This window comes from Cibotium barometz, chromosome 50 (assembly GCF_041138505.1).
Source record: "Cibotium barometz isolate CiBa-2024 chromosome 50, ASM4113850v1, whole genome shotgun sequence".
Taxonomy (NCBI): Eukaryota; Viridiplantae; Streptophyta; class Polypodiopsida; order Cyatheales; family Cibotiaceae; genus Cibotium; species Cibotium barometz.
Window position 1 is genome coordinate 8645000 of NC_141095.1, and position 72089 is coordinate 8717088.

The window sequence follows — 72089 nt, forward strand, 5'->3', positions numbered from 1 at the left end:
CTGCCTCATCAACTCTCTGCCCCTCATCCCGCTGAGTCTCCTCTCCTGAACCTCTAGAGGCAGCTGCTGAAAACATATCCAGTCGTCTAAGGACTGGGCTGGGGCCGGAGCTCAACGGGCCCCACGACACATGAGATCGCGATGATCCAACCATATGACCACTGGGAAGTCAGATCAAGGGGTTCCAGATCAATGGCTGCCTCATGCGCTCCTCATCTGTGCCCGGGGGAGTCTAGAAGAGTGACGGCCTCAGATGCTCCCAGGCCCTCAGAAGGCTAGCTGCAAAACACTCCTCGAAACCAAGGCCCACTCCTCTGGATCGCTGCTCTGTAAAGATCCACCTGATGCTGGGGGTCCAAGGGGCCGGGGCCGCTAAGAGAAGGAGTGCGGCTGAGAACCCTGGAAACAAGAAACTCCTTCCACGGCTCAGCGTGCCTGGTAGGAGGCCACGAACCACCAACTTGCCAAGCAAAGCTCGGCTCTGACAAATAGGATCAACTATGCCCAGGCCGCCTCTCTCCCTCGGCTGAGTGATCACAGCCCATGCCACCTTGGCCCTGGCGGGCCGCCCGTCGCCACCGGACCAAAGAAAGTTCCTGATGAGCCTCTGCACCTGGCCAATGCACGCCCGAGAGAAGGCCCAACAAGAAGTGATGTACAACATGGTAGCAAGCAAAACCTGGTTGGCCACAACCACTCGACCAGCCAGAGATAAACGAGCGGTACTCCAATACAAAAGCTTCTTCCGAATGCTCAGAAGAAGGGGGGCTATCTGCTGCTCCGGAGATATGTCAATGCCCACATAGCATCCCAAATAGCGCACTGTAGTGCCGGGGGCCCCACTGAAACCCATCAACTGGCCTCCAAGTCGGGGGGCATAGAACTGACCCCACAACCCACACGACTTGTGCCAGTTGATCAAAGCGCCCGAAGCTCTGCAAAACCTGTCCATGGCTGAGGCGAAGCGACAGAGGTTCTCCTCCCCTCCCTGAAGATAGACAGCAATGTCATCTGCAAACTCCGAGTCTAGGAGCTCCTCCGAGGTGCGGATGGGGAGCTGGAGGCCCCGCAAACCTGTATCCTGTGCCGTCAAGAAAGTGCTCATGGCCTCCGCCACAAAAAGAAAAAGAAAGGGCGCCAGGGGGCACCCCTGCCGCACCGAGCGCGAGAGCTGGAACCTCTCTCCGCGCACGCCCTGTATCAGCACCTGGCTATGAGCCAATGTGTAGAGTGCAGAGACCCCACGGATCCACTGAGGGGGGAAGCCCATCCTCTCCATAGTGCCTTCCAAGAAGGCCTAGTCCACCCGATCATATGCCTTCTCGAAGTCGAGAAGGAGCACTGCCAAATCCTCCTGCCGAAATCTAGCCAAAGCCATAGCCTCCCAGAAAGAGAAGATGTTATCCAGGATGCTCCTATCTTGGATGAAGCCTGTCTGCGTGGAGTGGATGATGTTCGGAAGGTGAGGCTGAAGCCGCCTGTGCTGATCGCCTTAGCTAGGACCTTGTAGGCCGTGCCTAGCAAGGTGATCGGTCTCCACTGTCTAATCTCCAGTCTGTCTCCTCCCTCTTTGGGGATCAAGTGAATCAACCCCTCTGCCATGCTGTCCGGCATGTCTCCCGACTCCATGATCTCCTGGAATGCCAATCTGAAACCCCTATGCAAGAGACCCCAGTACCTCTGGAAGAAAGCCATTGCGAGACCGTCCTCTCCTGCGCATTTGCCCCAAGGAAGTGCCTGAAGAGCCGCCTCCAGTTCCCCACCTCTATCGCAAGCCCACTCATCAATGTAAAACCTGTCGATGCGGGAAAGGTTAACTCCTGTGGCCCGTCTATCCGAGCGCGAGAAAGATAAACTCCCTTGCATCCTGCCAAACTCCGAGAGAGTCCAGGGATCCTGGCCTCTCACCTGCAGCACTAGCTCCTCCCAGGCAGCGAGCTCCGGCCCATGAATGGTCTCCTGGCTGCCCCCCACCATCCTGTCCTCTGCATCCTCCAGCATGTTGCAATCCCCCCTAGGCACCAATGGTTTGCCATGGGGAGGGACTGCCTAATGGTGCTCCAGAACTCAGCTCTCCCGGTCGCCCCATTAGGGGCGTAGAAGTTGAGGAAGCGAATGCGGTCTTCCCCAACCCGAAGGATGATCCACTGCGCTCGACCCTGAACCAGAGTGCCAGAATCCACAACCTCGGATAGAAGCTGCTCGCTGACTGAGATGCATACTCCACCCTGGTTCCTCTGGGAGCCATATGCCGGTGACCAAAAAGTGTGACTCCTGCCTGGCAAGATCTTCCTGCAGGTGCGGGTGCGCCCGGCAGAAAGGTGGTGCTCCTGGATGAAAAGGATATCTATGGGCCCTCCAATGAGAGCCTTCTGGATCTCCTGGCAAAGTCTGCCCCGACCAATGTAGCAGCGAGGTCCACCAAGACCCTGGATGTTCCATGAGAGGATCCTCATGGATGAGCTATGGCAAGTGAAGCAGCCGCCCCACTGGCTCACCCCTCTCAGCCGGCCCGGATGAGCTACCCTCCACTCTGTGAGTCTTGGGCGCCGGCTTGGAGGGAGAATAGTCACTGTCTGTCCGAGTGCGGAGTCTCTCCAAAAAGAGGGTGACCTGTCTCTCTGTCCAGCCCCACTCCACCTTCGCCCTGTCCAGGGCATAGGCGTGAGACCAATCCTCTGCATATATGTATCTACTAAAGGTAGGCTGCATCCTCGGGGCGGCGTGGAGGAGAATCAGCAGCACCGCCTCAACTGAGGTGTGGACCGGATCCGCCGCCAATCTCCTATACCAAACAAGCTCATGTGGGCTGAGTGTAATCGGGTCTGCAATAGGTCCATGAGCCCCAAGTCACTGAAGTGGTGAGAAAACTCCAGTATCTGATCACGCAAAACTGGGTCTCCACATGGGGGCTCCACCGGCGGCCTCAACAACGGGCACTGGGACTGAATCCTCGTCCATCGGGGTGGGACTTGCTGGCCGCCTATCCCTGACTGGAGCATAAGTGCGGGTAGGTGCCTGGACGCTAGCCGAAGTCACCTGTCCGCCAGCCTGTGCTGCTGGTGTCTGTGCGACGGTCCCTGCGGGCCGGGCGTTTCCGCCGGCGAACCTCCTGCCATCCGCCAGCCTCCTGGGTCTGCGCGGCATCCCCCGCCAGGGCCTGCTGGTCAGATGATGGCACCTGCTGAGACAAGCCAGGGATGTTCGGTCTCTTGGGTAGATGGCCACCCCTCGGGCCTCCTGAAGGGGGTCCAAAGGCGGCAGAGCGTGAAGGATGAACCCCCTTGCGGGGACAGGCGCGTGCGAGGTGGCCCATCTCCCGACAGATGTAGCACTGGCCGGGGAGGCCCGAATACTCCACGCATTGTATCAGATGTCCTCCAGAAAGACAAGGGAGGAGGATCGTCTTCGGGAGGGACTCCGGTGATGGAACCACAACACGAATGGCCGGGAGTCCTGCTGCCCGAGCTATCACTAAAGCTGCTGTCTGAGGCATCTCCACCACCTGCCCGAACGCCTTGCCAATGGATGAGAAGAGGGGCAAGTACTCCTTGCGGAGTCCAGGAAAGGAGATAGTGATGGGGAAACCTGTCGCGCCTGCTAGCGAGTCAGAAGCGGGGTCAAAACCGTGAGTCCATCGCGCCAGGAACACCCAGGATGAGCGGAGGGCAATGGGGCTCCGAGCAGGGGCTCCGAGCCAGCACCGTCTGAGCTGCCTGGGGGACTTGAAATCCACCTGGTAGTAACCACGTCCCAAAAAATCGACGCTGACGATCTTGGCAGGCACGCAACGAGGCTGCCTTGCAGAAGGTCGCGAAGCTCTCTCTGCATCGGACGGCTACCCACTATCTTGCAGACCATGGAGGAGGCCTCAAGAGCGGATACTGTGGAAACAACAACTGGATGATCTGCATCTGTGAACTCCAGAGACGGAGACTTGGAATTGGCAGGGGTAGTCGGAGCAGCTTCCATGGAGTCCTCCAGAGGGAAAAGGCCAGAGACTGGGGTCACCAACGGGAGGGACACAGCCCAGCCCTACGAGGAAACGGCGAGGCGGAAGGAGAGAGGATAGCGGGGGAGCTGAGGCGGGGGAGGAGAAGGACTTGCACACCAGTTCGCTTATGCATAACGTGCAATTGGCTTATGGTTGGTCATTAACGAATTGCCGCAATGTGGCTTTGAACTTGTGTATGTTTAAGAGTCCATGTTAGTAAAGCACATCCACAAAGAATGAAACTTGTTTTTTTTTAATTTTGCTTTAGAAATAGATGTTAAGTTTCTTCTCATAAAAAGCTCTATGTAATTCTCGTTTTGTTATTTATGTAATATAATTTCATTCTTTTCAAAAAATAAATAAAAAAGAACCTATTTTTATTTTTTGTTATGTGAAACTTCTGGTTGGTTATCAAGAAATTACTTCAGTTGGCTTTGAATAGCCCTTGGTTTTGAAGGGTTACCATTACTTTTTTATTGAAAGGTAAAATAAGCATTGCCACTTACCTTTCTTTAGATATTTACTTCATTTTATAGCTCTTCTAGTTTTCCTTGCTAGATCCTCTTATATTCAAAAAGAATAACAAGTATAATGTTTAAAACATTACTTTACCTTAATATTATTCACAAAACATGAAAGAAAATTAAATTTAAAAAGATAAAATTCTTACAAAAGTTATGCGTCCTCGTAATAACGACCATATTATTTAAAACTTGAGAAACATTGTTTGCCAAAAAATATGAGAGTGCACCGGACAAAGATAACATATAGTACACGAATAATTTTTATCTAACTAGCATTGGGAACATTTATCTTCACTCTAGTCATTGCCACATTGAGTCCTTGTATCAGAGAGACATTTGGTTGGATAAGCTTCTAATAAGGTTGCGACAAAGCTAGCAAATTCTATCTCACGTTCATCCTTATCTACAAGTAAGATAGCTCGTTGCACAAAACATAGCCAATCTAAAATTGTCTAGAAAATTTTCCTTCCCCTACTTTTCACCTGGGTAGGTGACAAGAGCTTTCCTACATTGAACAAATGGAAATCAACAAACCTTTCCGCGAATCTCGGTAGTGCCTCTCGACTAAAATCTTCTACTAAAGTAATACATCCTCTAATATCCCCTACTCATGTACTATTAGGAAGACTTTCAAACTCTAAAAATGCTCAAACATTTCACCATATTTATTCTCACACTTAAAAACACCTCTTTGATCTTTTTTAACAATTCTTTAAGGTGTGAAATGGCTGGCACAAATTTCTTTTCTAAAGACGTTCCAATAAATAAGATGTTTACCTCATGGATTTTTTCTAACTATTGAGTTAGTGTAAAATGAGTATCTACTAGATAATGGCTTATGTGATGTACGCAAATAAACATGTGAAAGTGACACAATTACTTAAATGAATCTAAAGACATATCTCATTTCACCACAAACCACAAAATTTGTATCACTCCGGTATATTCTTTGCATCTATCATTAGATCTACACGTTTTTTCATAATCTTAGACGTGGGCTTTTTTTGCCAATTATATCTTTCTTCCACCTTTTTGTGTGCTTCACAATTCGATGTATGCCCAAAGCTTGTCTTTGTATAGTTTTGCTACCCTTGTCCCCCAATTGGAGTACTTTTAATTATGAAGATGCCTTGCATTTTATACATTCATTACCTCATCATCAATGAGAGGATAGCCCCAAGGAAATGCAATCTCGGGGGGGTCACTATATGTAAAATATCCCTATCGCGTGCGTTCAAGGCCTATATTTTAAATCCCTTATTTGTGAATTTTTTAATCTATATAATATCCCCTTTTCTTTATGAATCTGTAAATTTTTTTGAAAAAATTTTAAATCATACCCTTATGTAAATATATTTCTATAAGTTTCATAAATTAAAATTATGCTTCTGTTGAACACACGTGATATTCACATTTTTTTGCGAGTGACCCCCCCCCCCCCCCCCCCCCCCCCCCGAGAATGCAATTCTCCAAGTAGGAAGAAAGTTTACGAGGGAGTGAGATGGAGGGCGAAGAGAGAGAGAGAGAGAGAGAGAGAGAGAGAAGGGTGGGGGGAGGAAGCACAATGGAGAGAGATTGCACAACACAATGATGAATGAATTATGATAATACTTCCACCATTTACATTTCTTTTATAGGCATCAAGACTCACCTTTTGACCTAGACCTTAATAAGGGCTGTTCACACCCTAAGGGAGTGTTCACATCAATGGACACACTACTGGACTTTGAAAAACCCAACAAAGCTCCCTTTGGAGTGATGGAGGTGATGCCTGACAAACATTCAATAGTCTGTTAAGAGACTCATGAACATGGGATCGGTGGGCTAATAGGGTAAAAGGCTCAGGTAGAATGGCTCTATGCCAAAGACTAAACTTGGGAGACAAAAGATAGCCTACATCAGTCTATCAAGACCTCCCCCTGGTTCTAAGTAAGGTAAAGAGGGAATGATGGAGCATAGACCCAAAATATTAAAATTTTAGGGGACATCATGGGCAAAGAACCCATGACTATAAAATATTCAAATTTCAAGGAACATCCTAGGCTAAGAATCCTTGACTCAAATAAAAAAGGACTAGTAGTTAAGGAAGAAGAGTCTCCCCTCTCGATGCTATGAAGACTCTTTTGTGTCTTCGTTTCCAAGCCAATGTGACTTGGAGCTCATCCATTTTTTTCAATGAAGATACTATCAATGAAGCCCATGATCCTAAAGAAGATCCCAATTCAAGTTACTACAATGGATACTATAGTGCCCTGGATCACATACGTGGTGTCAAAGGTCCCACAAGTCATGGATGTAAAGGTGTTCGTTGAAGATCATATGAATTTCTTCATGAAAGAAAGACCATATGAATTGCTTCATGAAAGAAGCATAAGATGTAGCCCATGTAGTAAAGAAGAACGTAGCCAAAACACCAACTCGGGTATGAAAAAATGAGTGTGGACATAAAAAGGCAACGCTGATACTGCTGGAAGCACAATGGGTAGCTAACAAGGGACAAAAAAAGCATAGAATTAGTGTGAACAGAGAAACGCGGGCCTAATCATGTTGGTGATCGGAAATAGCATTAAAACATAAAAACCCTAAAAATATATATATAAATTTTAAAAAATATAATAACCTTGAAAACATAAAAACCATAAAAATATAAAAATCCTAAAAAATGCATAAACCCTAAAAAGCATAAAAAAGTAGAGGAGTATGATGGCATGGAGAAAAAGGTTAGCCAAGCATGAGCATGGTAGGATAGAAAACACAAGTGATAGGTGGATAGGGTAGCTGTGATACCATGTTGAGAATCCATGGTGCTTGAGAGAGAGAGAGAGAGAGAGAGAGAGAGAGAGAGAGAGAGAGAGAGAGAGAGAGAGAGAGAGAGAGAGAGGCGGGGGGGAGGGAGGGAGCACAATGGAGAGAGATTGCACAACACAATAATGAATGGAGAGAGAGAGAGAGAGGGAGAGAGAGAGAGAGAGAGAGAGAGAGAGAGAGAGAGCTTGAATGGAGAGAGATTACAAAACACAATAATGAATGAATTACAATAATACTTCCACCATGTACATTGCTTTTATAGGTATCAAGCCTCATTTTTTAACTTAGACCTTAATATGGCCACCAAATTTTGTTTTCCATTCATTAATTATTGGAGACAATGGAGGACCGTTATGGAGCCTTCAAGTTCTAGACTTTTCAAGCCTTTGAGCGGAGGGTTAAAAGGGTTGTGCCTTGCATTTTGAGGCTGGGGAAGAGCCCCCCAATGCAGATAGCATGACGATGTGACAATGGGGCAGACAAAGAGGGACACAATGAGAGAGAGTCCATGATCTTTTTTTAAAGAGTGATGGCATGCAATTATTTATAGAGAAAGAGCGATTGTCTGTAATATGCATGCATCGAGCTTATATGTTTTTTAGAAAATAGAATATACATATTTTAATTGCGATGGCGTGCAACTGCTAACAATGGAGAGGATACGCTTTTGTAAAAAAAAAGAAGAAAAAGCCATGGTAGCTTGCAGTATGTCTACGATTGAGTACTAGATGTTTTGTTAACACCTAAACCTTCATACATTAATTAATTAATGTAGAGTGAATATGTATCTAATAGTGGTTGTTTATACCCTAACTGGGTGTTCACATCAACGGACACACTAGTACTAGACTCCAAAATAATACCCAAAAATATCCCGTTGGTTTTTAGGATTTTCATTTTCAATTGAAATTTCATCCCAAGAAATAGAGTTAAGGTCAATGGAGCCTTCCCTTGCATTTCTTATTATTGGTGGAGAAAGAGAGTTGTCTTTTGTCTTTTTTTTGGCCTTCCAATTTTTCTACAAAAATGAATATCCTTTAGACTTCAGAGTTTACACCATATCATGATTAAGATTTGGAAAGATGAAATACATTTTAAAAAGCATACCTAGAAGCATATGTGAATTCTTTAGCACTTATCTCTCATCACGGATGTTTGTTTGCCTATCAAACTTCTTTGCTCCAAAAAAATTTGCCTCAAAGGACTAAAGAGACGACATCCTACTTGAGTTCATCAATAATGTAAGATTCCTCCCCAGCCTCTCAAGATGTCCAGCATCTTTCCGTGTAATCAAATCCCTCTTCAGAAATATAAAAGATCTTATTTCTAAGTGTTTTAGCCTAGAGAGAGAAAATTATTCTAGAGAGAGAATATTCAGATTATGAATATTTTTGGATAGAAAAATAACTCATCCTATTAAAATAAGTTTCCCTGAAACAGAAATTCAAAAAAGAATTTTCCAATGTACAATTGGAATTAATTGGAAATAGGTATAAAGGACCTTAGTCTAAGGGTCTAGATTTTCAAAAATTTTTGGATTATGGTCCAATTAAGGTTCCTATGGACCAATAGCATCAATCCATGTGTAGGGAGGAGATAAATCCAATTTGTAAAAGAAGATACCCAAAAAATGAGTAAATGCTCACATAAGATGAAGAGTTGAAAATGTACAAGGTTTATTAGTAAAAAATTATGAGCAATATTAAAAGTATGACATATGTAAGGAAGGGGAGTTCTTTAAAGGAGGTGCATATTTCACATGAGATGAAGAGTTGAAAATGTACAAGGTTTATTAGTAAAAAACTATGAGCAATATTAAAAATATGACATATGTAAGGAAGGGGAGTTCTTTAAAGGAGGTGCATATTTCACATAAGATGAAGAGTTGAAAATGTACAAGGTTTATTAGTAAAAAACTATGAGCAATATTAAAAATATGAGATATTTTGGGTATAATGATTCCATTTTGACACATATGTAAGGAAGGGGAGTTCTTTAAAGGAGGTGCATATTTCACATGCTTGAATGAGTTTTAAACTCATAAAAATTGAGATATTTTATCTCTCCTCTCTCCTCATTTAAGTCTAGTTCCAAAAAGTTAGCTTAACTGACCTAAAAATGGTTAAATATTGACCAAACTGATTTAGAAAATTCTAGAATCAGTTTGTTTGGTTAGGAGCTCAATTTTTCCTATAAATAGAAGCCTCCCCCTTGTTGAAAAATATATAGTGTTTATGCATCGTTACTCTACTCCACCTAAGCCAAGAACTGTGAATTCATTTAATAATTCACTAGTTTTTGGAGCTTCCCTCTTTCTTCAATCCCCATTAGTGGCTCCATCAACATACTTAACCAATTGATTGGTTGGGGGCCTCTACCGTGAACAAAGAATCAAGCAAGTTGTAAGGTAATTAGTGAATATTGATCTTTCTATAATTTCTCAATGTTTCTCTCTTCTCAACCCCTCTCAAGCTTGAGAAGTTTAATTGGTATGGTTTTTTTTAAATGCTATTGAAGTTTGAATAGTAGTGAAGAGTTACATAATGCTATTGAAGTTAATTTTCATTTATGTTTAAATTCTAATGATTTTTATGTAAATTCTCTCTCTCACTCAAGAAATGGTCATACTCATGACCCATTCTCAATCCAAATCAAGCTTTTCATAAAGCTTTTCCTAAACCAAGATTAAGCTATACTTGAGGCCAATTTAATGGCTTTTTTCTATGCTTTTAGTTTATGTATATTAATGATTCAATCCATTATGGATTAATAATCCAATTAGAGATTATTTTAATTATTTCCTTAATGATAAGCATTATCCCTTAGAAAAATTGAGATTTATCAGTCATAGCAGCGGAGCTATGGCAAAATTTTTATAAAAATTATGCATAAAATAATCTCATTCAAAGCATAAAAAGAGGACTTCCTACCATATTCTAGGAATTATCATCCTAGATTAATTGAAAGAATTTCATTACAATCATGGAGAAATTGAATTTTAATATCATGCATAAAGGATAAGTTTTTATATCAAAAGTGTTATTTTTACCATTTTTATTTCATGCATAGAAGTATGCATAATGATTAAATTTTTATATCAAAAGTGTTACTTTTACCATTTTTATTTCATGCATAGAAGTATGCATAATGATTAAATTTTTATATCAAAAGTGTTATTTTTACCATTTTTATTTCATGCATAGAAGTATGCATAATGATTAAATTTTTATATCAAAAGTGTTACTTTTACCATTTTTATTTTCATGCATAAAAGTATGCATAATGGATAAATTTTTATATCAAAAGTGTTATTTTTACCATTTTTATTTCATGCATAGAAGTATGCATAATGATTAAATTTTTATATCAAAAGTGTTATTTTTACCATTTTTATTTCATGCATAGAAGTATGCATAATGATTAAATTTTTATATTAAAAGTGTTACTTTTACCATTTTTATTTTCATGCATAGAAATATGCATAAAGGATAAATTTTTATATCAAAAGTGTTATTTTTATCAATTTTTATTTTCATGCATAGAAATATGCATAAAGGATAAATTTTTATATCAAAAGTGTTATTTTTATCAATTTTTATTTTCATGCATAGAAGTATGCATAAAGGATAAATTTTTATATCAAAAGTGTTATTTTTATCGATTTTTATTTTCATGCATAGAAGTATACATAAAAGATAAATTTTTATATCAAAAGAGTTATTTTTACCATTTTTATTTCATGCATAGAAGTATGCATAATGGTTAAATTTTTATATCAAAAGTGTTACTTTTATCATTTTTATTTTCATACATAAGAGTATGTATAAAGATATATTTTATTATAAAAGTGTTACTTTTATAAAAATTGATTTTAATGTATAGAGGTATTTTTTAAAAAAAAGATAAATTTTAATCGGAGATCGACGTAAATGAATATTCCTCGAGAAATCCATGTTTTGAAATTGTAAACAAATATTCATCGTAGGAAATTTTAGAAAAAGAGAAACTAAGATAGTACCTTTCGAGAAGATAAATTTAGAGAGAACCTTTCAGACCTAAACTTGGACTCAGATTATTGATCAAGGCCTAATTCCTTCGTGAGTTTCAATCAATGACGATGTGCCCAGTTCGGGGAAAATGTATTCAATCATCCATCGAATCAAAAACTAAGTTAAGACTTGTGACTTGATCTAAGAATCAAGTTAACAGAATTTGAAGAATTCTGTTTGGAATTGAAAATTGAATCTAGGGATTTATGATATACTCATGGTAGTCAAACAAAAATCAAAACTATAAACTTGCATAGAAACCCTGCCTTCTTAAAAGACTGTCTTACGCCAGAATGCTGGAGGGAGCATTTGGCATATATGTTTATCTAAGGGAAGTCGGTTGCAACAGCTGGTGGGGAGTGTTCGAGGGACAGCTCACGCGGCAAGGCTTGCCGAGGTCTTGACCAGCCTCGGTATGGTTAAAATGGTGCGCTTCCGGTACGATGGACGAGGGCCGACGAAGCGGTCCCTGAGTGAAGTGCCAGGACACCTAAGGAGGATCCTGGAGGGTTCTGACCAGGCGATGCACGGGCTCGCGGTGCCGAGGACATCCATGCGTATGTCGAGGAAGATATTATATGATGGACCTATGTTTTTTTTTTTAATCTATCACTGGATCTCGTTGTTGACTTGCTGGTCTTAACGGAGAGTCCAGAGTGATACTGTTTTGTTGAGAAACAAGGACTCAATGAAAATTTTGAAGTATGACATGTATAAATCGTAAATTGTTTATCAAGGATTGTTTTTATTAAAGTTTTAATAAAGAGGAGTGCGTGCGTATCTGTTTTCTAAAGCTAAAGTTAAGAAAGGCAATTCAATTATGGGTGGGTGAGTACTTATTTGGTTCCACCGATTCCAGTGGTAGGGTGGTGGCTAACCCATGGGCCGGATGGGGTTAGGCTGGAATTAGTGGAGTTTTAATAATCAAATTGCAAAATCTTAGGATTACGCTAAGATTCGAGTAGTTAAATAATCTCCTGATAAATTTTTCCATAAGTAGATCAACGGCTGTGCCTGACCTGGATCAGGAAAAAAGCGTTGAATTTACTAAAATGATCAAATTATATCAGTGATAGTTTCCTTCTATCTGGTTTATCCAGTTAAAGGATAACTTAGAATTGATCACGTTAGAAAAATTCGTTTAAAAAAAAAATAAAAAAAATCATAATGGCGGAATCGCCCCCGCTTTCCGGGCATGGGAATTTTTCCCGGTTTTGGTTTTTGGAGTGACCACCAGCCTAGTTTCGTGCCCGGACATTCGAGAGCGAGACCCCGAGTGAGAAACCCGCCCCGCGCATGTGGGGGCTGCTTCCGCTGTTCGGCTACCGAGAGTCCGGCGCGCGGAGGGGGCGGAGGGATCTCACAGTTGGTATCAGAGCGAAATTGAAAGCTAATAAAGATAATTAAATTCTTATCTGAAATTGGTAAAAGAATTCAGAAACAGCATTTTCATAATGTATTTTCATTCCGTAAGTTTCTTTAATGAAGAAATTTTAATCAAAGAAATTGTTTTTATAGATGGAAGTTCCCCATTTATCTGGTATTTCCGACCTCACCCAGTCTCAAGATATGATTGCATTTGCCTTCGAACATCTCATCTCTTCCGCTTCAACTCGAATAAGCCGAACAAGACTCGCGCGCCATTTCGAGGATTTATATTTTCCTACCCCAGCGGAGAGAATTCAGCATAAGTGGTTTGCAGGGCAATATGTCCATGCCTCTTGCGACTGCCGTGCAATGCTGTGGGAGAACCTCTCATTGGCTATGATCTTGTTAAAGCTGAAAATCGTACGTGGTGTCATTTTATATCATTCAACGCCTCGGAATTTCAGGCTTGCATGCCATCGACACATACCCTAAGTTTCCCATTCTTTTTTGGCACTATTATGATTAGTGACAACCAATCTGTGTGTTCTATCTCATAGATGAAATCCGCAACAAATGAGTTTATCTATTTTCTCCTTTACAATTGCCGCATACTTAGGATTCATATGGTATGGTTTCTGCCTGGTTGGTCTTGATCCTTCCATTATTGGGATCATATGCTGCAGCACCTCAGGTGGTACACCCTTCATCTCCTTGTGATTCCATGTGAAACAATCCTTAAATTCCTTGACGAGGGTAATGAGCTCATCTTCTTCAGCTGAAGTCAAGTCCTTAGCAATATATACGGGTCTGGCTTCCTCCCCTTGTCTCGCAATATCAACTTCCTTGATTTGAGTCGGGCCATCATATAATGTGGACAGCCCATCTTCCTTACCCTTTTTGCCGTCAATCGGGCGGACCACTTTTTGTTCGTCTCAACAGTGTAGGTTTTGAAGTGGTCTGGTATTGAGAGCAAGTCTAGTTTATCCCCATTCTCTCTTTTTGTTTTAGCCATGACTTTTCTAGCCTCTCGCGTGGCTTCTACCAAAACTTTGTTCCATTTTTGACACCCAGCTTTCGTAAGCTTAGGTGTTTCTGGCTCTTGAAGGATGACTTTCTCCTTATGTTTTCCCTTTAGTGATATCTTACTCAATTCCTCACCCCAATCCTTAGAAAACTCATCATGTACCTTAGTGGCTTCAAAGTATCTCAACCCACTAGGCATCCGTGGGTTTTCTTCATAATAGGGCATTTCATCGGGCAATATATCCTTTCTCTTTTCACCATCTTCAGAGGCATTGAGCGACGTTGGTAGGCCTTGTGTTATAGTCCCTTCTATGCTAGAGGCCTTCTCTTCTGATTCTTCATCAATGGTTTGCCAATTAACCATATAGACATAGGGCGTAGAGGAACAGTTCTAGATTCCACATATTGGGTCCCCCTGGGTTGCTTCACATCTATGGTAGCTAGCACATGCATCCAGTTTTCACTGAAGTCCGGAGGAGGAAGTGATGCATACATTGTCATTTCCTCTCCGCTCCGTTGTGACCGAATCATTACCAAACAGTTACCCTTCCATGGGGTGTACTCTCCACGTTCTCAGATCTATCTTTCAAATTTACGAATCCCTACACACATACACGTGATCTAATGCCCAATTGTGCACCAATTCGGACTCCCTCATGAAGGGTCTCCCCAATATTATGTCATATGAGTCGGGTTGGCACAGGAAGTCCATTACCACAAATGTATGATGGTAGCAAAACGTAAAGAGTTTGAGTTTCACATTCTCCAAAAGTCCAATGGGTCTTGAAGACGTTCCGTCTACCATTTTAAAAATGGTTAGATCTGCTCTTTTTAGATCAGGTTTTCCCAGTTTTCCTAGCAATGTTTTGTGATGATGCTAACCCCTGCCCCACCATCCAAGATAGCCAGTGCCTGGTACCCGTATGATGAATCGGGATTGTAGCATTTGTGTCGTCACTTTCGTAATAACGTCCCAATTGATTAACTGGTATCTTGACGACTTGGGTTTCCCTTGTGTGTTTTAGTGTTCTTTCTGCCAGTGTTGGCTGGCCTTAGTCCGTCTTCTATCCATTCCTTTATGTCTATCCATAGGGTTGGTAAACTGCATAGCAATTTCCTCAATGGCATTTGCACAGACATGGACAGTACAACCGTGAGGCTTCCTATGTCTCTAGGTTGATTGGCAATTGAGGGTTCCCTCCATGTGTGTGTCTCGTATTCTAGGGAAGGAATGGATGGACTCACTCTATGCATTTTCCTCAAACATCCAGGACATTGTGTTTGCTTGAGATCCCTCTTCTGTTTCTTCTGGAAGTAGGTATGTCCAATTCTCTTTCCCTAGTTGGCTCGTTTCTTGGATACATTGTATCCCTAACCTCGTTGGCTTCATGAAGCCACTGAAATTCTTCTACTAAGGCCCTCGCATCTTTGAGCTTCCTTATCTCCTCTTCAGTATTTAGATACTCACCGACTCCTTTAGGGGTTGATGTCTCTCCCTTTGCTCCTCTAGGTCCGGCTCTTTGTGTGGTTGATCGCTTGATCCCCTTCTTCTCTTGATTGGGTGGATCCAGTGTCGATCATATCTTCTTCAGATCCATGTTGGATTGTGACCCTTGTGTCACCCTTACCCAGGTTTTTCACTCGTCTCTTGCGGGCCAGTTCTGGAAATAGTCGCATCTGCTTAGTTCTTCCCCTTGTCTCCCAATTGGGCTTGGGCTTGTGTTAGGACATTAAGTGGTGTGATATTTCCAGGCTGCACACAAATGGTTTAGATGGTGGCCTGATTAGAAGCGGAAGTCGAACCACTTGCGTGGTATGGACATCCTTGATCAAATGATCAATACCACATTTAGTACAAGTGAGTATTGGCATGTCATTGGGTGATGCAGTCAATTGTTGGGTTTGGTGAGTATGAACCACATTCTTGTTTCAGCACTTAGCGATTCAATGCAGCCCACCATAGCCAAAACATTGTAGTGGTCCTCTCCTCATGTTTGAGTTCATGTCCATACCCTTCCACTATATCGTAGTTTGAAACACAAGTACTGGCGTGTTATTCTGTAGTAGGACATAGAATTCAGGTGTGACCTCCGTAGCTTCCTCATAGTACTCTCCACTAAGTTCTACTTTATGTACCATATAAATATCATCTGATGGCTCTTCAATCAATACTTGGTTGATTTTAGCTTGTGGTAGTAGAATAGATGGTGGTAGGTGAAGTGTCTTGTACCTAAAACATCCCCTTAGGCAAATAGGAAGAGTTGGGTTGTCCTGCAGCCGTAGTGATTTATCCAGGTGGTGTTGGTAAGGCCAATGGAGGTCTAGGTACTGGTAGCTGTGCAACTATTTGGAACCTTAGATATCTGCACATTTAAGTGTCATGATTCCCTAACTTTACATAGTGTGCACAATAGATTAGTGGCCTTGCTCTTAACTATGGACATTGGGTAGTAGTGTGATTCAATATGCACATGGAGCACCACAGCAATTTCTTATTACGGGGGTAAAGATGGTTATGCCCATGCTGCCAGATGTTTCTCTCCCCCCTCCTTCACCTTCAATTTCTCTAGTAATGTGTTACTAAGCTCATCCACAGTCATGTTTCGAACTTGCTTGCTCCAAGTTTCAGTCTCTTGGTGGCTCGAAACACGCGAAGTCATTGTTGCCGAAGATATTCAGGCTAGTACCAAATAATCATGCATCTTGTGGTCTCTAACTCCTCTCCTGAAGCAAGGTAATAACTGATCGCCAGTTAACCTCTCCCGTAGTTTGCACCTTGAATTTAAGTGCTTTAATCGAGACACATAGTCTCTCATTGTAAGGTTCCTCCTTAGCCCTAAAAAGATGTATAAGCTCTCCTCTCAGTCCCCTATAATCATCCCCTATTCTAAAATGCAAGAAAATAGTATTTTCCTTTGTTTTGGTCTAGAGAGAGAAAATATTCTAGAGAGAGATAATATAGTTTTGAGATATTTTTGGATATAAAGTTCTCTCTTTTATTTTTATTTAAGATGAATTCCCCTGAAACAGAAGTTCAAAAATAATTTTCCAATGTGCATTAGAAATTAATTGAATATGTGTATAAGAGACCTTAGCCTAAAGGTCCACATTTTCAAAAAATTTTGATTAAGGTCCAAATAAGGTTCTAAAGGGCCAATAGGATTAATCCAAGTGTTTCAATAAGAAAAATACAAAGAATAAAAGAAAATCCCTCAAAAATGAGTAAATGCTCACATAAGAAGCCTCTAGATCCCAGTTGGATTTGATTAGTGGCCTCCCTCACCTTTAAATAGACCCTCATTCCTTTGTATTTACATGCTAATATAATCTTCAAATTAGTGTAATTTTATTATCCCTCTATTTTGCCTCTATTTTGAGAAGCTTTGCAGCTTCACAAATCTCCATCCTCCCTTGGAGATTACCCTCCCCATCTTGGTGGCCAAGCTTTCCTTGTGGGCTTCAATTCTTTTTTCAAGCCAAAAACCAAACAGGGTAAGCCTTAATCCATGGTTTTTTCAAGCCAAAAACCAAACAGGGTAAGCCTTAATCCATGGTGTTTTTTCTATCTTTCTCAATGGTTATCTTCTTTCAAACCTCTCTAATGCTTGGGAAGCTTTTTAATCAATGGTTTTTTTTGAAATCAAGCTTTTTAGTGATTCATAATGTTTAATTGGATTAATGCTAATCTTTTATGCAAAAATTTAATATTTTTTATTAGTAAATCTCTCTTTTTGAAAGATTAATCATCTTTTTGGATGGATCCTTGTTAGAAGGATGGATCTGAGTGCTAGTCTCATTATCTTAATCAAAACTCTAGCCTTGACAAGCTAGAGAAGAAGATTAAGTATTTTAATGATTTTAATCTAGATAAAAATGATGATTAATTCTTTTAAACTTATTTATGATTAAGAAAAATTATATTAATTCATTTTAAGATTGAAAAAGAGTTATGCTAACATTTTTGTAAGTATTTTCATATAGGAATGATAAATGGTTATTTTTAAGATTAATCAAGAGCTTTAATTATAATGATTCTTATAATTAAGTTTATAATTATACTATGTATGCATAATAATTTTTTTTAAAGTTTAAAAGAATAATTCCCACCACATTTCATAATTATGGGTATTTACCTAAAAGTACAATTTTGAGAATTCTCAAAAAATGTAGGGAAGCTATGGCAAAAAAATTTTTAATGAATTTAATTTTATGCAGAGGCTATCTCAACACCAAAAGCTATTAAGGTATAGAGTCAAACTACCTAAAGAAGATGAGGGTAAACAGTTATCCAAAGAGGAGGGCAAGCAATTATCTGAAGATGAGAATAAACAATTATCCAAAGATGAGGGAAAACAACTACTCAAAGAAAACCCCAAAAAGGAGGGGAGTCTCTTCAAGGAAGACAAACAGTTGAAGGGGAAAAGAAGACTTAAAAAAAAAAAAATCTTTTCCTACTTGTATTGAGAACAATTTTTGTTACAATTTGTGTTACCTTGACTTTTTCTCTTTCTCAATCACCATCTTGCATAAAGACATGCTTTATTTAGTGTATGATGAGTGTTTACAATATATTGATGAGAATAATAGTGACTATTTTTTATGTGGTATAAACTAACCTGTTTTTAAAGAATTTCTTTGTGGTATAAACTAACCTGTTTTTAAAGAATTTCTTTGTATCGTTTCATTTTCCTTCGATAGGATGTGTTGAAAAGATCTCGTAAGGGATTTGTTTTTGTTTTTCCTCCACCATGTTGAGTTCTATGAAAATAGTTGATACGTGTGGCATAGTGTGATTTTTCCATGCCCTGAGTACTCCATATGCAGCAAGAGGACCTTGGTTCCTCACAAAGTATGGGCCATGTGCAAACAAAATATGCTTCACATAATATAAAAAACATATTAATCATTGTTTTATATCATACTAATTAGTCAATGTACGAATTATATGAAGCAATGTATGATTAGTCAATGTACAAATTACATGAAGCAATGGATGATTAGTCAATGTACGAATTACATGAAGCAAAAACTCTTAGTAGGTAGAAGGTTATATCCTTATTCCCCTAGGAAACTACAATCGTTTCCATAAGTTTCTTGATTATTGTTTCAAATTGATTGTCTTAATTGCCTTCAGTCATTTTCTTATGGGAGACTTTTATAAAATTATCAAGCTCTATCCAGACTCTCATATGAAGATTTGTCATCCTTGGATCACTAGCTTGGTGAGTTGTGTGCTCGCATAGATATTTCCAACATTTCCATATTGTTGTAACTTATTTGTTCTCATAGTTTGACAAGAACCTCCTAGCTTTGGCTCCTCCCATTGACACATGTCCACCATGAAAGCCCATGTTATAGAGAGTAAAATTACTCTAAACATGCATCCGATAGTTCTGATGGCAAAATGGAATGATCATAGTCAAGATGAAGCTTTAATAGCTTACCCAGTATTCTAATTTTGCATGTAAAGTACAATTATTAAATCTCTTTAGCTTTATAGGAAGTATGGGATCCTCAAACACAATACATGGTTCACCCTTGAATTCGGCTATTTAAAAAAAAAACCTTTTCCCTTGCTCCTGGTGTTTGATTTCCCTTTAGCCTTGGTTTGTTCTTTAGCATTAGTTATTTTCTTTGTCTTGTCTCTCGATGGAGGCTTCATACAGTCCATTGTAGGGTTGTACCATTCCGGACTGTTCATGCCTGCCATGGAATAGAGAAATGGGTTTGCACATCAAGGACCACCACACACCTCGTACATGCACTTCAATGCTTTCAAGTTAGAACTCATGTGGCACTCAACAATAAAGTTTCCTACCCCATCCACCACAAGCATCTCACCTTTTTTCTAAGCATCAATGATGCTTGGAGTTTTTGTGTGCCAAAACAACCATTTGAGAGTATCGTGACTCTCATCTAGCACATAGTTGCCTCTATGTACTATAGTTCCATATCTAACTGTGTACTTTGTAATGGCTGGTCTTCCTTACATTGGGCATAATTTAAAGCTTTGTTCATCATCAATTGTTTCCATTTTTTGATGTTTGAGAATTTGTGCCTCATCAAGCTTGAAAACAAAAATAAGATTACCCTCACAGTCCTCTATTGTGCACTGATAGAACTTCACCGTGTGGCTGATTAGACCCTTCTAACATCTGTAAATATGTTATTATAGATATCGTACTTGAATATTGATTTCTTTTTTTTGGCTTCTCTACAATCATTAAATCGTCAATGTATTTGTATTCACATATGAGCCCTGGAATACCCAAATTTTGTTGGTGTTGTTCCATTGCTAAGGTATATGGTTGGGGTAACCCAAACACACGAAGATGATGAGGCTTCACACCTTGGATGAGTAGCTTTGATATGGCTATGTATCCCTTTTTTCTTATTGAAACCTTGTCACATGCCTCCACCACCTCATCAGGCTTGACCAAGTCATCAAAGTCATTGCAAACTTCCTTGACTACCTTCCTTCGAAGCCCTGCACACTGCGAGAGCTTGAGCATTTCAATCATGGCATTGTTTTTTATAGAATACTTGATCATAGAAATTCTATCTGGAGGATTATCTGAGCAGAAACCTCCCCCACTTTCATGTAGCTTCGAGCAAGACTCATCCATTTCTTCTTAGCACCCCCATGTGTGGCTAGGCATGTAACACTTTTAAATTGTCTAGATCTCACTCTTAACCCAAAAGGAGTGCTTTTTAGTTGGGTTTTTTGGAGTTCATGTTCCTCCAATTTTTGGTTTCTTTGTCTAAGATTTTTTGCCTCTTCTTAAGATGATTGAGTCAACGTGAAGCTACTAGGAAAGACCGTTATCCATTGCCCTATACATAACATGTTTTGGAGAGGGTGGCTTGTGAAGAATTCTTGGATGGATTTTCAAGCTACAATAAAGTATCTTTAGCACCAGAGGACTAACATAAGATAGCCTTCAATATACAATGTGGGGGACGTTTGCATACAAAGTCATGCCCTTCGGTCTCACCAATTCCCTAGCAACATTCCAACGACTAATGTGCACAGCCTTCAAAGATTACTTGCAGAAGTGGTTGGAGGTATTCATTGATAATCTCTGTGCACACTCTCGATGGGCAGACCATCTGGCTTTCTTAAGGAAGGTGTTTGAGCGATGTCGATTATATCGTATATCCCTAAACCCTTTAAAGTGCCAATTTTAGGTCAAACATGGTGTGATATTGGGACACATTATCTCAAAGAACGGTATATCCATAGATGACAACAAGGTCAAGTTGATCTTGGAGCTTCCACCGCCCACTAATTACAAAGGTGTGCAAAGATTTATTGGCCACATTGGGCATTACCGTCGCTTCATAATCTTCTATGCTGAAATCGCGAGGCCATTGTACTCATTATCTTTGAATGGACCGAGGAATGCCAGGAAGCATATGATCGATTGAAGCAAGCATTGGCTAGCGTGCTAGTTCTAAGACCCCCTAATTGGGACCTCATATTTCATGTGCATATTGATGCATCAAACTTTGTTATTGGATGCATACTAGCATAGTTCAGTGAGTTCAAATTGGACTACGCTACAAGAAGTATCGACATTACCTATTGGGCAACAAATTCATATTCTTCGTGGACCATCAAGCCTTATTATACTTGGTGAATAATCCTTGCACCACAGGAAGAATCACACGCTAATTGCTATTACTATTGGAATTCGACTTTACAGTAGTTACGGTAAGGAAAGGGACACAACATGTGTTAGCCAATCATATATCAAGAATTACAAATGGGGAACCAACAACTGGTGTTGATGATGATGACCTCCCTGATGCTTGTTTGTTTGTTTCAAACTAGACATGGTACCCGAATGAAGCGAGGAGATATCGGATTATCTAGCTTATGGTTTTACAAGGAACCACCCTTGAACAAAGATAAAATGGGATGGCTTATCAAGCTTGCTGCACCTTATCAATTAATTTTTGCGGGTGAACTATATAATTGTTCTTCTCTCCAACCAAGAGGAGCTTCGTTATCCACATGTTGCAAGTACTCAGATAGATAATACATGCACTCGTGAAGCAACCATCCCTCTGCCATGGATCCCTCGGGTCTTGCTTGCTGGCGCACAAATCCTTTCAATACCCCCATGTACCTTTCAACCCAAAACATCCATCGTGTACTCACGGTCCCAGCAATCTCTATCTCTTCAACGAGATGGATCATAACATGGACTTGAATGTCAAAAAAGGAGGTAGGTAACTCCTTCTCCATCAAACAAAGGAGCTCAATACACTCTAGCTTTCGTTGCGGGATATCACGTGAGTCGATCTCTTTGGATGTAATCCATCTATAAAGAGAAACAATGTGATTAGCATAAGATTTTTGTGACAAAGAAGTAAGAAAAATATGATGTTCCACTGTCAATACCTTGTCAATGATCCCAATCGATATATAACATCCCTAATACCCTCAGTCAAACAACCGTCGATAACAAGTGGCAAGACGTGCTGCACATAGATTAGCTCTAGTGTTAACAAATGATAATGTAATGGCACCTTCATTAGAAATTGACGATACATGTTAGAGAGGCACCATACCTTAATGAAGTTATGCCAGTCGTGTGTCTTTAGACCCGAAAGAGAGTTATCATCCATGGTAAACATGTTTTGCAATGAAGCACCATAGCCCGTAGGAGTACGTATGCATCGTATCCGCTCATTGATGATGCTTATCTCTTGCTTTGTGAGTACCCATGGTGCCTGTGAATAAGTAATATTTCCTGTCTCCTCATTGATTATAGGCCATAGTGATCGTTTGCAGTTGCAAATCTTTAGGTCTGCCCTTGCAGCCTCTGTATCCTTGAAGCCCCCATAAGATGATTCCAAAGCGAGTGTGCAACATTTTTAAATATGTGCATGGGATCAAGCAAATGAGTTATTTTTAGATCTTTCCAATACTCCAACGTATACCATATGTATGAATTTTGTGTCATTGATTTCTTGCCTCTCGACAACTGCCGCAAATCATATTCGTCATCATTATCGCTTGCAAGTTCTGCCTCCGGATCTATTAGAGGTTCGTTTGTCCACTTGACGTACCAATCTCTTGGAGTCATTCGCGTTGGACAACGTTCATTCTCCACTTTGCCATTAAAATGTCTCGCATTCGCTTTGGAACGTAGCACATGATCTGGAGGCAGAAATCGTCGATGTCGAAGGTATATATTTTTACTCAAACTTCGACTATATTTGGAGCGTAGCCAATCACCGCATGGTGGACATGCTTTGTAACCCTTTGTTGATAGGCCTGAGAGAAACAAAAACTGTTTTTATGTTTTCAACATCCAAATTTTTTGATTGTATAAACAAACAAACAACTAAAGAGCCCTGCTATACCTGATGCAAAGCCATAGGCAGGATAGTCATGTATTGTCCATGCTAAAATGCCACGAACCTTGAAACTTCTATTACCCACAGGTTTTGACATATCAATAACATTTACTCCTTTCCATATTTGTTGCAAGTCATCAATGAGCCTCGGGGGGGTCACTATATATAAATCCTCTATATCACGTGCGTTCAAGGCCTATTTAAAAAGTCCCTTATCTGTGAATTTTTTAGTGAATATAATGTATCCTTTCCTATTCAAATCTGTAAATTTTTTTTAAAATACAATAAATAAATCCCCTCTGTAAATATATTTCTGTAAGTTTTAAATATTTAAAATGTCCTTCTGTTGAACCCACGTGATACTTACATATTTATACGAGTGACCCCCCCGAGCAATGAGCGCTGCAAGATATACGTTGATGTCTTTAACTTGCCGCTTCCCTACATTGATGCATCATTTAAATTTGACATTTTTCAAATAGAAATGAGTGTGCTATTTAGAAATGAGAATATTTGTCACATACCAGGAATCAACAAAGACAATATTAAATGCTCTTTCTTAATTGACATGAATGGTGGGATGTTGTAGTTGATAAGAACTACGGGCCAAGTTGACCACTTGCTCGATCGCATGGAAAAGGGATTGATTCCATCCAAGCCAACTCCAAATTTTATATGGCGAGGGTCCCAATGAAACTCTGGCCATGTAGCATCGATATGCTTAAATGCTTTGCTATCGCTTGGAATCCTCATGACTCCGTCTATACTTGCATTTCTCGAACTCCAATCCATAAGCTTGGCTATTTCGGGGCTGCGGAAGATGTGTTCAACTCGTGGTGCCAAGGGAAAGTGTCGCAGAACTTTCATAGGGACATTCAAGGTTCCTGCCTTGAAATGAGCAATACCGCATTTGGGACAAGTGGTTGCATTTTCATACTCTCCACGATACAAAATGCAATCATTGACACATGCATGAATTGTGTTGTATTCGAGTCCAAGGGACCATTGCCTTTTGTGATATTTTCAAATCAAAGAAAATATTGTTAGTCTTATCAGATCTTATTTCTTCGATCGTAAGGTAGGTGTCTTTGATGTGAAAAGGCTGACCAAGCCAAGTTCTGATTGGGTCATTGAGCACCACACGTCCTAACATGATATGGTTTCGGATGAAGTGTAACCCGAATTCCATTTTCTCTGTATTTTGAGTGTATTAGCTTGAAAATCTTGGAATACCCCTTTCTATCTATGCCAACATCATCAAGACATTTTTGTATATCAAGAGCTGACACTTAGCTTTTCTTTGTAAATTGTTCTATGAATGTTCGTTGTACTTTCTTATACTTCTTGTCCTTCAGGATCTGGCCTACCATATTTGAAGATAAAAGCATGGAATATTATCTAGCTACATGCACTAAATGTTGTATCATAGAAATGTAGAAGTTTATTACCTTGCATCTTGTATTCTTTTCTTAACTTCCCCCACCACTTGGATTACGTTTCTCTATGTTCCTCAGATTCCTTTTTCTTGCTCTTATGCCAATGCTTGTTACTTTTACACATGCACCCTGTAATTTCTTGTCAAGCTCCTGTATTGTTTTAGATTGAGACTCTATTTTGCATGAGTTGTGAACTTGTAATTTCTTGAAGAGAGGTGTACATTTGTTGCAAATGACTATACTCCAAATGTGCTGCACAATTCAAGTCTTTTAGAACTCTATTCAATTGGCTTAGATTGCAATAGCCAAGTAGTCCTTGGTGATCATCACCAACATATCTAATCAATGAGGTTGGATTGAAGAATGAGGGTGTGCTTGAGGTTAGAGGATTATTTGGATACATAGATCCATCACACCATAGGTCTACATAGATGCAAGGTAATAAACTTCTACATAGAAATGTAGAAGTTTATTACCTTGCATCTTGTATTCTTTTCTTAACTCCCCCACCACTTGGATTAAGTTTCTCTATGTTCCTCAGATTCCTTTTTCTTGCTCTTATGCCAATGCTTGTTGCTTTTACACATGCACCCTGTAATTTCTTGTCAAGCTCCTGTATTGTTTTAGATTGAGACTCTATTTTGCATAAGAGTTGTGAACTTCTAATTTCTTGAAGAGAGGTGTACATTTGTTGCAAATGACTATACTCCAAATGTGCTGCACAATTCAAGTCTTTTAGAACTCTATTCAATTGGCTTAGATTGCAATAGCCAAGTAGTCCTTGGTGATCATCACCAACATATCTAATCAATGAGGTTAGATTGAAGAATGAGGGTGTGCTTGAGGTTAGAGGATTATTTGGATACATAGATCCATCACACCATAGGTCTACATAGATGCAAGGTAATAAACTTCTACATAGAAATGTAGAAGTTTATTACCTTGCATCTTGTATTCTTTTCTTAACTCCCCCACCACTTGGATTAAGTTTCTCTATGTTCCTCAGATTCCTTTTTCTTGCTCTTATGCCAATGCTTGTTGCTTTTACACATGCACCCTGTAATTTCTTGTCAAGCTCCTGTATTGTTTTAGATTGAGACTCTATTTTGCATGAGTTGTGAGTTTCTAATTTCTTGAAGAGAGGTGTACATTTGTTGCAAATGACTATACTCCAAATGTGCTGCACAATTCAAGTCTTTTAGAACTCTATTCAATTGGCTTAGATTGCAATAGCCAAGTATTCCTTGGTGACCATCACCAACATATCTAATCAATGAGGTTGGATTGAAGAATGCGGGCATGCTTGAGGTTAGAGGATTATTTGGATACATAGATCCATCACACCACAGGTCTATATGCTTTGAGCCTGAAGCTCTCATCTCTTCCTTGTCTCCTCCATTGATTGAAAGCTGGGGCTAATTGCTTTTCTTCCAAGGTGCATATTATTCGTCAAGATCAATATGCATATGATATGGCTTCCTCTTCTCTCCCATATTAATGTGATGCAACTACATCACAATTTAGCACAATGATAAGCTCGCAATAGCCTGAGTTCACGGAGAAATGCACTTGAACGTCTAAAATGGGAGGAAAAAGTCACTAGAAGGGCAATCCTTTGCCAAAGAGGAAATAAACACACTCAGAAAGTGCATTAATAAGAGCTCGTTTATCTATAGATACATATTGCGCCTTTATTCCTTCGATATTTATTATGTACCCATAGAGCAACGGTATATTCTCTTAGCATTTAAGAAGCTCTAGACCACCGTGTTGATTATCTCTCTCTACAAAAATACACAAAAGGGCCAAAAATCTTTCCTTTTTCTAATTTTTGGGCCACAAAAAATAGTTATGGATTATCTTATAGGGCCCAAAATGAGTCTTGATTTCCTCTAATGTTCTTTATGATTGGCTTCTTCTAGTCCTTAAGCACCATGATTAGCTTCATAAATCTGCATGGTGCTATGATAATTGGATTTGGTATCCTTTAGAAGACATTGTCTTTGTCTCTCTAAGTTATTGAAGCATGGTGAATCAAATAGTGGAAAGTTATAACAAACATGACATTGGGGGAGATTCGGGCTCCAAATGGGCCCTTTTACACATTTCTTACAAAAATTGACATGAAAAAAAAGACTTCGTTTTGCTTACTTTTTGAGATTATAATTGAAAATCTAACAATAAATTTTCAAAAAACATGCCAAAATAGAGACAATGTTTATTATTTCCATCTTCAATAATATTAAAAAAATGATACAACTATAAAAAGAAGCTATTTTATAAACATATAGCTTATGGCATAGTTATGGTTCCTCATAATCATTGCTATCTATACCAACAACATCACTATAGTTGATGTGCCTTTCCCTGAGAAGGTAGACGAGGCATCCTCTTCTTCACTATCCATAAATACATTTTTTTCTTCTATATGTGTACACTTGAAGCTTAGACTCCTTGGGTCATTTTGCATGTTAGCATGATTGAGGATGTGCTATAGAGTGCAACTATAAAAAACTATTTATATAAATATATTACAGAGCGTTATCTTTATATAGTTACTATCTTAATTATAAAACCCTATTTTGGCTCCTGATGTGATAAGAGTAGTATTAAAATGGATTTAAAGCTCTTAAGTATCACAATTTCTTAGTTAAGAATATATACTTTTTTTAAAAAGAGTTCGTTATGTACAGATGAATTTTAAAATATCATGAATAAGCTATTTAAAAGTTATCTAATTTTGAAAAATAATTACACACTCATTTTTAAAGAAGATGTGTCCTTGATGTGACAAAAAGGGGTTAAATGGTAATTTTAGTTAATATTAAATGATTTTAGAAAGAATAAAAAAGCTCGCTTATAAGAAACAAAAGTTTATACTTTTTTTGTGAAATATCAGGTAGGGATTTGGGTTCAAATCCTATTGGTTACTATACATGGTAAGGATGTTTTAGATATAATATTTGTGGCTACCTTAATGCATAGTAAGAAAAAATATTCTAGAGAGAGAATATTCAGATTTTTAATATTTTTGGATAGAAAAATACCTCATCTTATTAAAATGAATTTCCTTGAAACAGAAATTCAAAAAGAACTTCCCAATGTAGAATTAGAATTAATTGAAAATGGGTATAAAGGACCTTAGCCTAAGGGTCTATATTTTCAAAAAAATTTGAATTATGGTCTAATTAAGATTCCTATGGGCCAATAAGATCAATCCATGTGTGGGGAGGAGATAAATCCAATATTATAAAAGAAGATACCCAAAAATGAGTTAATGCTCACATAAGGTGAAGAGTTGAATATGTACAAGGTTTATTAGTAAGAAACTATGAGTGATATTAAAAATATGAGATATTGTGGGTATAATGATTCCATTTTGACACATATGTAAGGAAGGGGAGTCCCTTCAATGCTCACATAAGATGAAGAGTTGAATATGTACAAGGTTTATTAGTAAGAAACTATGAGCAATATTAAAAATATGAGATATTTTGGGTATAATGATTTCATTTTGACACATATGTAAGGAAGGGGAGTCCCTTCAATGCTCACATAAGATGAAGAGTTGAATATGTACAAGGTTTATTAGTAAGAAACTATGAGCAATATTAAAAATATGAGATATTTTGGGTATAATGATTCCATTTTGACACATATGTAAGGAAGCGGGAGAGCCTTTAATGAGGCGCCTACTTCACATGCTTGAATGAGTTTTAAACTCATAAATAATGTGATATTTTATCTCTCCTCTCTCCTAATTCAAGTCTAGTTCCAAAAAGTTAGCTTAACTGACCTAAAAATGGTCAAAAATTGACCAAACTGATTTGGAAAATTCTAGAATCAGTTTGTTTGGTTAGGAGCTCAATTTTTCCTATAAATAGAAGCCTCCCCTTTGTTAAAAAAATATAGTGTTTAATGCATGGTTACTCTATTTCACCCAAGCCAAGAACTATGAATTTATTAATAATTCACTAGTTTTTGACATTTCCCTCTTCCAAAGATTGGTTGGCCACTCTTGTTCAAAAACAAGAGTTGAACCCTCAAACCATTAAGCCAAAGGAAAGCTTTCAAAGTCATTAGTAAGTTGTTGATTTTTCTTTTCACTTATTTTATGGTTTTTATGGCTTTAAATGGTTTTTATGCCTTATGTCTTCTCTAAAAATGTTATACCTCATTACAAAAAGGTAGTTCCCTCTCTTTTCTAACAAAACCAACCATTCTCTATTCTAGGTGAATGGTTATTTGTTTAATGTCAAGTTTTTATAATGATTATTTCATTATAAAAGTGTTACTTTTACATAATTGAATTTCATGCATAGATGTTACTTTTAGCATAATTGAATTTCATGCATAGATGTATGCATAAAAGATGATTATTTTATTATAAAAGTGTTATTTTTAGCATAATTGAATTTCATGCATAGAGGTATGCATAAAAGATGATTATTTTATTATAAAAGTGTTATTTTTAGCATAATTGAGTTTCATGCATAGAGGTATGCATAAATGATGATTATTTTATTATAAAAGTGTTATTTTTAACATAACTGAATTTCATGCATAGAGGTATGCATAAAAGATGATTATTTTATTGTAAAAGTGTTACTTTTAGCATAATTGAATTTCATGCATAAAAGATGATTATTTTATTGTAAAAGTGTTACTTTTAGCATAATTGAATTTCATGCATAGAGGTATGCATAAAAGATGAATATTTTATTGTAAAAGTGTTACTTTTAGCATAATTGAATTTCATGCATAGAGGTATGCATAAAAGATGAATATTTTATTGTAAAAGTGTTACTTTTAGCATAATTGAATTTCATATAGAGGTATGCATAAAAGATATGGGAAGTGATAAGATGTGATAAGATGCATATGAGATGAGTTAGGATATGATAAGATGAGTTAAGAAGTGATAAGATGTGTATGGGATGAGGTAAGAAGTGTATGTGATGGGATAAGATGTATATGGGTTGTGATAGGTGAGAATATGGATGTGAATGTGGATGTGTATGTATGGATGTATGCATATAGATGTGAATGTATGAATGTTATGTATGGATATATGTATGTAGATGTGGATGCATGAATGTGGATGCATGAATGTGGATGTGGATGGGTATGTATGGATGTATGAATGTGGATGTGGATGCATGGATGTGAATGTGGATGTGTATGTATGGATGTATGCATGTAGATGTGGATGTATGAATGTGGATGTGGATGTATGGATGTGAATATGGATGTGGATGTGGATGCATGGATGTGTATGTATGGATGTATGCATATAGATGTGGATGTATGAATGTGGATATGGATGTGGATATGGATGTATGGATATAGATGTGGATGTATGAATGTGGATGTATGGATATAGATGTGAATGTGTATGTATGGATGTATGCATATAGATGTGGATGTATGAATGTGGATATGGATGTATGGATGTGAATGTGGATGTGGATGTGGATGTATGGATGTGAATGTGGATGTGTATGTATGGATGTATGCATATAGATGTGGATGCAGGAATGTGGATATGGATGTATGGATGTGAATGTGGATGTGGATGTGAATGTGGATGTATGGATGTGGATGTGGATGTGGATGTGAATGTATGGATGTATGCATATAGATGTGGATGTAGGAATGTGGATATGGATGTATGGATGTGAATGTGGATGTGGATGTGGATGTGGATGTATGGATGTGAATGTGGATGTATGGATGTGGATGTGGATGTGGATGTGAATGCGGATGTGTATGTATGGATGTATGCATGTAGATGTGGATGTGGATGTATGGATGTGAATGTGGATGTGGATGTGGATGTGGATGTATGGATGTGAATGTGGATGTGTATGTATGGATGTATACATGTAGATGTGGATGTATGAATGAGGATGTGAAAATGGATGTATGCATGGATGTGTATAAAGAATAATGAATGTGAATGGGTATGGGAAATAATGTGTCGTCGATATGAGTGAATGGGTGAGAATGAGTACATATGAATGGAATGTGGAATAAGTAATGTGGATTGAGGAGGTGTAATATGGAAAGACGGAGTTCGATATAGAAACTGTATTCTGTGAGGACTGTTTGTAAATGATTGTTTTATGTCAAGAATGCTGGGGAAGCATTTTGACCGTCTTATGGATTAAGGTCATGGAGATCTAACTGATAAAGTTGCAACTGCTGATGGAGAGTCAATGGAGGACGTCTCGTGTAGCAAGGTCGGCCGAGGTCTTGACCAGCCTCGGTTCGATTTAAATGGTGAGCTTCCGATACGGTGGATGAGGGACCAAGGAAGCGGCCTATGAGTGAAGCGCTAGGTCACCTGCGAAGGATCCTAGAGGGTGCTGACCATATAGTGCTCAGGCTCTGGGTCGCCGAAGATACCCACACGTGCATCGTGGAAGATATTGGAACAAGGAATAAGAGTTGTTTTCTAAAACCGGGCATGGATCTAGTTGATTGACCTTGCTGGTCCTCAACGGATGAGTCCATGGCTCTTTTATATAGATCTGTTGGTTGATCTTGCTGATCTTCCATGGAGATTCTATTCTGTTATGTGAATATATTGCCGGTTACTATGAGCTAGGAACTATGGAAAAGGCCCTTGAGTGAACAAGTGGTGAGCGTTCTGGTTGCCAATGATGCCATAAGTACACCGATGAATGAATGGCTGGAAATAAGGATTCAACCAGAGACTTTGAGGATTGTCCTCAGTGACATAATGGTTTTATTAAAGGATTGTTTTAAAGTTAGTTGATGTTGAGAAAAAGGCAATTTCATATTGGGTGTGTAAGTGGTGTGACTAGTTTTATGTTTGCATGAACTATCGGCTAGGGGGCCTGGGAACTCTTTTCCATGGTACCCGGGACAAAACCTAACCAAATTCCTAATTGGATCCCATCACTACAGTGATGGGGCGGTTGGCTAACCCATGGGACTGCTGGATGGGGTTAGGCTGGACTAATGGATCCGTAAATCGAGACTCAATTTCTGTTATTACGATAGATAAAGTAAATCCCGGATAGTAATTATTCTATGGATAGGAATCAACGGCTGTGCCTCTTGATGGAGAAAAAAGCGTTGATCCCAATGATCCAAGTGCAAGTTTCTTCCGTGATCTGACCGAGTATCTTTATAGGTGCAGTCGGATCAGTTTGATCAGTAATGGTCTTGACTACGTTAGAGTAAAAAGTTATCCTGGTGGAATCGCCTGTGCTTTCCGGGTAAGGCAAGTTTTTCCGGGTTCGGTTTTGGAAAAACCGACGGATTAGTCTCTTGTCCGCGTATCCGTGGGCGAGGCCCCGAGTGCGGAACCCTGCCCCGTGCAATAAATGCTACTTCCGCTGCTAGCACCCGAATCCGTTGCACGGTGGGGACAGGGATCTCACATGAGCACTCAACAATACAAGTGGGTTGTGATGAGCACTAAAAGCATTTCAAAGATCCAAATTTATGAGTTTTGCTACCACAAGGACATACTTTGGCCAAACGACCCACCGAATGTAGCTTATTTCTTTGTTTTGATCTTAATAATCTAGTGCATAATTCATTCATGTATTACAAATGACCACCTTACTTTCTGTATCATACATTCCCTGGAAACCCTTTCTATTACTTGTGATAGCATTAGTCTAGACATGTCCATCAAATTTTCTATCAGTGTTACCAATTGATTTTTCTAGGTGAACACAGGGTAACTCAAATAGAATATTTCCAGCATACTGGGCCACAAGCTTTCTACTTGGCGGATCTCTCTTACCAAAGAGAAACTTGTTTTTAGAGAGTTTTTTTAAAGAAGTTTTCTCAATATGTTTACAAGTGATACTAGAAGACTCCTCACCAAAAGTTCTTGAATGTTTGTGAACTTCTTCAAATCTAGGTGAATTGATGACTCCTCTTTAATAGTGATGGTGGTTATTTGGCTACTTGTTATTTCTCCATGCACTACAAAGGATCTTCCAAACTGTATATCAAGGTGAAACATTACTTTATCTCCCCTCTTTGTTGTTGGCATCTCAACTGATAGGCCATTTGATTCTGTACCTATGTAAGTTGATGTAATCGAATATCGTCTTCTGTAAATCCAAACAATGCTACCAACTCCTTTCTAGAAACCTCAAGAAATCCCTCTGCAACAACAACTGCAAGCTCTATTTGATTAGTATCTCTTTGAGCTCTTATCACCGCAGTATTGATCTTGCTCACTCTAAAATGAAGTGCTTTGGCTAAAATATGAAAAGCACTACATTTTGAGGGGATCAGTGTTTGAAAAACTTTGAGAAATTCAGACAATAATTTGTTTAAGGTATATCTCAAAATTTATTCCACGACCTCCCAAAATCTCAAGTTTTAAAGTCGGGTTCGAGATTCTGACATAATTTAATTCGGAGATAATTTGGGATTGTAAAAATTATAGCATTACTATTAGCATTAAACTTGCCTCACTCCTTGAAAATTGTATTTGTAATGTCCCTCAATTAATAAGCCATGCTTGCACATGAGTACTTAGAGGACCATTCTAACCGGTTTTTAACACTAAAGGTCGGTTTCTTTGTGACCAAGCTACTAAGGTTTTATATGTATTGGTTTCTTTGTAAGGTTTATTGAACCACGGGTTTAGTTAAAAAATAAACGTTTTTGAACCTTTAAGGTTATAGGGATCTCTAGTGTCTACTGTTCTTCCTCCATTGATCTCCCCAGACCATTTCGTCTCGCCAAAATTGTCTACAAAGCTCACGTGTGTGCATTTTCTTCATCTCAAGTCTGCGCATAATTGTTTGCTTCGTTATGTTCGTATCTGCTGTGTGTTTGCTCATGTCTCTCCCTGGATGGTTTTGGCGGTTCCTCCTATTGATGGTGGGCGAAGCTTGTGTATTATTGCCTAATTTGTGCCCAAGTTAGTGCTACAACGTGGGCTGCCTTGAGTCTATTGTGATTTTAATGTGTGCTCAGGTCCTCTCCTCCCTAGACAGTTTTGTTGGCAGAACCGTCAAGGGAGTGTTTGTTCCTCCTGGCCAATCTTGTGTATTATTTGGACAGTGAAGGCAGGGAGACCATTTCAATACTACACTTACTGTCGGGCCTTCTGCACTCAACAGCCCAGCAGGGTAATTTTGCAGGAAAGCCAGTTGGGAAAGAGCATCCCATTCTAGCGATTTGATGTGTGTTTGTAGTTGGGTGCTTTCTTTGACCTGCCATCATAGGAGACTATGTGGTGGTAGCTTTAGTTTGGCTTTCTTTAGTATTCTCCCTTTGTTTCTATTAATAATATTGTGATGGGATTCTCCCTTTGGAAGATTCCTATGGTAAAAGATCTTTGGAAGATTCTGAAGATCTTTAATGTGAAAATCTTGTAGTTGTTGTTAGAACATGGGTTTTAAAATGTAGGAACAACAAAAACCTACCTTGAAATAATAAAGTCTTTCATTATTCATACCATATGCTCCACAAAAAGGTGCCTTGGAGAGCGTCTATTTCAGAATCATTCTTCAATATTTTTCCCGCTCCATCCATCTCCATACTATTCGGATAGCCATTCTTAGACATTTCTTCCCCAAACTTGTTTTATCAATGATTTTGTCCAAAGCTAACTGCCTCATCGTTGGTTCCATTGTGTTTATTGAAGCAAGGCCTTTGCTAAATAAGTGCATCTACATATAGATTAGATTAAAAACCTCTTAATAATTGCAATAAAAAGGCCATAAGGTTTATGAATAGATACAAAACCTCTCTTTGCTGAGTCATTGTACACATACAATCTATGGTGTGCTTATTTAGAAATATTAAGATCAATCAAATCATAGAATCCCATTTATTGTGTGTGTGTGTGTGTGTGTGTGTATGTGTGTGTGTGCGTGAGAGAGAGAGAGAGAGAGAGAGAGACAACAATGCAATGCTGGCAATGTACTAAGGGTATTCTCTGCTCTCCCTGGATGGTTTCTCTCGGGAAATCATCTTGAGGGAGCCCATATTAGGGGAGGATATAGCATATTTTTAAACAATCCATCAATCTAGAGGAAATATCCTTGTGTAAATGTGGCCATTTGAATAACTTTGTGTAATTGACCACATCCTTTGTAGCAAGATTTTCTTACTTCTTTTGTGGTCTACAACAAGCTCCCATAGAAATGAAGAGAGGTCAGGTATGAGGCTCAAGCATTTAATTTATTGGATTATTTATTTTATAAAGTTATTAAGTGAAAAAATATGTATGGTTGTCATGGTTTTCTTTGATTATGATTTTGTGCATAGTTATCATGCTTTTTATGTATGGAAAATGTTTTCCTTGTTGCAGTCGATTCAAGTAGGAAAGATAAAAAATTCACCTTCCACTAGGGGTAGCAAAAAAAAAAAATTAAAAGGAGCATGAGGTATATGTAGATGATACTAATGTTGGTGCTTTAAAGGAACATGAGGTAGATGCGGCTAGGGTGAGTGAAGGTGCACATGCAAAAGAAGTGGAGAGTAGTGTGAAAAGATATGGAGAACAAAGACAAAGAGAAGGATGCAGATGATATCATTCCCTTGTCGGATTCTCAACCACAGGGCTCAGAGTTCTTAGAAAGCATAGCAATGAACAAGGAAATTATTCCACTGGTTGTTCCACTATGCAGACTTGTGATCAATGGAAGGGTTAGGGAGCTAAGACAAGACCTATCTTTGTTGAAAAGGATATTGGAGGATGATGGATATTATGTGATGAAAGGGGGCTTTATCTTGCCCATCAACATGCTTGATGGGACCACTAAAGATGTGGATGAGAATACTAAGAAAGATGTGGATGAGAATACTAAGAATCTTTGCATTGGCTTTGCACAAGGCTAGCATGTGTCCCCCTTATGTTCATGAAAGGGAAAAAAAGGTACATTAATATTCATTCTTTGCATGGGTTTTTTGTTATAAGAAATGAATAGTTATTATTAGTACTAGTATGTGTATAGGTAGGATAACTACTTTAACAAAATCTTGATGCAGAGATACTTGTCCATTACATGCCTTCCTCCACGAGGGCACGTTGTAATGGTAAGCTTGGAGGATGGCGAGGTCCTCTTGAGAGGAGTGCATATCTTATTTTATTATTTTTGGAAGCATTGTGTCCAACAACAGGTACTGTTTTAGAGATTGGAGGTGGCATGAGGCCTATCCTAAAAGCCTCTATGCACACAAGGCGTGGTTATATGCTCATTGACAATGACAAGGAGATATGTGAGGGCTATCTTACTCCCTTTGTATAGAATTATTGTGATACTATGAAATTGGCTACTAGCATGGAGGTAACTTTTGCTAGTGGATGATGAAGATCAGTTTGTTGTGGATGATGCACCTCTTAACTCGCGTAACTCTAGACTATCTTGACTTTTGATGTGTAGTGCTTTTTCTTATGCCTTACCTAATTATAGTGAGTTTCCTTGTTATGCAGGGCAAATGTCAAGGCATGTGATCTTGGATCTTTCACATGATTGTATGTCAGTGAAGCAAAATGATGATAAAAGATGCATGTTTATATTGATGATGAGGTGGATGTTGTTTAGATACTAGTGTGGATACGTGCCTCACATAGACCTTGAGAGACATTTTGGATTCTCCTAGTTGCATCAAGTTTTCTAGATTTTTTGAAACATATGTTTGATCATTTTATGACATGGTTTTGTGTGACTTTTTAGAGTTAATCGACTTTTTTTATATCATGCTATGACAAGATTCTATATTTAAGCAAATATAGTTTCCTTTCTTTCATTTCAATACTCGTTATACAATAAATACAAGAAAACCCTTGTGGGATTTCATTATTGTCATTTAGAATTGTTAGAATGTATGTCGTTGTCCTTTGCTTCATTTATTACACACTTATATAATTTAGAGACAGCCAATTTTATGGGATTTCATCATTATAATTTGATAATAAATGTATGATTGTAAAAGACATGATAAAATATAGAAGAAAATGATTGGATTGAAATGCATATCTCTTGCTGGCTTGGTAAGTAAATGCTCATTGTATGGATAATGTATGATTTATGAAGGCATGATACAATTTATAGTTTTAGAAAAAAAATTGTTTAGCAAAGATATAATATAATATAGTAGTAAATAATATCTTTCTATGTTTTGTTTTGATGCCGACTCATAGAATTAGTCGTAGGAGTCCTTTGTGGATTTTCATCATTATGATTGGGATGATTAGATAATACTCATTGTCTTTGTTTTGAATTATCACCCACACAAAGAATTAACTATTAAATAAAAATGTATGTGAGTTCTCATTATTATTATTATTATTGGAGATGGTTGGAATGCATGTCTCTTCCTGTTTTGGTAAATGAATGCTCATTGTATGGATAATGTATGATTTGTAAAGGCATGATACTATGAAATAAATGTTCTCTATCTTTGTTTCATATTTTTGTTGACCCATAGAATTAAGAGACAAATCCTAATGTGGATTATCAGAATGCTAGTCCCTAGAAAATTTGATAGGGTAATGCTCATTGGATGGAAAATGTATAATTTGTTGTTGTGCAATAAGGTCTATATGAATACTCTCAGATTATGTTTTGCAATGCTATATTTTCTTAGAAATGTGCTAAAATAATATATTTCTTTAGGAAATATGCCTAATGAAAATTGAATATTATGCCAATTTTAAAATCCTCCCCTCAGCAACGCTTATACATTTACGCTCATACTACTGAAGTACTCCTGCAAAGTCTAGTTAACTCTTGTGTATCTATTTGTTTGCTTGCAACCCGTCTTTTCCTTCCAAGACACAACCTTTCACCTGTAACTTCCTTCCCCCTTCTCTCTTGCGCACCACCTGCTCTGCTCCCAACCATGGTGACTTTTGAGCCCTTCTCGAGCATCGTCACAAAGAGGCCAACCACTTACAGAAGAGAAACACACACATGAAGCGAGGCTAGCTACTAACTCTACTGTCTCCCTGTGATGACGACAAACCCCGCTCCAGCTTGTCAAAGCCGAAGTACACCCCGTGTGCACCTACACCCTAGGTGGTACCAAGGTAAAACAGGATCTTTCTTTTATTTCAGAGAGGGGAATAATTATAAGATCAAAAGGGGAGGTTCTTACACCTGTACACCTCGAAAGGTGGAGGGAGGAATCTTACAGGATTAGCAAGCTTCAATGTGCTTCTTCGATTTCACTTCATCGACTACCAATTGTGGCAAATGATGTATTCTGATTGGGCATAGTGTTGACACATTCGATAGTGGATGCATTGCAAAGGGAAAAGTGTTATGCATTGGATGCAAGTGGGAACACTAATTGGATGACCTTGGATGCCTATTGATGCATTATAAATGCCTTGTGATGGCAATTACAAGAGGAGTTGATGGGAATCAATAATTTTGTTTGCTTATATTGAGATTTTACTCTAAAAGTAAACAAAATATTGCCAAATTTTTTAAAATTCTCTGCATTCTTGCAATCTAAACCCTAAGTTTAGTCATATGGGTTTTTAGGTCTTGCCTAGGGCTTTATTCTCTCTTGTAGTGCTCCATAAGTACTCCACATTAAGCCTTAAAGATCTTGATTTTGACATCAATGGGGGGGATTAAATTAGGGTTTACTAGAAATTATAAAAACCTAATTCATTCATAAACCCTAGATTGTGTTCCAAGTGTCTTTACATATCCTCTTAGTACTTCATTAGACAAAAATTCAAAATAGAGTTGACTTCCACTTTGACTTTAGTCGAACCTTTCGGGAGGATGATAGTACTTTCTAAGATAGTCTCAACAAACTAAAGATCATCATAATCAGTCTAGTTTTGGTCATCTTATAGCCAACTTTTCATTTTTAGTAATATTTTAAAAACCCTAAAAAAGAGTATTTGCCTCATCTTGAAACTTTATTTTTTGCATATTGTGTTAGTACACATCATTAGGTTTCCATAGGGTCCTTGAGCACCAATTCCAATCTTTTTTGACCTTTCATCCATTTAAATCCAAAAATTATAGCTATGCTTAGGGGAAGGGCATGCAAGATTGTGAATGAAACTCAAGAGACGTTGGAACCTATTCAAGGAAAACTTGTGGAAGACATTGATGGGGCACTTGACATTGAGGATGATGCATGTGTTGAGCCAATTTTAGTACATGGGTTGGTGTATGACAAAATGCTTGTGCATAGGTTACCTATGCAAGCATGGTGGCTGTTGAGATATCGAGCTCATCTAGTGAGGTGGTGGACACTGATGTCCCGCCTGGGGGATAGGCCCCACACTTACACCACTAGTGTGGTTGGTGAGATCATGGGTGATATGCGAGCAGTGGGATAACAGGCTATGTGTGAGAGCCATTCTAGAGACTGGCATAGTTATAGCGCCAGCTCATTTAGTTGGGCTCACACTATAGAGAACCCTAGTATGTATTTGGTTGAGTACCTTTTCATATTGTGTGTACTCTTATCCTTGTATATGGTGTGTTGAGTGTTGTGTAAAGATGAAGAAGATTTTCTGGCGCCTCTCACCTTGTGTGTTCTCTTTTAGGGTTTTGTGAGTGTGTGTGTGCTTGCAAGAGCTCAAGCTCTCTTCTCCCTTGCATCTTTTCATGGTATCAGAAGCCATGCTTCTGGTGGAGATATATGAGAAGAAGTATTCAAATCGGGGTAGTTTTTGTAATGATTCAGCTCCTAACACTTATGGGAAGTCTATGAGAGATGCCAAATCTACTTCTTTTGTGCCCAAGTTTCCAATGGTGTATGGAAGTGGAGAAAAATCAAATTACAAGTTTGGCAATTCCTCTCATGCTTCTCAAAAGTTTACAAATTTTGATTGGAAGCCTCCAAAGGGTGTTACCAAGAGCAAGTTCATAAATGAGGACCGCATGAATGAATTGAGGAGTAAAGATTTGTGATTCAAATGTGGAAAGAAATGAAACAAGGAGCATTACAAAGTTTGCAAAGCAAGGAATGTCAAGCTTAATATGGTGTACTTCGAAGTCTTGGAAGATGACAATGAGAAAGAGGCTGAAATCTTCAATGATTGTCAAGACTTTGAGGAGAGTGACCATGATTATGAGCCAAATGGTGAATTTCCTTTCGATCTCGGTGGCACTAAGCATTGGTCATAAGTTGATTATAATGATGGCTAACCTATGTGAACTTAGGAGGAAACTTGTATGGAACCAACCTTATGCACATTGTCCCACGATTTGTATGCTAGGTGCAAAAGGAGAAAGCACTTTGAGGGTTAAGGCATACATCATTGGAAGAATTTCTCATTTGTTGGTGGATGGTGGAAGTACACATAGCTTTGTGAATACAAAATCCATATGCAGTCTCAAATTACAGCTCATGTGTTTGACAAATTTGCATAAAGTACAAGTGGCAAAACAAATGGGGTTGAAATGGATTGCAAAATGGTATGCCATGATGTGGCATTATTTCTTTCACATGACTACACTTTCAAAATGGATTTTTTGATGCTTTACATGGTTCCATTGATATAATCTTAGGTTGTGATTTGGCGATTCTACTCTTGGATACATAACCAAGAACTTGCAATGTGGTACATGGAGTTATGAAGGAAGGAAGAAGTATCACTTCGTGGGGAAATCATACACCAAAGTTAAACCTTATCAATTGCACTCAATTCAAAATGGAAATCAAGAAGTTAAGTATAGTATATGTGCTATAGTTTTGCAAGGAGGATCACATTAGCAACAATGAAGGCAAAGTCACACATGATGGCATGGAAAAGTTGTTGGAAGAGTATAAGGATATATTCCAAATGCCAAAATGCTTACCATGTATGCGAGAGATTGATCATGGAATAGAGCTTGAACCTAACTCTAGGCCTATCAACAAGACACTATATAGATTGTCAAAAGTGGAGAAATATGAGGTGGCTAAGAAAGTTTAAGAATTAATGGATATGGGATGAGTGTAACCAAGTCAATCGCCATTTGCATCGCCGATGTTGGTGAAGAAGAAGGATGGTACCTTTCAAATGTCCATTGATTATAGGGATGTGAACAAGATCACAATAAAAAATAGATACCCTCTCCCTGGATTGATGATCTATTGGATGAGTTGAAGGATGCCAAGTTCTTCACAAATATTGACTTAAGGTTCGATTATCATCAACTAAGTATGAAGAGTGGTGATGAAATTAAGATGGCATTTAGAACTGAAAGGAGATTGTATCCTTATAAGTTGATGCCATTTGGGTTATGTCATGCACCTGCTACTCTTCAAGCCTTAATGAACAAAATGTTACAACCATACCTCTTCAAGTTTGTTTTGGTCTTCTTTGTTGATGATATCTTAGTATATAGCAAAAGTGGAAGACGAGCATTTGGTTCATGTTCAAGGTTTTTGATTCACTTATTAGAGCCAACCAATTGTATACAAAGGAGAGTAAATGTACTTTCATGGAAAGTTAAGTTGAGTATCTTGGTCACATTGTGGGTGAATGTCAAAATATGCAGCGAAGATGGAGATAACATCTGAAAATACTAGAGCAAGTGCGCTGTAGAAAAACATAGAAATAGAGAGAGAGAGAGAGAGAGAGAGAGAGAGAGAGAGAGAGAGAGAGAGAGAGAGAGAGAGAGAGAGAGAGAGAGAGAGAGAGGTGTATAACTCTACTATATACACAAGAGAAAATCCCAAGAACTGAACATTGAGATGTGTGGGGGGAAATGGGCCATTTTATATGGCCCCAATAGCCAGACGGCTTGATGAAAGGATAGTCGACAACAGCATATCAGCCCCATGACCTACTCCTCCTCCAATCGGCCCACAGCAACTCCTAGTCAGCCACACCAGCAGGCAGCAGATCAGCTCCTAGTCAACTAGCAGAGCAGATCAGGTCCGCTAGCCACAGGGGACAGCCTGGGGGCAGGAGAGTCAGTCGGCCATCATCTGGATCAGCCAACAGCCACATGATAACCTCCCACACCAAGGAAAAATAGGGAAAAATATGGAGAGTGGGGAAAAATGAGAAAACACCTAAATCGGGCGGGCACACACACAACAGAGGCCCTGGTGTAAATATACAGACAGGAGATGACTGCTAACACCCCCTCTCAGCTCCTAGATGTGGAACCAACCCCAGTGAGCTAGAGTGCTGCCGGATTTTAGCCTGAGATAGAGACTTCGTGAAGAGGTCCACGGCACTGTCCTCTATCGAGCAGAACTCTAGCAAGATGTCATCAGCGGACGACAACGATCTTTTCACGAACAAAATGCCTTTGGATGACCGTGGTTCTACTAGTGGATACCCAATCCCACCAAGTAACCTCTACAATCTCACCACCTCGCAAAAGCACCACCACAAGCAGCCCGGTACTCTGCCTCTGTCGATGACAAGGCAATTGTTGGCTGCCTCTTATTGCTCCATGAACCCGCTCCTGAGTTGGGGAAAAACTATAGCAGCGTGATGTCAAGGTCCTCGTGTTTGGCTATCCTCCCCAATATGAGTCACTCCATCCATCAATCCCCCTTTTGTGTAAAAGAGTCCAAGATCCTTCCTAGAATCCTACCTCTCAAAGAGTCCTCTACAAACATGAGCTCAATAGCCTCATCAGAAAGCTCCCATCCAATCTGGTATTCAACAACCAGATCAATGAACCATTCTGCTTCTGAGTCAAGGAGGCATCATACTGCTCACAAGGATCAACAACTATTTACAGTGGGATGCCAAGTCCTGGAAACCTACTGCTCTGCTGAAGACCACTCAAGGCCTTCGAAAACCTGTAAACCACCCCCTCTAACTCCGGAACCACAAAGCTTGGAGAATGTGTAACATCCACCTCCTCCTGCAAGTAATCAACTGCCACATGCCTAGCCTTTCAATAGGTCCCCGTGAAAAGAGCTTCCTCAACTACAGGAATTTCTTTGTCCCGAATGCTACACGAGACATTGGAGCATAGGTTACCTGTATAGTTTCCTTTAAAACTAACAAACACAAGAACTACCAACATCTGTACTAGAAAGTTCCTGCCAATTGCTGCCATCATCTAGCAAGCCATCACCATCTGGTTCGGGAAAGCCTGCTCTTACAGCATACTGAAGTGGCCATTACCAGACTGCCACTCATCACAAAACTGAGGACCTGGGAGAGAGAGTGCTGAAAGTTTGTAAAACTCCATTCTCCACTTCGCCTTCCCAAACTACCTGGCCTGTTGCTTTGTCCTTAAGAGCAACAAAATGCTCATCAAACTCCACCCGTATGCCAGTCTTGCAAACCTGATGCACTAACAACAGCTGAAAACCAAGTGATGGAACATACAACACTTGGGAGGAATGCTTCCCCCCTCTGCCATATCGCGAACTATCTCCAACCTACCCTCACTATATGAACTAGGATAGTGGATGTATCCCCAATAATAATGTGACCAGAATACCTACAAAGATCCTGTAAAGCCATGCGGGAAGGAGTCATGTGCTTGGAAGCACCACTGTCTAGAATCCACTCTCGAGTATCCATAGCGGAGAGTCCTCCAACCTCCTCCCTGCACAAAGAAAATGAAACACTAGTGTCCATTACCTCCATGTGCACAAAAGCTGGAGTCTTCAAGGTTCCTAGTCTACTAAGGATTCTGTACCCTTCTCGATGCTTTGCTTGGGAAACTGCCTCCAATAGTGTCCTTTCTCACCACAATCATTACAGGTCCTCTCTGCCTTCAGTTTCTCTCAGTCGTCTGAGTCGTGGTTCTTCTCAAAAGACTTCTCTCCAATGAAGCCTTCCCTTTGCCCTTGTTATTACGGCCTTTCGACCATTGGCCAGTTAAGGCCTCAGAACCTCCACCCTATGGAGGGTTCATGAATCTTTCCTCCTGGTCCAAGACCATGGCCTCCCATGTGATGGTGCTGAGCCTGGCACTGGTAATCAACAAAGAGTAAAATGTTGAGTAGAGCAAGTGCACTGCAGAAAAACACAAAAACAAAGAGAGAGAGAGAGAGAGAGAGAGAGAGAGAGAGAGAGAAGCATATAACTCTGCTATATACACAAGAGAAAATCTCAAGGACTCAATGAGATGTGTGGGGGGAAAGGGGCCGCTTTATATGGCCCCAACAGCTAGTCTGAAAAGACAGTCGACAGTAGCATATCAGCTCTCATCCTCCTCCTCCTCCTCCTCCAATCAGCTCACGTCCTACTCCTCCTCTTCCTCCTCCAATCAGCTCACGTCCTACTCCTCCTCTTCCTCCTCCAATCAGCTAGCAACTCCTACTCGGCTAGCTATACAGGGGACAGCCTGGGGGTAGCAGAGTCACTCGACCATCATCTGGATCAGCCAATAGCCACAGGACAGCCTCCCACACCAAGGAAAAATAGGGAAAAATATGGAGAGTGGGGAAAAATGAGAAAACACATAAATCGGGCGGGCACACCCACAAGCCGCCCTGGTGTAAATATAAAGACAAGAGATGACATCTAATAAAAATGACTTTTGAGTGGACCCAAGGAAGGTGGAATGTGTGAAGAATTGGCCTATACCTAAGAACATCACTCAACTAAGGGAATTCTTAGGGCTTTCTTCATTCTACCAAAGGTTCATTGAGAAGTATGCTAACATGGTAGCTCCATTGACCGATAAGTTAAAGGAGGAGGAATTCTTTTGGGATGCAATAGCACATAAAAGTTTTGAAGAGTTGAAGAGAATGCATACTTTCACCCCAATTTTGGTATGCCCAAATTTCACCAAGACTTTCACTATTAAAGCGGATGCATGTGGAAGAGGTATTGGTGCCATGTTATAACAGGACCATGGGATAATTGCTTTTGAAAGCCATAAACTTGATAATAAGATAAGGAGATGCATGTTTATAATCAAGAGATGAGTGCTATATTACATGCGATCAAGGAATGGCATCACTATCTCTATGGAAGCAAGTTTATAATCAAGAGATGAGTGCTATATTACATGCAATCAAGAAATGGCATCACTATCTCTATGGAAGCAAGTTTATAATCAAGAGATGAGTGCTATATTACATGCAATCAAGAAATGGCATCACTATCTCTATGGAAGCAAGTTTTATGGAAGCAAGTTTTATGTGAGAAGCTATATTACATGCAATCAAGAAATGGCATCACTATCTCTATGGAAGCAAGTTTTATGTGAGAAGTGACCATAGGATTTGCAAGTATTTCCTTTCTCAACCAAACCTCTCACTCAAGCAAAGGCGATGGTTGGAAACCCCTATGAGATACAAAATGCTTGGGATGATTGGTTGCACTTGGCTGAGTTTGCCTACAATAACACTTGCCATGTGAGCATTGAAATGTTGCCTTTTGAGGCTAATTATGGGTATAAGGTACATGTGCCAATCATAGCATTCAAGAATACAATGTGAATCCCAATGCAAATAATGAAGTGGAAAGAATGCAAGCTCTCTTGCAAACATGCAAATACAATATCAAGAAGTCTCAAGAGAAGATGAAGCATTATGAAAATGCACATCAAAGACCATTGGAATTCAAGGAGGGGGATCATGTATTCTTGAGGATTCCCAAGACATGCTATGGTTTTCTCAAGGGAAACACTAACACAAAGCTTGCACATCGTTTATATGGTCCATATAAGGTGGTGAGAGAAGGGTTGGTGAAGTGGCCTATCAATTATTACTACAAGAATTCATAATGTGTTTCATGTGTGCATATGTTGGACCCAGAAGTGCAAGTCTTGGATGAGCTACCTGATTGAGGATGTCACAGTGGAATATATTCCCAAGAGTGTTGGGCACGAGGGAAAGGGTACTTCGCAATCGTTCTTTATGTGAATACCTTGTTAAATGGAAGGGATTACCACCTCACAAATGATCTTTATGCAAATACTTGTTAAATGGAAGGGATTACCTCAAGATTAAGCAGTGAATATGCTTGCTGTAATTTTTTGAGATTCATTGTTTGGAGGCTAATATGATGCTCAACTAGGATGCTATTGATATATGCACTTCATGGGAAGCGTGTATCACATGATGCTATGTTTTGGTGGTTTTTCGGAGAGCATTACATGAGATTATGAAGCTCTTAAGCATGGCTAAGCTCTCTTGGATAATTTCGGGAAAGTTTTGCTACATTATGCATCTACATGTATATAGTGGACATTGTGCATCTACATTTTCTTGAGCGTGCAAGCTAAACTGCTTCATCTAAAACCATATAAAAGTGTACATATCTTAAAAAATCAAATATGCATAAGGGAAGTTTCACATGTCCTAAATAATATATACATTACTAATAAATATGAATGGCACCCAAAATAAATTAATGGCGATTGTTGTCATAGAATCTAATATTATTTGTCAACATTCAAAATTGATCATATTTTTGACCTTTTGACCACTCCCCTCCATTATCCAGTCTAATAATCTACACTTGTATCAAACTAAGCCAATTAATTGATTAAATATAAATAACTATATGAAACTTAGTATCATCAAGACGATGCAATCAATACTCCCACGCATGTATGGATTCACTCGCGTACACATAAAGTAAGCTATTGATCGCCTAGATTAAGAAACGTGACCCAATCTAAACCCGTCTAGGAGAATTAATAAAAGTGAAAAACATGGGAATATATATTCCATGGATTAACTCCAATCCATAAATAACTAAAAACATGGGAATATATATTCCATAGATTAACTTCTCATAAACAAGTTTCCTCGTCAGCAGTGGAAAAGGTGCCAAAAATGTTGTGGCCCGTTTATGCCCTTTCAACAACTCTCTCTCATTCATGCAAGTATGGAAATAGGAAATAACCATCGTGGGATACTTACCTTGATTTAGATCCCAAGATCTCCATGACCTCTTACCTCCACCCACCATGCTTGCTAGCTCCAAGCTTCCAAGCCTCCCTCTTATTGTCAAACAAGAGGTTTGGTACATCTCCTTAAAGGACACACGTTTCTCAGATGCCTAATTTTGGGAATTCATTATATAGATAGAGTGGGTTGTTCTTGAATTTACTTTTTAGGGGATTATGCTCTCATTTTAAGTATCAATTGAGCCCAAGATTGTTGGCTTTGGTGAAGCATGATGTCAGAAGTAATTGTTAATCCCATTTGGATTAACAAAGATGCTCCTCCAATTGAGGATATTAATAAGTGTCATGAAAAGGCACTATATAAAAGTTTGTATTAAGATACTGGTCACCCAAGGCCTTAGTTAGTAGGTTTTGGGTGCCCAAGTGTGAATAAGGGCCAGTTGTTTATAAGGAAATTCTCATGAAATGACACAATCCCCCTTTGTGATATGAGAACTCTTGTGCTTTGTATTGAGAGAGAGAGAGAGAGAGAGAGAGATAGTGAGAGTGTGCTTAGTACATGTGCCTCTTTCATGCATGCATGTGTGTGAGAGAGATAGTGAGAGTGTGCTTAGTACATGTGCCTCTTTCATGCATGCATGTGTGTGAGAGAGTGAGAGGTTGATTGCCTTGCATTTGTGGTGTGAGCGACTTTACGGTAACAGTGTGGAGGTGGTGTTTGGAGGAGTGGAGCTACCAAAGTGAGCTTGGGGAGCCAAAAGGGATGCGAGCTCGAAGCATTGGTAAGTATCCAATGATTGTTGCAGTAGCCCAAAACATTTTTGGCATCGCTACCGGGTAAACACCTTTGTTTCTTCCATTCTCTTAGAGCTTCAGCCCCCACTATGAATGATTCATCATTGTCTTTGCATTTGGAAGGTCCAATGCTGACAAACTGTGTAGATAAGTTTGAATGGTAGAGAATTAATTATAGAAAATCATGTGTGTGAGTACTCGAGAGAGCCTAGAGAAAGCTACATTGATTTTTTCTTTCAATTTTATTACCTTTGTCACCAATCGTGCTACCATGAGCTAGCAGGGGGTGACATCTTGTTTCCTTGTTTTTTCTAAAAATTCATAAAAATTACAAAAATAAAGAGCCATTGGTTGTGTTAATAACTTGCATTGCGTTTCCAATCCTTAACATGACCATTCTGGATCAACTGGATTGAGTTCTGGGAAAAGGACCTTTCTTCCATTTTGGAACTTTCCATATCCTAAGCTTGACTTTGTTGTCTCTTAGGTGCTGGAAGGTTGGAATCACCTTCTTAGGTGCTAGAAATCTTTTGAAAGATGATGGTGCTGGCTTCGGAGGGGAACCTTGATATCAAAGGTCTTGGCAAAATCCTTCACCATCCGCACTGCTTCGGCCATGGAAACTGGCTTGGAATTCTTCACTAGGATATTCAAAGGTTCATTCAGTCCTCGAATGAACCTGGCCATCAGCTGTTCTTCATCTAGCGGTGGAGTACAGAGAAGAGCGAATGCTTGGTGATACACTTCAATAGTTCTGCTCCCCTGGGTTATCTCTAAGAATTCATTCATCTTGGTTTCCATAAAGCCGAGAGGACAGAATCTCTTCTTTAGGTGAATTTTGAGATCATTCCATGTCTGGGTGTTCCAATCCAGATGGTTTGTCTCGCAATGGTTTCTCCATGCCACTCTGGCTATTTCTACTATCTTCAGCCTTGCAAGAGCCATTTTACTTTTCACGTTGTACCCGGTGACATCAAAATATTCTTCCATTGTTTTGATCCACTTCTCCATAGCCTCGCCCAAGTTTTCCCCTTCACCCTTCAAAGGTCCAGGGTGTGATCTATGAAGAGTTTTACGAACATCCAAGTCGAGCTCTTCCTCATCAAGTTGGGAGTTATCATTTTCCTACCAAAACGACCTCGATCTATGATCCTATCAATATGAAAATTCTTCTTAAGTCCCTTTATTTATAATCCAAATCCAACTGATTTTGGGATTCTTTAAATTGGTCAGCCCCCCACGGAATCATGGGATAAAGATCCCTTCTAACAAAAGAACATACAGAACTCATTATCAAAGAATAATTCATTCATATTGTTAACACAGTAATGGTCCACAGACCAAAAATTCCATCTGAACATTCCTCCACGGGAATTTTAGTTATGCAGGTTCTTAATTTGTCATCCCTTAATTAGAGTCACCGGGTCAAAGGTTAATAGTGATTTGGTGAAGTCACAATCATCATTCTAGTTACTATCATCATCAGTGGGATTCGTCCCATTCATCCTGCTTTGTTAAACTTATCTTCTTTCAACTAGAATTCAGGAATCATTATCTTTCAGTCCAAATCCAAATCAACTCATCCATTCTCAACTAGAATTCTAAAATCATATCAACCAACATTCGAATTCAACATCTGGATAGCATTTTGCTTATAATTTAAAGGTCTTAGATTAACTCGTATATATTGTCAGTAAAGAGCTGCAGTTATGCCCATGGTGTATATGGGTAGTCACGGTCCTTAGAGTTATAAGGTAAATACCATCATATCTAGGCCTCAAGAAGCAAGTCAGGGATTACATACAATTACGGTACTTCCATCTGAAGACCCAATTATCAATTTATGAATCTTCATTCTGAATATCAATTTGTATGAATTTCATCACACAATTACAATCTTTTACTGGTATTTAATAAATTTTTGACATTTCGGATGATCCACTTTAGCCAATTCGCTCTCTGAATACCAGGTGAAAGATCCCTACCCCCTCCGCACAACGAATTCGAGGGTGGTAGCAGCGAAAGTAGCACTTTCTTGTGCAAGGCAGAGCCTCTCTCTCACTTAGGGCCTCACCCACGGATATCCAAACAAGATACTAATCCCTTGGTTCTTCCAAAACCAAACCCAGAAAAACTTCCCTTGCCGAGAAAGCACGAGCGATTCTTCCAGGATATTTTTATTCTAACATAGTCAAGAGCCTTAACTAACCAAACTGATCCGACCGAACCTGTAAGACACATGGTCAGATCAAGGAAGAAACTTCCACTTGGATCAAAGAGACCAATGCATTTTTCCTCATCGAAAGGCACAACCGTTGATTCTTTTCCATAGAACAAGACTATCTGGGAATTGAGTCTCATTTTAGGGATCCCTCAGTCTAGCCTAACCCCATCCACCTAGACCCATGGGTTAGCCAACCCACCAACCATTGTAGTGATAGGATCCATTTAGGAATTCGGTTATGTTTTGTCCTCGGTAACCAAGGAAAAGAGTTCCTAGGCCCCCTAGCCGGCGCTTCATGCAAACTTCAAGATAGTCACACCACTTACACACCCAATAAGAAATTGCCTTTTTCACAGATTCAGCTATCTTTAAAACAATCTTTTAATGAAACCACAGTATCACTGATCATAATCCTCCAAAATATCCGGTTGAATTCTAATTTTCAATCATTCCTTCATCGGTGTACCTACTATGGCATCATTAGTAACCAGAACGCTCACCACCTGTTTACTCAGGGGCCTTTTCAAAAGTTCCTAGCTCATAGTACTCGGCAATATAATCACATAAGAAAATCCAGATGGACTCTCCGTTGAATATCAGCAAGATCAACCCAAGAGATCCATGTAAAAGAGCCATGGATGCATCGGTTGAGGACCAGCAAGGTCAATCAACCAGATCCATGCTTGAGTTCGGAAAACAACTCTAATACCTTGTTCCATTTTCTTCCTCGATGCATGCATGGGTATCTTCAGTGACCCAGAGCCCGAGCAACGCATATGGTTAGCACCCTCTAGGATCCTTCACAAGTCACCTAGCACTTTCTCAAGTTAAATATATTCAATATTCTTCTTTTCAAGTAAAGAATTCATGGGATTTACAAAAATCAAGTCTACCTATATTTCCCAATAAAAATAATAATACTCAAAATTTCACTTTTGATAAATACTCATAATTTGAATTATTCCAAAAATTAATCTTTTACCATTTAATTACTTAGATCTCAAATATCATGGGAATTTCTCTTTTTGCATAAAAATAATTTTACCAAAAATTTCTCGTTTACCATTTAATTACTTGGATCTCAAATATCATGGGAATCCCTCTGTTTGTATAAAAATACATTTACCAAAATTTACTCTTCTCTCATAATCAACTAATTATGCATAATTTTAAAAAAATTATTTCTCATGAATATGATAAAAATCATTATTTTTGCATAGGATGTCTAATCCTAGAATATGGTAGGAAGTCCTCTTTTAGCATTATGCATAGGATGTCCAATCCTAGAATATGGTAGGAAGTCCTCTTTTAGCATTATGCATAAAAAAAAGATATGTATTATTTTTTAAAAATTTTACCATAGCTTCGCTGCTATTACTGATAATTCTAAATTTTTCTTAAAAGAGCTAAAGCTTGTAATGAAAATATGATAGTAGTTCCTCTTTAAAATCAAACTATGAATTTAAATCATAATTTTAACTATAATTATAAACTTAATTATGATTATCCCACTAGATTAAGCTCATTCCATTATTTCTCTTTTCCCAAATTGATAGGATAATCCATTTCTCATTTAGAGAATAAATTATAGTAGTTTTCAACTACTCGTAAATAATCTAAAAGAATTTACCACCCATTATTTTAATATCACAAAATCATGAAAATATCATTTTCTTACTCTTTAGCTTATGAAGCTTAGAGTTTAGCTTTGAATTAAGAGACTATCATTGAGAAGCATCCTTTTCCAAGGGATTTAGTCATAAAGATGGCTATTCTATTAGAGAGAGAGATTTACTTAAAGAAAGCATTACAAATAAGCATAAAGATTAACTTTCTCTTAAATTAAAAATAAAGACTTTAAGGGAAAGCTTGATTTGAATTAAAACAATCATTTAAAAAGCTTCTTAAGCTTGAGAGGGGTTGAGAAGAAGAAGGTTATTGAGAAAATTAGAAAAAACCATAAAATTTGAACTTACCTCCAATTTTGGCTTGATTCTCTATTAGTAGTGAAGCCCCCGACCAATCAATTGGTCCACCGAGAGGAGAAGAGCAGCTCCAAGAGTTGTTGTAGCGAGAGAGAGCTCCAAGATTCCAAGAGAGAGGAAAGTTTAAGGGATAATAGAAAATATGATTATTTTAATATAATACTAGCGTAGTATAGCTCCAATATTTTTTTACAAATGACTGAGGGTCTATTTATAGGTGAGGGAGGCCACTAACCAAGTTCAACTAGGTTTTAGAATTTTCCAAGTTCAATTTGACTCAATTTGGACAAGATTTGGACCACTTTCGCTCCCTTTTTTATTTGATTTGATCCAGGAGAGAGGAGAGATAAAAATATCACAACTTTTTTGAATTAAAAACGCTTCCACACATGTGAAAGAGGTGCCTACCTCAAGAGTCCCCCTTTCCTTACCAAGGTGTCAAAAATGCATCATTATTCCAAAATATCTCATTTTTTTAGTAATATCTCATTATTTTTAACTAATAAACCTTGTACTCAGTCTACTCTTCATCTTATGTGAGCATTTACTCATTTTTGGGTATTTTCTTTTATTCTTTTAGATTTATCACATCCCAACACTTGGATTAATCCAATTGGCCCATTGGAACCTTAATTGGACCATAATCCAAAAATGTAGACCCTTAGGCTAAGGTCCCTTATACCATTTTCAATTTATTCCTAATGCACATTAGAAAGTTCATTTTGAACTTCTATTTCAGGGGAATCCATTTTAGACACTAGGAGCATTTTTTTATCCAAAGATATCTCCATTTTGGATTATCTCTCTCTAGACATTTTCTCTCTTTAGGCCAAAGCAGGGTAAAACAAAATCTTTCTCCTATTTTAGAGAGGGGAATAATTTCAAGAACAAAAGGGGAGGTTCTTATCCCTTTACTCCTCAAAATGTGGAGGGAGAAATCTTAAATGCTCCTTTCAAGGAAGAATTGATGAAAAGGTCATCCACCATGAAGACCTCAAGGAATTTCTGACGATATTCCTTCTTGTAAGCCATACACATAAGGCATTGGAAGGTCCCGGGACATTAGTCAGCCCGAAGGGCATGACTCGGTATGCATAGGTGCCCCACTTGGTAGCAAAGCTATTTTGTGTTGGACTTTTGGATTAATTAGCACCTAATTGTAACTCGAGAATCCGTCAAGGACGTTGTAGCTTTCTTTTTCAGCTACTCGTTCTAGCACATGTTTTGTGAATGGTAAGGGATAGTGGTCCCTGATAGTTGCATCAACCTTCTTGAGGTTGATGCACACTCTAACTTTATCATTCTTCTTAGACACTATCACAATTGGTGATACCCACTCTGTATGCTAAATTTCATAGATGGATTCGACATCAATGAGTCTTTCAATCTCCTCGTGGACCATCTTGGAGTATTTAGGGTTCATTGGGTAAGCTCATTGTTTGACCGTCCTAGCTCCATCAACCATGGGAATGGTGTGCTAAACCACTTCTAGAGGTACACCCTTCATATATGTGTACTTCCAACCAAAGAAATCTTGGAATTCGGTGAGTAGAGTGATGAGCTTGGTCTCTTCTTCTCCTAAGAAAGGTCTTCTCCAATAAATACTAGCCTTGGGTCTTCACCCATGCCTACTAAGTTTATTTCCTTGACCTTGGTGGGAGCATCATATGAGGTCCCAGGTTGCCCATTATCAAACCATTGGGCCGAATCATACTGAACAAATTGATCAGGTATTTGGAAGATCTTAAAGTATTTGGGTCCCCATCTTGTCTCTTTCACTTTAGCACTTTCTTCATCCATCAGTCTTTTGGCTTCTTTTTCTCTACAAGTGCTAATGTTTTGTTGCGTTTCTTGAGTGGAAAAGATTTTTTGCAATTGGTTTGGGTTTCATGGGTTCTACTGGCTATGGATTAGTATAGTGGAGCATAAGAGAGTTATTTGCAAACTCTTTTTGCCACATTTCATTGAAATGTTCATGTGCTTCCACAACTCCCACATATTTCAACCATTGAGTTTCTTGTCTCGGGAAAGACATATGGTTGCTGCTTTGGGAATCCCTCAAACCTGTGTGTTCTATGGGAGCTTGTACTCCCTGATGGCTTTGGTTTGACAACTTGTTTTAGCTCTTGTGTGGCAACATCAAGCAGGTAGGTTGAATTGAGCATGTATAGAGATTTGATCTCCTACCCGTCTACCATGGCAAACCTTGTACCAATTCTTTTGGGTAAGATGTCCAAGGTGGCAAGGATATGCATCCATTTCTCCAAGTCTTCTGGCTTTGGAAGCGGTGTGCGCCCCTCACTCTTAAAAGATCCCTGCCCCCTCCACGTAATGAATTCGGGGGTACTAGCAGTGGAAGTAGCACTTCTTGCGCAAGGCAGAGCCTCTCACTCGGGGCCTCGTCCACGGATATCCGGACAAGAGACTAATCCCTCGGTTCTTCCAAAACCAAACTCGGAAAAACTTCCCTCGCCCAGAAAGCATGGGCGATTCCTCTAAGATATTTTTATTCCAACGCAGTCAAGAGCCTTAACGAACCTATAAGTCACATGGTCAGATCAAGGAAGAAACTTTCACTTGGATCATAGAGACCAATGCTTTTTTCCTCATCGAGAGGCACATCCTTTGATTCTTTTCCATAAAACAAGACTATCCGGGATTTACTTATCTATCGTACCATAACAGACATTCCAGCCTAACCCCATTCAATCCCATGGGTTAGCCAACCGCTTAGCCAACCACTGTAGTGATAGGATCCATTTAGGAATTTGGTTATGTTTTGTCCCGAGTACCAACGAAAAGAGTTCCCAGGCCCCTTAGCCATCGCTTCATTCAAACTTCAAGATAGTCACACCACTTACACAACCAATATAAAATTGCGTTTTTCACAGATTCAGCTATCTTTAAAACAATCTTTTAATGAAACCATAGTATCACTGATCATAATCCTCCAAAATATCCCGTTGAATTCTAATTTTCAATCATTCCTCATCGATGTACCTATGGCATCATCGGTAACTAGAACGTTATCCACCTGTTCACTCAGGGGCCTTTTCAATAGTTCCTAGCTCATAGTACCCGGCAATATAATCATATAAGAAAATCCAGATGGACTCTCCATTGAAGATCAACAAGATCAACAAACAGATCCATATAAAAGAGCCATGGACTCATCCGTTGAGGACCAGCAAGGTCAATCAACCAAATCCATGCCCGAGTTCAGAAAACAACTCTAACTCCTTGTTTCATTTTCTTCCTTGATGCACGCGTAGGTTTCTTTGGTGACCCAGAGCCCGAGCACCGTATGGTCAGCACCCTCTAGGATCCTTCGTAGGTCACCTAGCGCTTCACTCATAGGCCGCTTCCTTGGTCCCTCATCCACCGTACCGGAAGCTCACCATCATTTAGTCAAGACCTCGGCCGACCTTGTTACGCGAGACGTCCTCCATTGACTCTCCGTCCAGCTGTTGCAACTTTATCACTTACGTCTCCACGACCTCATTCACAAGACGGTCAAAATGCTTCCGCAACATTCTTGACATAAAACAATCATTTAAAAACAAGTCATAAATACAGTTTCTATAACAAACTCTCATCTTTCCGCATTGTTTCACATCAATCTACATTTCTTAATCCACGTCCAATCATATGTATTGCCATCGTCCTTCATCCATTCTCATCCAATCACATTCGCATCTACCCATGTCCACATCTCATCACATTATATTCATTCACATCTCATCCATTCATATCTACCCATATCCACATCACATCTATTTACATCACATCTCATCCATTCACATCACATCACATCACATCTCACCCAGTCACATCTATCCCGATTCATATCACATCACATCACATCCATTCACTTCTATTTACATCACGTCGCATTCACATCTATTCACATCTCATTGCTTTTTTTCACATCCATCACATTCATTGCATTCCCATCCCATTACATACATTCTATCCACATTACATCACATCCATATCTCATCACATCCATACACATTCTATCTCATTCATCCACATCCATCCAGTCATCCACATGCATGTCTATCCACATCCATCCATACATTCACATTCACATCCACATATATTCACATCACATCACATATATTCATATCTCATCACATCCATACACATTCTATCTCATTCATCCACATCCATCCAGTCATCCACATGCATGTCTATCCACATCCATCCATACATTCACATTCACATCCACATATATTCACATCACATCACATTTCATTCACATCCACATCCCTTTACACCACATCACATCTCATCCACATCCATTTACATTACATCACATCCTTTCACATCCACATCCACATTCATCTACATCACATCACATCCTTTCACATTCACATCCACACTCATCTACATCACATCACATCCTTTCACATCCACATCCACATCCATTTACATCCACATCCACATCCTTTCACATCACATCACATCCTTTCACATCCACATCCACATCCATTTACATCACATCACATCCTTTCGCATCCACATCCACATCCATTTACATCACATCACATCCTATCACAACCACATCAAAATTCATTTACATCACATCCTTTCACATATTCTCACATCTCATTCTCATCTCTTCATTCATATCCACATCCATTTATATCACATCCTTTCACATATCCTCACATCTCATTCTCATCTCTTCACTCACATCCACATTCATTTATATCACATCCTTTCATATATCCTCACATCCTTTCATATATCCTCACATCTCATTCTCATCTCTTCTTTCACATCCACATCCATTTCACATCCACATCCATTTCACATTTAGTAACATTTTCTATTTTTGATACCGATGGGACTTTTCTAATATTTCTGCCAATTGCTTGGCCTAGGTAAAGGTTCTTTTTCTCAACCGATATTTTCATATTCTTTCTTAATTTTCTCAAGTGAAATATATTCAATATTCTTCTTTTTGAGAAAGATTCATGGGATTTTCAAAAATCAATTCTACCCATATTTTCCAATCATGCTCAAAATTCCACTTTTGATAAATACTCACAATTTGAATTATGCTAAAATTTTCTCTTTTTTCCATTTAATTTCTTAGATCTCAATGATCATGGGAAATCCTCTTTTTACATTTAATTGATTGAATTCTAAATGTCATGGGAATTTCTCTTTTATCATGAAATAAATTAATCTAAAATTTCTCTTCTCTTTAATAAAAATATCCATTAATTCAATATGCCAAGAATTCCACTTTTACTATTTAAATGATTGGAATTCCTCTTTTATCATTTAAATATTTTTCATGCATAAAATAAATTTATCTAAAATTTCTCTTTGAATTTTAATAAAAATATCCATTAATTCAATATGCTAAGAATTCCACTTTTTCCATTTAAATGATTGAATTCCAAATGTCATGGAAATTTCTCTTTTATCATTTAAATAAAATTACCATAATTTTCTTTTTTCTAAAATAATTTAATTAGGCATAAACCTCATAAACCTTAAAATTTTAGTTTTCCATTGAATGTGATGAAAATCATTCTTTTAGCATAGGATGACCAATCCTATAATATGGTAGGAAGTCCTCTTTTCATGTCATGCATAAGAATGAATTATGTATCAATTTCTTAAAAATTTTACCATAGCTCCGTTGCTATTACATTGATAATTTTTAATATTTTTGAAAAGAATAAACTTAGTAATACAATTATGATACTATAACTATCTTCTAAACCTAAATCTAATTTATGGATTTAAATCATAAGATTATCATAATTTTAGAAGCATAAAAGTATTAAAAACCACTTTTTTAACCTCTAGCTTCACAAGCCTAGAGTTTGATTTGTGAATTGAGAATTTATCAATGATAGAGAAGCATCATTTGAATAGAGAATTGGTCATAGGAATGACCATTATTTTGGGGAGAGAGAGATAAACATAAAAAGCATCGCAATTAAGCATAAATGTAAACTTTTCTTAATTATTCATTACTCTTAAGAAAAGCTTGGTTTGCATTATAAACACTTAATTTAGAAACTTCTCAAGCTTGAGAGGGGTTGAGAAGTGAAAACATTGAGAATAGTAGAGAAAAACCATGAAATTACAAACGTACCTCTTGATTTTGCTTGCTTCTCTATCTTAGAAGAAGCCCCCAACCAATCAATTAGTTAGTGTGTCAAGAGGAAAGCTCCAAGGATGGTTGAAGAGAGAGAAGCTCCAATCTCTCCAAAATGGTTGAAGAGAGAAGCTCCAAGGATGGTTGAAGAGAGAGAAGCTCCAATCTCTCCAAAATGTAGAGGATTTTTAAGAGATAATAGAAAATATGAGTATTGTAATGTAATACTGGCTATACCATGCCAGTATTTTAATGTAATACTGGCATGGTATAGCTCAAAGATAAGAATACAAAAGAATGAGGTCTTTTTAGAGGTGAGGGAGGCCACTAACTGAGTTTAACTAAATTCTAGAATTTTTTAGCTTCAGTTTGGCTGAATTTGGACAAGATTTGGACTAGTTTGGCTCCCTTTTTTATTTGGTTTGATCCACGAGAGAGGAGAGATAAAAATATCATAATTTTTTTGAATTAAAAACTCATCCACATGTGTGAAATAGGTGCCTACCTCAAAGTCTTCCCCCTCCTTACCAAGGTTTCAAAAAATGTATCATTATTCCAAAATATCTCATTTTTTAGTAATATCTCATAGTTTTTAACTAATAAACCTTGTACTCAGCCAACTCTTCATCTTATATGAGCATTTACTCATTTTTGGATATTTTCTTTTATTCTTTGGATTTATCTCATCCCAACACTTGGATTAATCTATAGGAACCTTAATTGGACCATAATCCAAATTTTTTAAAAAATCTTGACCCTTAGGCTAAGGTCTTTAAATCATTTTTAATTGATTCCTAATGCACTTTGGAGAATTTATTTTGAACTTCTGTTTTAGGGGAGCCCATTTAGACACTAGGAGGATTTTTCTATCCAAAAATATCTCAATTTTGGATTACCTCTCTTAATATTTTCTCTCTCTAGGCCAAAATAGGGTAAAACAAGATCTTTCTCCTATTTCAAAGAGGGCAATAATTACAAGGACAGAAGGGGAGGTTCTAGAAAACAACTCTAATACCTTGTTCCATTTTCTTCCTCGACGCACGCGTTGTCGTGCCACAGCACGTCTATGGTGTGAAACCATGCATGTGAGGCTATTAAATGCAAATCCAGATGCATGGGATTAAGTGCCTGTGTACATATTGGATGTATGGCGTGTGGAGGGTTTTGCTTTTGAGGGTGTCGCCAGGTGTACAGGTGAAATGGTTTGGTGTTGAGCTTGTTACAAGCCTGTCCGTCAGCAGCTGGGGATGGTTTCAGCTGCTCCGTCGTCTGAATTTGTGGGCGCGTCCAAATACAATGGGCACTCGTGAGTCAGTATTTGAAGGCATGAGGCATGGGCAATTAAAGATGATGAGGCCAATATGCCTTGACATGGTGTGAAACGAAGCATATTGGGGTGGCCATCTTAGGCAAAATAATATATATATATATATATATATATTATATATATAATTAAGTGGCAAGAAGGACGTGGAGGTTCTGGAGGTGGCCAGCACGTGAAGGGGAAGTTTGAGAAGCTGGCGAGCTGGCGCAGAAGAGGCGGCCGCTAAGCACGTGAAAGAAGCCGTGTGTGTGACGGGAAAACAGGCGCGCGCAGCAGCAGATATACAAGGGGGAGGATCGTCTGGTAATACTGGGGGGGGGGAAAAGATCAGGGAGGCGGTGATCGTCTACAAGTGCAGAGAACTGAGGGAGCGCAGCTGGAAGGTCAGGCGAGCTGCAAGGAAAAGCAAAGGAGATAAGGGGAGCAGCGGCCTGGTTCGCGAGGGGATGCCTGGCTGAGGTTCTAGAGGGAGGCGTGAAAGAAGATCTGAAGGAGGCCGCCTCGAAGGAGTGAAAAGGCAGCGGGGGAGGGTGCATCGAATACAGGCGGCGACAGAGGATTACAAAAAAAAACGACAGCTCTTGGCCACCTCTGTGCGCGCTTGACAGGTGTAGAGTGGGTGTGTATTTTTGGGTGGCTAGCTGCAGCCATAGGCGCTGTAGAAGAGCAGACGCTGGAACGTGTGCAGCCTCTGGAGCGTGCAGGTGACGGACGCGGAAGGTGTGCAGCGGCAGATATACACGGAGGGGCTATGCTATGGGCTCTCTCGGGCGCAGCTGCAAACGCGTGAGAGAGAGGAGACAGCCTGTTGATAAGTGGTGAAGGGCGTGGAGGCTGCCTTGTGCTAGGCATCAGGGAGGATTAAGCAGAGACAGACGAGAGGAGTGTTGCTGCCGGTGACGGTACAATTGCTGGCGGCTTTCAAGGTGGTGGCGGAGGCTTTCAAGATCGAGGTAGGCAGCTGCACCAACATAACCAATAAGCAGATAGTGCAGTGTGTTAGAAGGTGGGAAGAGAGGTCCGGAAACCCCAACCTCTTGACACTGCCACACATAGGCTGGCAGAATACAGATGATGATCTGATAGATTCTTAACTCCAATGCTCATGAGCCTTCCGAGTTTAGATGTAGAAAATGCCGGAAGACGTTCAGAGGTTTGTTCCATTTACTACTAGGCCGTCAAGGCAAGCAGTTGAAGTTTTTTGGGTAAGCGTGTGTGCCAGCGGGCCGTGAGTCACGTGTACTGGAGTCACTTGTATGCTGGCCGACTTCTCCAGGAATGCAAAGTGAATGCATTAGCCTTGAAGGCTCAGTATTGTGAATATGATGTGATGGTTCATAAAGTTGAGGTCCTATGTTTATGACATGTTATGATGATGTCAGCCTTGCCTTTGATATGAACTATGGTGCCAATGCTGGCCGTGAATCTTGGATGTATATACCTATGAGATGTTTTTCTGGGGTTTGATGTGTTGAGTTTTATGAATCAAGCTATGTTAATGCCAGTTTTTGGCTTGGATCATGAGGCTCTCATTTGCTTTGACTACCCATGTATGGCTGAATCTTAAATTTATGATGGTTCTAGCTTTTGCTGGTGATGCCCCTTGAAGTTCAACCACTTACTCTCACAGCCAGAAGCCTCGCGCTTTCCCAGCGACACCGCCCACGTCACGACAGCTTTGGTGAACCCGACGTGAAACCGCTGGGGTGAGAGTACGTAGAGATGGCTAGCAAAATGGAGCATTTATATGCAGAGATGAAAGAGCTTGAAGAGCGGTTCAGGAAGATTGAAGAAGAAAAGCGAAATCAGGAAGCGGTGGAAATTGCGGTGCAATTGGTATATGACAGGGTCAATATATTTGATGGTTACGATCCAGAAAGCTATCTAAGGTGTTACGAGACAGAGATGAAGAATCAAGGGGTTCCAGAAAATATGATGATTGCATCTTTTGCATACCTTATAAGTCCTGATTTAAAAGATGAAGTGCTAGAACTAGCAGAGTATCACTCCAAACGATGGAGTGATTTTGCAGATGCACTTATTATGCGAGTTCCAGGTATAATGTGAGCTGTGATAGTGTTCCAGCAACAATCCGAGCCAATTTAGAAGCGATTGTCGATGCATGTCTTATGGAGGACAATCAATTGCTATTCAAGGCTGATACAGAGATTGTGGAGGCTGTTTATGCTAAATTGGGACTACAAAAAGCCATTAGTGAGCAACAAGGCCTTCACAGTGCCAAAAGCGATGCTTTGCTATAGCCTCATAAAGATGCAATGGGTGAACTCAGCAAGTATAATATGTCTTCCTTGTTTGAGGGTGCAGACATACAGGGTCCTATAATCATACCAAATGATGTGTGTATGCCTATGCTTGAGGAGACACTTGATTCAGAGAGCTTCAGGACAGGTGCTCAAGACCCAATACACGAGGAAGAGGACATCGCAAATAGTTTCCTCTTGGGCTGTGAAGCATGTAAGCTGTGCAAACTTGAGGATTCTCATGACGAAAGTGCTCATTTGAAGGGTATTCCTCATATGTGTGAAGAACAGCAGGAACCAATGCTTCTTACTGAAAGCATGATTGCAAATTTTGAAGATCTAAGATAAGAAGAAGATGCTATCATTACTGCATTCTTATCTGGTTATGATGCTTATAAGCAGGATGATGTACATGAATATGCAGATGGGCCACAAGTATGTGTGATTGATTTAGAGGGGGTGAGTGATATGGGTGATTCCAACAATGATGTTGCTTCTGAAGCTGGTTGCCAAGGTTCTTTGGATTTGGGTTATCTTGGAATGCTAACAGGGTGTTCCAACAATAAACAGGGTGATGCTATGTCATCAGTGTCAGGGTTACCTTGCAACCACATTTGTGAGCAACAATCTCGAGCTTGGAAGCCTGTTTATGATGATGATTTGGAGAGGGAAATTGAATCTGTCTTTTTGGATCATGCAGGGTTCAATGACATACAGATTCAAGGGTACTTGGGTGAGGGACCCATAAATCTAAGCCCATCTGCAGACAGGTATCAAGAAATACTGGAAGATAACATGCAGGATATGCAAAGTGTGGTCACAGAGCCTCAAGAGGCTGCATATGAGCAACCAAATGGATATAGTTATGGGGGTATGAATGTTCATGATAATCAACATGTGGGATTGCAAGATGATAATGGCTTCAATGCGATTGATCCTGGATTGGATGCTATCTTAGATAATGCATTGGATGATTTCATGGTATATAATAGATCCCCATCAGCTTTGAGCTCTTCTATGCTTGATGCTAGTCAACTGTTGGTTGCAAGTGAGGATGTGCAGGTGTTATGTAAGCCAAATGATTGTGATGAGATTGATTCAGATCTGGAGGCTATTCTCGATGATGCCTTGTTGGACTTTGTATGTGTTGAAGCTTTTCCGTCTTTGGATGAGAAGAATGAATGTTTGTCAGTGGGTGAGCTGGATCCGGGCAGGGTAGATTTGGATGGGATGTTACCAAGTGTGTGTTCCATGCTGTTAATGCAGTTGTTACTGGTTGTGGCCATACAATATGTGGTGCAAAGGCTTCAAACATGGCCTGAGGAAAATTTTGAAGCAAATCATTTTGAAGAGCATCCCACTTTGAATGACGAGGGTAATTATGCATATGCAGGGAATCTAAATGAGGATAGGGCTTCATATGAGCAAAGGATATGGCACATATGCCAAAAGCGGTTGGTATTTGATCTAGGTGGGAAAGCAGAACCATTCAGATGTGATTGCTGAGGCTTGTACATATACCAATGTTGGTGTGCAAATAATGCGTGGACACTGAATTCCAGCACCTGTGTGGCACATACCAGAGGATGTGCAGGTTTAGAGGGGATGGATGTCGTGCCACAGCACGTCTATGGTGTGAAACCATGCATGTGAGGCTATTAAATGCAAATCCAGATGCATGGGATTAAGTGCCTGTGTACATATTCGATGTATGGCGTGTGGAGGGTTTTGCTTTTGAGGGCGTCGCCAGGTGTACAGGTGAAACGGTTTGGTGTTGAGCTTGTTACAAGCCTGTCCGGTGAGAGGTCAGCTGGGGATGGTTTCAGCTGCTCCGTCGTCTGAATTTGTGGGCGCGTCCAAATACAATGGGCACTCGTGAGTCGGTATTTGAAGGCATGAGGCATGGGCAATTAAAGATGATGAGGCCAATATGCCTTGACATGGTGTGAAAAGAAGCATATTGGGGTGGCCATCTTAGGCAAAATAATATATATATATATATATATATATATATAATTAAGTGGCAAGAAGGACGTGGAGGTTCTGGAGGTGGCCAGCACGTGAAGGGGAAGTTCGAGAAGCTGGCGAGCTGGCGCAGAAGAGGCGGCCGCTGAGCACGTGAAAGAAGCCGTGTGTGTGACGGGAAAACAGGCGCGCGCAGCAGCAGATATACAAGGGGGAGGATCGTCTCGTAATACTGGGGGGGGGAAAGATCAGGGAGGCGGTGATCGTCTACAAGTGCACAGAACTGAGGGAGCGCAGCTGGAAGGTCAGGCGAGCTGCAAGGAAAAGCAAAGGAGATAAGGGGAGCAGCGGCCTGGTTCGCGAGGGGATGCCTGGCTGAGGTTCTAGAGGGAGGCGTGAAAGAAGATCTGAAGGGGGCCGCCTCGAAGGAGTGAAAAGGCAGCGGGGGGGTGCGCCGAATACAGGCGGTGACAGAGGATTACAAAAAAAAACGACAGCTCTTGGCCACCTCTGTGCGCGCTTGACAGGTGTAGAGTGGGTGTGTATTTTTGGGTGGCTAGCTGCAGCCACAGGCGCTGCAGAAGAGCAGACGCTGGAACGTGTGCGGCCTCTGGAGCGTGCAGGTGACGGACGCGGAAGGTGTGCAGCGGCAGATATACACGGAGGGGCTATGCTATGGGCTCTCTCGGGCGCAGCTGCAAACGCGTGAGAGAGAGGAGACAGCCTGTTGATAAGTGGTGAAGGGCGTGGAGGCTGCCTTGTGCTAGGCATCAGGGAGGATTAAGCAGAGACAGACGAGAGGAGTGTTGCTGCGGGTGACGGTACAATTGCTGGCGGCTTTCAAGGTGGTGGCGGAGGCTTTCAAGATCGAGGTAGGCAGCTGCACCAACATAACCAATAAGCAGATAGTGCAGTGTGTTAGAAGGTGGGAAGAGAGGTCCGGAAACCCCAACCTCTTGACACTGCCACACATAGGCTGGCAGAATACAGATGATGATCTGATAGATTCTTAACTCCAATGCTCATGAGCCTTCCGAGTTTAGATGTAGAAAATGCCGGAAGACGTTCAGAGGTTTGTTCCATTTACTACTAGGCCGTCAAGGCAAGCAGTTGAAGTTTTTTGGGTAAGCGTGTGTGCCAGCGGGCCGTGAGTCACGTGTACTGGAGTCACTTGTATGCTGGCCGACTTCTCCAGGAATGCAAAGTGAATGCATAAGCCTTGAGGTCTCAGTATTGTGAATATGATGTGATGGTTCATAAAGTTGAGGTCCTATGTTTATGACATGTTATGATGATGTCAGCCTTGCCTTTGATATGAACTATGGTGCCAATGCTGGTCGTGAATCTTGGATGTATATACCTATGAGATGTTTTTCTGGGGTTTGATGTGTTGAGTTTTATGAATCAAGCTATGTTAATGCCAGTTTTTGGCTTGGATCATGAGGCTCTCGTTTGCTTTGACTACCCATGTATGGCTGAATCTTAGATTTATGATGGTTCTAGCTTTTGCTGGTGATGCCCCTTGAAGTTCAACCACTTACTCTCACAGCTAGAAGCCTCGCGCTTTCCCAGCGACACCGCCCACATCACGACAGCGTGGGTATCTTTAGTGACCTAGAGCCTGAGCAACGTATGATCAGCACTCTCTAGGATCCTTCGTAGGTCACCTAGCACTTCACTCATAGGCCGCTTCCTTGGTCCCTTATCCACCGTACCGGGAAGCTCACCATTTAAATCAAGCCGAGGCTACTCACAAGACCTCGGCCAGCCTTGCTACACGAGACGTCTTCCATTGACTCTCCGTCAGCTGTTGCAACTTTATCACTTAGGTCTCCCACGACCTCATTCACAAGATAATCAAAATGCTTCCCCAACATTCTTGACATAAAAAGGTCATTTCAAAAGAGGTCATAAATATAGTTTCTATAGCGAACTCTCGTCTTGCCACATGGTTTCACATCAATATACATTTCTTAATCCACGTCCAATCATATGTATTCCCATCGTCGTTCATCCATTCTTATCCAATCACATCATATTCCATCTCATCACATCTATCCATATTTATCCTTATCACATCTCATCCATTCGCATCTACCCATGTCCACATCTCATCACATTCCATTCATTCACATATCCATTCATATCTACCCATATCCACATCACATCTCGTCCATTCACATCACATCCACATCATATCTCACCCAGTCACATCTGTCCCGATTCATATCACATCACATCACATCCATTCACTTCTATTTACATTACATCGCATTCACATCTATTCACATCTCATCGCATTTATTCACATCCATCACATTCATTGCATTCCCATCCCATTACATACATTCTATCCACATTACATCACATCCATATCTCATCACATCCTTACACATTCTATCTCATTCATCCACATCCATCCAGTCATCCACATGCATGTCTATCCACATCCATCCATACATTCACATTCACATCCACATATATTCACATCACGTCACATGTCATCCACATCTCATCACATTCACATCCACAGCCCTTTACACCACATCACATCTCACCCACATCCACATCCACATCCATTTATATCCTTTCACATCCACTTCCACATTCATCTACATCACACATCCTTTCACATCCACATCCACATCCATTTACATCACATCACATCCTATGACATCCACCTCCACATTCATTTACATCACATCACATCCTATCACATCCACATCCACATTTATTTAGATCACATCACATCCTATTACATCCACATCCACATTCATTTACATCACATCCTTTCACATATTCTCACATCTCATTCTCATCTCTTCAGAGCATCAATTCATGTGAAGAGCCAAGACAGAAGCAAGAAAAGAAAGTGGTACACATGGGTAAGGGTAACTCTATGTCTTTCCCTCTTTGATTTTGGAGCAACATATTTGGGTAGGTTTGAGAGCTATAGATAGATAGGGAAGCCAATGTCTACATCTTTTGGGCCACATGTTGATTCTACAAGTTTTTCACAAGGCAAACTATAAAAATGTATGTTACAGTGTCAATTTTCACTATTTATGCCCAATTTCTAGTTTAGTAGAAAGTTGATGCCCGAGTGACTTGGAAGGGTAATTCTCACAGGTTACAATGTGTAACAAAGGGGATTTTAGGATGCACATGCATATAGGGGATGGGCCTAGGCACATGGGACTTAGGGGCATTTACACATGTGGTGTTAGGGCATGTGGGCCTTGAGACTGTAAAAGGCACCAGCCCTAGGACTATCGTTCCTTTTATCACCCTTTATGACCTTTTGACCACTTTATGACTATTATGTCTTTTCTTAGAGCTCATGATTTTATGGTTGATTCATGTTAGGATTTCCATGTTTAGGTTGCTACACTAAAACACAACCCGCTCGTAGTGATGCTTGTTTGTGTCGATATGGCGTGTCGCTTAAGCGACCCCAGTAGCAACGCGTTAAGGAGTTGCATAAGCAACGCTTAATGGCAAGCATCACTTATGCAATGACATGCATCGCATAAGCAACACTCAATATGGATATTTTAACATATAAAAATTCTGGTTCTCCGTTATCTCTCTATCGTTTCTCCAGCATGTATTTGCTTTGGAATGACAGTTCTCTTTGTGTGTCTCTCTCATTACAATACTTCTCTCTCTCACACACATACATACAATATCAAAGTACTGATTCTCTCTCTCTCTCTCCCTCTCTTGACTCAAATTGGATTGAGCTCACACATTAAATTACAACTCTCTCTTTCTCTATTCGAATCAGATTGAGCTCACACATTAAATTAGAACTCTCTCTCTCGGATGATTGAGCTCACACATTAAATTATAAGTCTCTCTCGACTCGAATTGGATTGAGCACATATTCAAGAACTCTCTCTCTCTCTCTCTCTCTCTCTCTCTCTCTCTCTCTCAGATCGAGCACACAAGTGAGAAAAGATCAATTCAACATGGCATATTATAACATCGGTAAGAAAATTACATTTGTGCACAAAGTTGAACAAAAATAAAAGCTCATGTAAATATATGTAAGATCACAAGAGTACAAAGTATATAAAGTGTTCAAATGTCTGTAAATGGCAAATATAATGAGTATAAATGGTAGAATGTGAGGCTGGGTGATATGCAGCCCACTAGTGGGATGACAGGCTGTGTGTGATAGCCATTCTAGAGACTGGCATAGTTATAGCCATTCTAGAGACTGGCATAGTTATAGCACCAGCTCATTTAGTTGGGTTCACACTATAGAGAACCCTCGTATGTATTTGGTTGAGTACCTTTCATATGGTGTGTACTCTTATCTTTGTATATGGTGTGTTGAGTGTTGTGTGAAGAAGAAGAAGATTTTCAGCCTCTCACCTTGTGTGTTCTCTTTTAGGATTTTGTGAGTGTGTGTGTGCTTGCAAGAGCTCAAGCTCTCCTCTCCCCTGCATCTTTTCACTTTGGACCAACTTTAGGTGGTCGCAAAGAATATGCCCGCCGTGGAGAAGACAAGTGTAGAGGGTTTTGCTACTCAATTAGCATTAATCACAAATTTATACAATAGCTACAAAGGCAAAGGAAAAGCTACAGTCATAGTTGAAGAAGAGCAAGAGGTTGGTCGTCCTACAAAAATTGCCAAAATAGAGGTCATTGCCATAGCTAATGCACTAGCTCTACGGTTGCTGGATAGTCCGTGCCTAGAGTTCTTGCCAGCTTTGCCAGATTGGGTGAAGGTGCATTCAGCTTTGTGTGCAAGGTCCAAGTGCATGACCCGGCCTTCCTAGATAATTGCTATGCTACGAAGCGCATCACTCATTCATGCCACCAAAGATGATGGCAATGCATGAGCCCACTCGAGTACATATCACTCATCTTGGTATCATTTTGGCAAAGGGATTAGTGTGTTCAAAGGACAACCTAGCAATCATCTATCCGTTTTGGAATGGTGGACATACAGAAAGATGGATGCACTAACTTCAAACTAATGGATCAAGACCCATGCTAAGGGATTTCCAGGATGTGCCAGAGAATGTAGGCACAACATGGACATTTAGAAGTCACATCCTACAAAGGAGGCCATTAATGTGAGGACATAGATAATGTTTATGTGGAGCTGACCAACTGGGGTCGAGTAACACGCACACAAAGCAAATACAATTTTTCAAAGCTTCTAGATGAAAGAAGAGAGTGGCAAAAAAAAAACAAACATGTTGCGTCTGAATGCTTTTCTACAAGTCCTCCCCCTTACAATAAGGCCCAAGATGTATATTCTATGAGTTTCCAAATTAATTGTATTCCAAAGCCATTTCCAAATGATGAAGTTGCTGCATTAATCACTCATATAAGCAAAACCATGCGAGTAGGGATGTCAACATATCCCCTATCAAGGCCATCAACAACAACAAATTCAGCTTTGTGTATGCATGGAGCCTAAAAAACTGGGCTAGACATTAATAGGTTCTAAGGCTTACGTCTATATATGATGGCTAGTTACCTTTGTATTTACAAAAGTAACATTGATTTATTATAAATCTCGGACTTGTATCTCAAAGATTCTATCTGAATTGTCTTGAATATTAATGGCAATGTTACTATAAATTTTTTCAAAAATTCAAGTGTGACTACTATGACTATGCCTCTTTAAATTGTCTCAAATATTCAAGTGTGACTATACTAAATTGTCTACATATGATTCTCTATTTTTTTTGCATATTAATTGCTTATTTGTATATGATTTTTTTTTGTTAACTATAATAAAATTTAAAAAAACGTTTGGTGAATATAGATTAAGAAAATGGCAGATGAAGTACCTGGCAAAGGATATAGACCTCCGTAGGTTAAGGGATTAGATCATGCAGAGTCCTAGCACATACTAGAAGAGGAGACTCATCAATTTAGCGAGCAAGATCTATCAAATTTCTTTGAGGAAATTTCAAATGAAGAAGGTTTGGAGGGAGATCCCCTAGCACACTGAAGGACGTGAAGAAGCTATGTCCTTCCCACGTTGTACATGACACTTTGTTCTGGATAAGTGGTCGAGCAAAGGAGGGGTCCTTGCTGAAACTCTTTGGATCTTCAGCATGTGGGACTGGCCAAGGTCTTGTTACTAAGGTTTATACAAAAAGAGAGAGCAATTCCAAACAACAATCAAATGGCATTATATTTTATTCAATAGAGGTGTTCATCTACGATATCCTATAGAGACGAGTAGATTGGACCTTTGATCTAAAGAATGTAGGAATTGGTCTAGGTAGACCTAAGGAACAAGAAATGCAAGAAAAGAAAATATTCCCTTGCCAACATGATAGCGTCCCATCATCTTGTTACACAATGAGCATGAGAAGATCGGTGAGATGGCCAACCAATGAATTGCCCTTGCAAGCTAAGGATAAACAACAGAGAATGTGATTGAGAGGATTGCTCGACTTGAAGTAGAGGTTGCATCAATATGTATAGAGAACCAAAAGCTCCATGTAGTGATTGCACGCTATCAAAGTCCAAGCAATGTGTTAGTTAAGTTGTTCAACATTGATGATCTATTTAAAGTGTTGGTGCTGGTGCTACTGGTGGCCACTTACAAGGTGCGCATGGTGGTGATCTAGATGGAGGCATCACCCAAGCAGATGCAGAAGTCTTATCTTAGTGACACAAACTCTTTTATAGATATTTTTTGAAGACAAAAACATTTAGTTGTAAAAAATGATTTAAAGCTATAATGGCAACCTTTGTTTTTGAAAATATATACTTGCAAAAATTTGATGTTGTATTTCAAGTTGTATTGCATGTTAGTGATTGATTATTTTAAGTTGATGAGTTACAAGTGCATTATTCTTATACTAGCACTGGCACTATACCATCAACTTCATCCATATCTGAGGCATCTGATCGTACTTCCCATTCATCCTCATCTTCACTACATCTCTCTTCTACAATTGTGTCAGTAGTCAAAGGCAATGGCATACAAGATTGTGCAGCACGAGTAGCTATATTTTGAGTCATATGTAACATTCTTATATTGTAAAATACGTATACCAAGTTGGTTGCACGCGATGCCTTTAATCAATTTCGTTGTTTGGTGTGAATAAAATTGAATGCTGACCAATTTCTTTCACAACTTGCTGACGAGGCTGCAAGTAACTGAAAGCACATGTGTGGCGACATGCTACAGCTTGAATGTTTCACTACCATACTCTTTCCACCACATTGGAGCACTCAATTTCTTAACTGCATCCAAGTGCCATGGATCTTCAAAGCTACCAATTCTATAGCAAACTTCACACATTGGTGGATGGCTTCTTTTCCATCAACACCCGCAGTTGACCACATACTGTTTTAAAATTACCACTCACTTCATTGTTCACTGACTAAGAATGAGTTTGAAAGCAAGGCTCTAAGGCAAAATTAGCCCCATGCAAAGGTGTATGCAATTGAAGCCATCTTTCATAAGCTTGGGCTGGCATTTGTGCCTTCTCCCTAATAGTGAATTAGTTAAATTCTTTTATATGCCGTATAGCTTCAGACATTAACCAGTACACTTTACCAATGACAAACTTCTCAGTAATGTTGACAACTTTATCAACATTTCACCAAAATGGTAGAGATTGTATTAAATTTTGGCACCTAGTTGTAGCATCAACATGTTTCAAATTCTCCAAAGATCTCACCTCCTATCTGCCAACTGTCTCATTCAATGCTGGGCAAACTACTAACAACCTTCGCAATACATAATATGCTGTAGCAAATCTAGTGGCACAGAAGATTTGCAGCCCCTTATTAGGTGACTTTGAATGAAACAAAGCATGTGAAAATTGATGCTCTCTCTGATAAACTTCACCACATGGTTTGCATCTAATAAAGTGGGTTGAATGAATGGCATTTTTCCAATATCCTTTAACAACAAGTTTATAGTATGAGAAGCACATGGCACCCATGTTATCTCAAGATACTTTATTGATATGGCCTAGCCTGCATTCCTGTAACTTGATGCATTGTCTGTGACTATTGTTGTCACATTTTCGGCCCACCCACTTGCAATTGTGTGACTCCAACACAACATTGACATTGAGGTCTATATCACCTAGAGCACTATATGGTTTATGAGGTCGTGGAGGACTATTAACCTCTCCAATTACACCTTTCTTGTAACTCATCCTTTTGTAAATGCGCTAGACATGGGATGACCGATCTTACAACTTGTGTAATGCCAATCATGAAGATTTGATGTACATAGAGCTAGTAAAACTAGGAAGACTAGTTTTGGGCCCCCATTTGTAATTGGGTGGTTGGACATTGTAAATATGAGCTAGACATTTTATTAAATATAAAAAGGGACAATCCCATTTGTCTCAATTGAGTCTTGCTTCCACACTCTCCCTCACTCTCTTGAGCTTATGGTTGGCTGCTTGCTTGTGTTGTGGCTTGATTGCTAGATTATTGGTGTGTGCAAGTAGGAATGGTGATGCTCTCCTTCTCTACCTTCTGTTTACTATCCACCATGTCTTGTTTGCATACGATTGGCATGAGGTAGAGGTTGAGCTTTCCATAGATCCTTCCTTCTTGCTCACTACCTATTGACACAAGGAGAGTGTGGAGTGATCCCCTAATGTCCTCACATCGGGGAGTTAGCCCTCATAGGGTTGGCCAAGTGCTAGTCACCGGATTTGACTGTTGCATGCATCTTCTTCTTCTTGTCCCTCTTGTGTGCACAAGATAGTATGTTATTCCTTAACATCTTCGGTGCTGCTACTAGGGAAGGCATTTGGCTTAGGGTCCTCCACTTGATTCATTAGCTAGAGTCTTTGATTTAGCCCAGTTAGAGTGCAAATCCATCGATAGGCTGATTAACTTTGTTTGTTTGGTGTTGTTTTTTTATGATTACCCGGAGTTTGGATCGTTGATCAAGCATCAAAGCATTCAAGTCGTCTCGACCAAGAGCGGAGAGAAGCAAGTAAGTGGCCCTATTTGCCCTTAACATTCAAAAAAGTTTTTTTTTTGTGTTTTTTCATGTTTGCATTATAGCTTCATCATCCAATTAACTTCAGTTCATTAGCTTAAACCATGCATTATAAGTATCAAT